Here is a 70276-nt window from a genome sequence, read left to right as displayed (position 1 = left end):
TGAATCAGTTGAAATATGTAGACATTAGAAGTGACAAAACAAAATTTTGTGCAAATTTTAAACGTGAAAACATGAAATCTTTTAACTTGGCAATTTTGGGAATGTTGAAAATCTTGCCCAATGTGATTTGAATGTGCTGAATGATGTGAATTTCAAACTGGAATGACGTAAAAGTGAAATGTTGAATGTGCCATTAAGAATGAATGGGGAAAAATTTGCCGTAAATTTGCGAATTTTGAGAAAACGGAAGTAGCAGAAGGACAGAAAAATAAAGAGACTAAAATAGAAGAAGAAAGTGAATGGTGTAGAAGTGTGAAGGCCTTAGCCTTCACACTAACTATAGTATAAAATGCCGATGTTGTACAGCTATCCCATGACCCTGTCCCGACGTTTATCTTAGTGCCGGTGATACTTTTTCAGATTTTTTTTACTTGTACAGTAGTGGCCAAAATATCATTTTAATTTGTCCGGTGATTCCGAACATTTTTATGTCAAATTATCCTTCCGTACTGAAATGCCATGACAAGGTTCGAAGAGCGTGACTATTGATGCTAATCATTAGCATGCCAATGACGTTTTCTTTCTTCTTGTTCTTGTTTTTCTTAGCGCCTTCTTTTTTGGGAAGCTAACAAATGACTACCACTATTTCTTCCATTTATTCTTCTATTTTATTTTTAGGGTTAGCAAAAATATTGGTCTTTTTTTGCACACCAGCATCTGTCCTTGCAGTTTGGTAACGAGCGCTAGTACGCAAGCGACCCCCCGCCGCGTGTAACTTAATAACGTGGGCAACATTGATGAATGTCCACTTTGTTGGAACAAACACCCCCTCTCGCTCGCTCCTGCTTGCCTGCACCGGCGGAGCAAATCTAATTGATAAGCAATCCCCACTTCCTACGAGTAAACGGCATCCCATCAGGACGTATACGAGCGCTCCCGGCGTGCGCAGACAAGGATCTGTCCTCCCACATGTGTGACCTATTTTTTTTCCCCTCCTCAAGACGTCCTGTAGGCAGTGAGCCACACCTCCGGCTGCCTTCGCCACAGGTCACGGCGTTTCTTGCGGATCCTACGGAGAGAAGGCGCTCGAGTCGTTCCTTTTGTCGCGGATCAATGTTAATCGAGGCTCCTTGTGTTTCTTTTACGAAACAGATATCGCTAACATTTCCTGACTTGTGCAAAAAGTGTTCTCAGATAAGACTTATGAATAGTGACGCCGGTGCTATGCAGAATTTGAAGCCCCTGTAGGCGAGATGGTTAAGCCGGATGCTGAGACGAAACCTGGCCATTCCTTATATATGCTAATTAAATCAATTAAACCATGTAAATAATGCAAATGGACTGTGACAAGATGCTACAGACACTGAAAACAACAACACAACAACGGCATCTACTCCAAGGCAAAATAAACAGAATTTGCCTTTCAACCGTCGCCTGAATATTAACTTGAAGAGCAAAGCTTTCTTGAATTCTACATTCAGAAAAAAAAAAGTCCTACAAAGTTTTGAGGAAATATGCTGCTGTGACTTAAAAAAACTGTAAAGTGAATTTCGATCCATTTGTTAAAAACGATTCCCCTGCCACTTAAAAAGAGGGAGCCATGACTACAAACTGTGTCAAATCAACACTGCAATCTGCTAAAATGCAATTCGGCACAATTTGGAGAAACACACGTTTGGAATATAAGCGGCGTAGCAGGCTCGTGTTAATATGAATGCGGCCCAGCTCATTCGGCAGCCTCTATTGGTGCGGTGGACGGGTCGAGAGACGGCACGTGCCGGCTCCCAGCTTTGAACAAGTCGGTGGGAGCAAGTCTAGGTTCCTTTTTGCACAGCCAGTCTTTCCGGAAAAATCAGCCGGTCCCGGCCGGCATCCCAAGCTACTCGAAGTGCATCATTTGCAAGTGTCGGGAGCTTTTTTTGTCAAATAAAACAGAGCCTTGCTGATGAACCGGGTCCAAAGGAGGTCAGGCATAAAATGACTTCAAAACTGCAGTTTGTTTACGCGCTGGCGGGAGGACGCTTCTATGACGAGCGCTACCAAATTATGTTAAGAAAGCCGCCGTTTTCCCGGATTTTCTTTCTTGTGAACATGACAAGATTGTTTCTTTCTCAGAATCGTAACTGAATTGAACAATTAGCATGACGCTTTGTAGAGGAATGTGACATTAGCCACAAAAGAATCAATTACATTTTCTTGGAAATTTTGTTGCGTTTTGGAAGCCTTGAGATGTCTCATCATTGTTGTTCTTTCCCTTGAATAGCTTGTAGAGTTGCTGCAGATTTTCATGATCACAGAGCTTCCTCTGTATGTCACAAGCTAACCGAATGTGCCTCACAACATTCAAAGTACAACATTGTACTACAATACAATATGATAAATATCTATTTTATATCTATTTTATTTATATTGTTTTATATCGATATTGATAAATATTTATTTTGTTTGTTGTGTGAAGTGCGGACATTTCATTTCCTCATAGAAGTTTATTTCTTCACGGTATTTTTTAAAAGAAGCAAAATTATTAAGTCAACCAATTTCTTTGATTTTTTTTAATAGAATTTGCAGGATTAAGAAAACAAATTTAGTAAACATTCACTTTCACCAAACCTTAGAGTAAGAGGCACCACATTTAAGTGTGGCCAGATGTATGAAAGCGTCCAATTTGGTGCTGATCCAAATTAGGACTATTCGACCTTGGCGGATGTTTGTTATTTCTCCTATGATAATCCAGCTGGAGAATGTAGTCCCCCCCCCCCAAAAAATGCGCTTATTTCATTCCGTCCTTGGAAGACTGCAGTAGATTGAGCCAGGACGCCAATAAGGAAGGAACGCGTGGCAGATAAGGAGCGGTAAAGACGTGAAAGCCTGAAGGTCAGGCCTGCTGGTGCTCGGAGCTCCCCGGGCGCAGAAGATTCTGCTGACATCCGCTGTCTTTGTTCTGCGTAATTGGCTAAAAGACCGAGCAACTATATTTACACATCCCCCCCTGAAGAACATTAATTACAGGCTGAGGCAAAGGAAAAACCGAGCAAAAGCGTTCCAGAAGCGGCGCCTGTTTTGTAAAAGGATGGTGGGGAATATTCTGGACGTTGTGATGACAAAATAAAATCAGCTTGCAGCCTAGCCGAATTCACTTTACCTGAAGTTCCACATTTTTAACTTTTGTCAAGTGGGAACAAGTTTCCACACCGTATTTTGTATTGCAATTAAAAATAAAATCCGAAAACCTTTCAAAATAATCTAAATTTGCTATTTTAATATATTTGATGCGCCAAAAAGTGAGAATGCAGTTATATAAAATTCAATACGAAGTTGAGTCGTTAGCTTTTTAGCAAACTTTGGACTCAACTGCTAGCTAGCGCGGAAGCGACGTTTTGACGTTTTTTTTCCGTTTCGTTGGTAACGAGGTGGCGTTCCGAGATTCCCTGAGCAAACTACCTGGAATAGTTGTCAGTTGTCAATAAGTGGAGTCACGTGACTCAAAGCGATTTCATCCGACGTCGCAATTCATAGCTCCCTGCTCATGTTGTCTTAAAGAGGCATTAGCAACAATCCTGCAAATGTCAACCCTGCTCATGGAGATCTTTATCCGTGTGTGTGACAATAAAACACATTCATCCGTCCAGATGAAGAAAGACAGCTTGGAAGCACAACGGAGGAGAAATGCCTCTTCACTAACACATGACCTTTGGCAATGTTGCATCATTGTTTATCCTGGCAAAAGCCCTCGAGAAAATAAAATAAAATAAAAAAAGGCAACAATCTGTGCTCGTTTTTTCCATTGATTAGTCACGGTGCAAAGGCTGCCTCCCAGAAATAACTCCGAAACATAAATGACAAACCGCAAATGAAAACATTGTTCTGTTTTTAGCGTTTGTTTGCCAGCCGGGACGCAATCTGTTGGGCGCGAGGGGAAGTGCGCCTGTTTTCCCTGCGGTATCCTCCGCCGTGGCCGGCCGCCACCGGGAGCAAGCCAGGCATGATTAACATTCACATAAACATGACGGCTATGTCTAAGCGCTGGCTGGCTTCATTTGTATGCGCGCAAGGTAAAGGTCACTGCTTTTGCAAAGATATAATAAGTCAGCCCCTGCAGTTTGTATGCACGCATGCATGATTTAAAAGCTTCTCACTTCACCCAAAGCCCTGTTTTCATTTCTGCTGCGCTGTATTTTGCGTTCGACAAAGATCCGCCGGCATGCAAAATAGATGCGCTTGATGCAATTATATTTTGTATCATTAAGATTGAAAGTGCTGAAGGCTGTGTCCAATTTCTCCCATTGCAGCCGTCTGGTGGGTACCTTGTTAACCACTTCCTGTTATTGTCTGCAACAGAAACTTGATGGTCATTGCACTGCGGGGGTTCATTGACACAGCGGCAAGTGTCTGCAAAGCAGCGGGAAAAAGCAATGCTTGATTTTTTTGCTTGATTGAAGTTCTAAGTTCATTCATATGTATGCGGAATGACAACAAGAAACCTATTGCTTCACACCCTCTCCGAATGAGCCGTATCGTACTGAATCGACTCAAAAAGATCCATGTATAGAAATAAGCATGGAATCTTCTTTTATCGGACGGATGCACACTCAACTCAACTCACAATAACAGCCCTTTGGCAAGTAGTGAAAAAATAAGTTCAAAGCAAATGGCTTCAAAGCAATTCAATGCCACGCCCACTTGAGGTTTACTGTCAAAGTAAACATAAACAAAGAGAACGGCAACTTGTGCATTACAACCGCAGCTTAGCTTCATGCTAATATCTTTTAGCATCTATGTTGCGGCGTTTTAAATCTTTACAGATTGAAAATTGCAACGTGGACGCTGAGCGCATTCCTTTATCCTCAACAACAAATCATTTTGGCATCATGCTGATGAGCTGAGCGGGTAGTTGAGGCATAAATATGAATATGCCTGGCCACTGAAGGGAGGACTTTAAAAATAAGATGTGAACAAACAAATTTCCTTTTACGTTCACATTTGTTAACTTATTAGGATACTTGTTTGACTGAAACACATTTCCATGTTTTCCTTGAAATAAATAACAATTTGCAAATCCTCCTCCTCCCTAAACGGATTATGTTCAGCTTTAGAGGTTCCCTCTGTATCACAAAATGTTCCCGCCAGCACGCTGCAGAAGACAAGTCGTGCGGCAGGATTAGGAGCACCTGACCCGGCCTCCTCGCCGAGTCGCTCAAGTCATTAAAACAGTTACTTTTAGCATCGGTCGGGACAATCCTCTGGATGTTTGCCGATTAAATGTGGAAATGTGGAACGGCGAACAAAGAACAAAGATGGGAAATCACGATAAAAGCCGGTGGGGATGGAATTAAAGTGGAACAAGGCGCATTTTTTGGGGGGGGGTGGGGGTACAAAATAGAGATAAAACTCCACAAAAGTAAAAGAACACATCGGGCGATTTACAACTGGCTCAGAGAGCAATTTGTGGCTTTATGGCTCACCTCCCAAGGAAAAGACAGGTACAGGCGTTTTCTTGCTTTCTGGCTCTGGGAATGAGAGCAGTGTGTAACTAGAGGGAAACACAACCAGCAACATGTAGCGAAAGCACTAAATCATATTTGTTTTTTTCATTGCATCACAATTTGCAAGTTTAGAACGCGTGACCACCACCTTATTATTTGGTAGAACAAAGCCAGCTGATGCAACTGAGCGAAACGGTCCAATTGGCCATTCTCGCTTTGTCCTTAATTCACATTGTTTTGTGTTTGTTTGCTTGGGTTATAATCCGTGCCAATCATACGCTTGCTATTTCTTCGATTATATTTGCTCCCCTCACACCATTATTGGGCCTGAGCACGAGACGACGAAAAGAACCTCTTAGAATCACTGCGTTTATTATTTTGGGGACCAAAAAACAATAACAAAAGTTGGGGGGGAAGTTTTTTTTTTTTTTTTTGCAGATTATGTAATTTGTTTGTGTAATTGTGTCATTCTTCTTCTTCTTCTTCTTCTTCTTCTTATTATTATTATTATTATATCATGATGATGATTATTATTACTATTATTATTATGTAAGATTGTGCAGATTGTGGTAGACAGGCGGTTGCATGAAGGAAAACAGTTGGTGAGGAGGTTATGGAGTTGGCTGATGTAATTGAGATAGAATTAGATGGTATCAGCAGCGGGGTCGCCATGAATAAACACAGGGAGGGCATAGAGGACAATTGAGTGTGTGAAGGAGAAAAGGGCCGCCCCTCTGCGTGCATGTGTGTGCGTGTGTGTGTAATATGCCTTCAAGCATGTGTAGCTTGCATGCATGCATGCGCGTGTGTGTGTCCGCGCGCGCGAGAGAGAGAGAGAGATAGAGAGAAAGAGAGAGAGAGAGAGTCATTGTTGTGTTGTGGGGGGAGGGGCAGCCTTCAACTAAGCTTCAGAACTGACAGACTGCTGCTTTCCCCCGTGGACTTTTGCCTGTTTGTGCCGCTACACGGAATAAAAGACCTCGCTGGCGGGAGGAGCAATACCTGAGGGAGGCTCACCTACACAAAGAAGCATCACACAACAACGTTTGCCTCCCTTTGTCTCAGCCACGTCTCTCCCAAAGTCACTTATTGCAGCATCGTCCCCATCAACAATCTGCAGTTAGCGTACAATAAAGATTGACAGCTCACGCTGGTGTTTGTAAGAAAATGAAAATCTGTTTATGAATAATGGAAAGCAGGTGCCAATCAACAAGTATTGGCAAATAAACATTTTTCTCCACGTGTTAGAAGTACCACATGGGGCGAGGTGTCACTAATTGGCTATAATGTTCCACACATCCTATTTTAGGCCAAACATTTGGCTAACGCTAGCAGCCAGTTATCACATAATATCTGCTTGTTTCTTATAATAAATAGTATGTGGCATTCTTATCAACAATTAACATTAGAAGCTAACAGACGTGATAGAAGGGTTTTTTGTTGTAGCTTTTGATCATGTGAATGCTTTAAAACTTTTACTAAAACAAAACACAACATATAAAACTACGGGAAGAGATGAACACTCCCAAGTTTCTACTAAAAGAATGAGTTCAACAATGAAACACACTCAACGAGACCGTGAAAGCAGCTAACTGCCACGACTACAATACAATCCCTTTTGCCGTGCGTTTTAAGTTTCATTTTGTAGCGTATTGTATAGAGCTGTTGCTCTCTCTTCAATTTGAAGATGCTTTTCCAACCAGTGACCTGAAAACCAATCATCATGTGGACATCTTAATGTAAATATGAGCTTACGCTAACATGAGGCTGACATTCGAAGCTAACTGTGCAATTAATGAGATATTTTGGTCAACCTGGATGCTATCAATAGAATACAATACAATCCCTTTTGCCGTGCGTTTTAAGTTTCATTTTAAGATGCTTTTCCAACCAGTGACCTATAAAACAATCATCGTGTGGACATCTTAATGTAAATACGAGCTCACGCTAACATGAGGCTGACATTCGAAGCTAACTGTGCGATTAACCAGATATTTTGGTCAACCTGGATGCTATCAACAGAAAGAATGAATAAAACACTTGTTTGTGACCAAAATAAATAAATAAATAAATAAATAAATAAAGTCACTTAATCAGCCTGTTATTTGTCATTTATGTGTGCTCTGTTAGCTTGTTTGAAACTAATGTTGGCTCTTCTCTCTCTTCACTGTAGCATGAGGATTTACGTTGAATAGCTAGCTTCAGTTGTCCCCTTTGTTCACCTCAGAGACTTTGAACAAAACAACGGCAAAGCCCCCGCAGGCAGCGGTACAGACATATAACAACACTGGCCCTGGCAAAAATGATTCCAAGAAGGTGGCTTACATCAAACGCAAACTAACATTAGCAGCCAACTGCCACTAAAGTCGTGGGACACCCGTTTGCATCATTGGCTCTCATTCAGTAGGCATTTTCTCATTCATTTTACCAAGCCACCAATAAGAATTGGTAAAACTATTTGAATGAAAAGGCCACGTCATAATGGGTGTTATGACAGCAGTGACAATTTCATTTTACATAGCGCACACTTAAAAAGGTCAAGTTGATTTCTTGTCACAAATTTCAATTCCAAGGGATTTATTCTAACAAACCTTTCTCGGATTTACCAGAAACATGATGACTCACACATTAAATGCTGAATCTATTTTTATTTCCAAAAGAAAATATTTTGTGGAAAACACGTTGTAATTGTATTTGACATATTTCATTCCCGAAACTGCTTTTTTAAATATTATGTAAGAAAACAAAACAAAACAAACAAAACATAATAATTTTCGACGACATTTGAAAAATACAATATCAGCCATCATGAATGATTGCCACCATTAACATTAGAAGCTAACAGACTTGTGATTTGAATACATTTTGCGGGGGCCTCAATTACTTTAATTTATTTTGGGTGGTGGTGCAACAAGCTGTGCTGCTGCCTTTTTTCATACGTTGCATAATGGCACTACGACACAACGACTCTCGGCCATTGGCTTTAGCATAGCCATGTGATGGCGGTAGGAGCAGCAATAGTCCTGTCTGTGTTCTGGCCCGTCTCCCTGGAAGCAGCCCTTGAGGAGCCACAATGAGACCCCCCCCCTCGCCCCCAAACACACCCCAAGTCCTTTTGAGTAGTGGCTGAGGGGCAGGTCCATTGTTAAGGACAGCTGGGCCTCCGGTTTCTTGGATACTCTCTGGGGGTAATGTGCACCCAATATGAGGAGATTGGGTTTCTACCACACACACACTCCCTCCATCTTTGCGGGCTTCCCAACCCCCAACACATCTGCATCAGTGGCAGCGGCAGCAGCAACTGTGAATGTGCTTCCCGCTAAGGACACCTCTGGATGAAAAAGCTATTACAAGTAAATGTGCCTCTAGAGACCCAAGCCTTTTAATATAGCCTCGCTAGGTGACATTAGAAGGACCTGCTAAGTCTTCATTAGACATTCATTATACGTTGAGTAACTCGCACTTAAGACATTGCAAAATAGCAGTAGCATGGCTGCGATAATCACATTTTTATTTGTGTGATTCCGATTGGATTCACGTCTCATTTGATCTTGATTTCAAGCTTGGGCTAGCTCACAAACGCTTATGAAAGGATTTTGATCACATTTACTGTTAAAATTTTCCACAACATTGTTGATGTCCCGCATGTGTCAAGATAACACTAATTGCTTCAGGCACTCTGATGATTCTATTTTTGGCCGCAAGAAAATCTCTCAACACTCACTGTGGCTGTGAAAATGAGCTTTTATTGTAAGACAGCTAATGTTAGCAGCTAACGGTCACCGTTTGTAAAAGCTATGAACAACTTTTTGTCGCTCCAAAGTTGCCCCCTCCCACACACAATTAAAACACTAAAACTGAGAAATTTGGAGTGCTTCATGTTCAACACTAAAGGATAGTTCAGCAGGATTGTTTATGTTTGAGTTTACGCTACAAGTCAAACGTTTGGACATACTTTCTTTTGAATCATAAAGTGAGTTTTGAGTACGGACCGGATCCCAGTATCGTCTTCGTTCTCCGGGAAAATGACATTTGTGTCGCCGTTTGAATTGGGATATTTAATTAAATGTGTGAGTGACTCAGGCATGTAAATGGGATATTTGGAAAAAAATGAATTTTGACCTTAACACGAATATTGACTGCATGTCACATGCCACCCTTTGCTAGCAGCGCTTTTCACTGAATACTCTATATGTAACAGTTCAATAAAATATATTTTCAGTGTAAATGTTGTTAAAGACTGCCAAAAGTCGAATGATCTATTCAAGAACCGGCGGAACTGTAACTTCTGGCAGCTGTTCGCCATTTTTTTTTTTTTACGATTTACTGGAACGTTTTGAGGTCAGGCCTGGTAAACTTCCAGCTGGAACAACAAAGTGGCTCAATACAAACAAAATATTGGGTCGAATAATTCCTGAACGACCTATCAAGCAACACGGGTATCCGGCTCGTTCTGGTACCCCTTCTTTCCGTTGCGGCCGACTCTATTGTTCCACCAGCGCCCCTCCTTTTTCCCACACTCACCTCCTTCCCCGTAGGCCCGAGGGAGCGCGGCGATTGGGTGAATGGAGCCGCTCTCAGCTGAGCGTGCGCCGTCTGTCACTATCCTCGTGGCAGGAGAGCGGAATGGAATCAAGCTCCCCAAACGGGGCTATTAGAGGCTATTTTCATCCCTGCGCGTCTGTTTCTGCGGGCTTCTGCTCCATTTATAGTGCTGCCACCGGTGACGCTAATGAAACGCGTCCCCGTTTTAAATCGACTTAAATAATCCTCCTCCTCACATTGACAGGAGTCGGCTCTACCTGACCATCTGGGCTCAGGCCCCGGCGCTTGTCTCACTTAGAACAAGCGGTCGGGTACTCTCCAGCCTCGATTACGGAAACTGAAATGTTCGAGTCCTTTTGGAAGTGACGGCCAAATCCAAGAAAAACACAATGGGCGCCGCTCCGGCCCGGATCCTGTCTTTGCAGTGCACAATGCAGGGAGGTGACACATCCCTTAACCACTTTGGACACAAATAGAGCCCGCGCCCGTGTGATGGACGCTGCGCACGCTGGTGTTAGAACAAATCGATGATGGCGACGTTCACCTCGTCCTGCCTGATGGAATAAACAAAAGGCATGAAAGGGAAGGTTTGACTCATCTGGAGTTTACATAATCGCACTAAAGACGCAACAGCGAGGGGATTAGCTTGTTGTGCAACCTCGTTCCATTTTCTGAACTAAGTGTCAGGACCCAAATAAATGACATAAGAGCGTCCAGCAGGCACGGAATATGTTGACAAAGCGATTGTTGCATCTATTTGCAATTTGGCTGGCGAGTGCCGATCCTTTGGAAAAACATTTGCGTCCAATCAGGTAGCAAATTGAGTGAATAAAAAGCGAATGGGAACACAATGTTGCTAAATGAGTGTCCCGATAACATAATCAATGGAAGCAAATGAGATTGATGAGCGGCGAGCTCCTCACACGTGGCAGCGCTGCCGCGATGCGCCAAGTGGGGGTTCTGTGGGTCAGTGGAGCAGCTGGTGACTGGGAGGAAAAACTTAACCAGCCCTTCTTTTGTGGATCAGCTGTGTCTGCCTGAGCTTTGTCATTCCAAATTGGGTCCCTTACATCCAGAGCCCGGGGAGGTTTTGACATGTAAATGGGGGATTGGGAGCTGCAAATCCCAACCATTACTCACTAAAATGTTACAAGAGCCCCCGAAAAAAAAATGATAATCAAATTCTCAGAGATGCTCAGTTGGTTTTGGGTTGGGTGGGTGTGCGTGTGGTGGAGGCTCACCACAGACTGGAGTGTGCCTCACACTCTGGAATTATGTTAATGCTTAAGCTTCCGTCTGTTCACCAAACAGTCTCCACTGTAATTGAATTACTTCTGAATGATATGGGAAGCCGCCGCCGTGTGGGCAGCGGCGTGGAGAGTAAAAGTCAAGTCAAACGTAGGCAGTACACGGCGGGCCCGACGTTCCATTAACGTAATAAATTTGCATCGCTGTTGGTTCGTTTCAAAGATTCTTACCTTGGGATCTAGTTGCCGTTGTTTTATTCATTTTAGTTTAGATGTCCGAGTTGTGTTTGGCTACGCGTTCAGTGCCCGTGCCACAATTAGCGTGCATGTGGCGCATGGGCACACTTAATGAGTAACCCAAGAAGCCCCCCCAAAAAAACAAAGTCTCCTTTGAGCCACAGTCTCGTGCTCTAAGCTAAATTGACTACCAATTGTCGCTTTAAGCAAAAAGCAACTGCTTGGAATTGTTTGTCCGCAATTTGGCACAAAGAGGCAAATCTGTAAAATTCAATTAAGGTCCAGTAAAATTGAACTTATAGCATAAGTAAAGACACATCTGCTCTATGCAATACAAAGTGGTTCTGCTCCTCGTTCATCTTTATTTTGAAAGGCGTCTAATCTAAAATGCAGCACTCTGAACTTTGCCAAGGCCAAACAATCCTTGTTGGGATCAGTACACTGTCAGAGATAACAAAGGCACGGCTCAAGTTTGACATTCACATTCAGCTGCGATTCCTTGAACAATGAGAAGAAATGTTTGCGGGTCAAAACATTTTATTATGCGAGTTATGTGGTCATCTTGACGAAAGTAAACTACTGTCCATTGATACGGGGCAAACAGTAGAAAGCAAACGCTCAGCAAAGCAACCTTTGATCACTTCGGTAGCTCAATAAAACGACGCTTAGGGCCGGACGGCGACACCCCAGAGAGCAGGCCCTTGGAGCACACATCTGCGCGCCACATGTGCGCGAGGGGCCGTAAAAGAAGCGACACCTCTGAGTCGTTGCCCGTCTGGAGCTCCAACGCAACTTTAGAGCCGGGGAGCAAACAAACGAGAAGAGTTGCGCATTTGGCCCGACGCCACGGGCGCAAACATCACACGCTTACACAAACACCGGCCTCAAAAATGCAAATCACGCATGTGGGGCGTGTGCGGGAGGAAATTGACACACGCACGCACGTAGGAAACAATATTTGCTGCATTCAGACTAGTGTAGCCTGCGGGGATAAGCGCTAAGCCCCCCGGATTGCGAGGTAGCAACTCAACGCAGCCTTATTGTGGCGAGTGAGTAAAAGCCTCTGTTAGTGACAGCCATCTTAGGCAAAGGACACGACGAGACGCATGTCAACACGGACTTAATGGCGTCTTCCGTACAGCATGTACAGTATACAGCCTCTTATGCGAGGGTTCCGGGCAATGCAATAAAGCGGCAACGGCCGCCTACTGTGACACGGCGCTTCTCTTCCAGGCTGCCCTACTTTCCCTGTGTAGTTGATGACTCGGATATCTGCTCGGAATGGCCACTTATTCCTGCTCCTTTTTTGGCTGGTTATTATAAGAGCAAATTGAGTGGCCCTGCAATTGGGGGCAGAGAAGAAGAGCAAACCATTGCGCGCGTGCTGAACGGTACAAAGAAGTTACGGTGGGTAAGATGGGCGGCACTTTTTTTTGAAAGAAAAATAAATAAATCAGCGACACAACAAATAGATTCAATTTCTTGTATATTGTGTAACGTAAATCGATTGATCGTATGCTTGTGTTTGATAGTGCTGTACATGAACGTACACACATACATATTAGACATCATACTTGCCAGTATACTAACCACTATTCTGCTTTATATATATCTAGATCTATATATATATCTATGTATATATAGAGATATCTATCTATCTATCTATCTATCTATCTATCTATCTATCTATCTATCTATCTATCTATCTATCTATCTATCTATCTATCTATCTATCTATCTATCTATCTATCTATCTATCTATCTATCTATCTACATATAGTACATATACACAAACACATACTTATGTACAGGTTTAATTTTTTGTATTTTTTTTTCTTGACTGGTCAACATGGCGCAAGCGAATAAAACAACTTGAACTCTGATGATTTCAGGACACAGGAAGGTTTGTGTTTGTGTTAGGGTTAGCACTAAGGTATAACAACAGAAACAAGTCACCGTTTCGTGACGGGGCAACAAACAGGCAGAGTGAGATTACTGTGTGTTTGGAAGGCGTGTCTCTTGACATAAGGACTCAACTTTGCTGACATTGCAGTTTACGTCAATGGGGTGTTCCCTCGCTATATCGCAGTTCATCTTTGGTTGCGGAGCTGTTTCGTCGACTCTCTGTCAGCGTATCAAGCTTTTATTCATGTATTTATTTTACAGAGTAGGAATGATAAACAGCAAACGGAGTGTACTTATATGGAGCTTTTATCGAAACTGGGGTGTTCAAAGGGCTTCACTAAGTCTCGCCAGAGAATCTCATGGAGAACACACAAATTTGGCTCAGACTTTCATGTCTTGCTCAGTTACTGATTGATTCCTATAGGAGCTTGACTCAAGGTGTTTTTTTTTAAGCGAGCAGATAATGACCTCAGTTTCCATCTGCCGGGCACGGTGGGGCGGAGACACCTTCAACTTGCCACCGGTCGCTTGCCACCGCAATCTGGCACTCCCCGTCACCCCGGCGACATCTGCTTTTGGGTGACTGAGAGACCAATGCGTGCACCAGCCCGCATGGGGCTTAGAACAGACGTCACGCAGGCCGAGAGGCGCACACACCAACGCGCACGCACACACCATGGCTGCGGCACAGATGGCCACGGGCGCACGACTGCAAAGATTACAAAATGAAGCGTTCTCCGTTGCTTCCGAGCGCTCTGCATAAAGTGGACGCGGTTTGTCGTCGGTTGTTTTGTTGTCCCTCAAAAGCGGTCCTCTAGAAATGGTGTGACTGTCGTTTGCAACACGCCCACAATCTCCTGATAATCAATGACATGACAGACTCAATGACCTGCTTGAAGAAGGACGCACAAATTGCGGTTGCGGCTTCATTTATTTGTGTTTACGCCACGGGGGAATGAAGTGTTGTTGCCGTCTAGTGCTCTGTATCTATGGCGATATCGTTTTGCTTGACTAGAGTCCCCAGCCACAGCTGTCACAGTTATTTAGTGCCTCTGCGGTAACCTTGGAAACACCCTCCCCGCATTGACACGCACGCACACTCCTTCCTGAGTGTTTACGCAAAGTGAAATCCTGATAAACAGGTGACGCGCAGCCAATGTGTCAAATTCACACCAAGTGACGTGACAAAAGTAACAATGTGGCAGAAAAGGGCATCGGGAGCCAAAGAGAGGAAATGGAAAGTGGGTGGGTGCCACTGACAGGAATACTAAAAAAAAAAAAAAAAGGGAGGAATTCAGGTCAGCGTTGGGGGATTATGCATGCCAGAGTGGGCATGTTGGTTGCACCTCTGGTCTGGTCTAGTCTGGATAGACTGCCGGCTGAGCCAAGGGCAAGCGTATGACTGATGGCTGAAGAGAGAAGATCAATTAGAATTGACTTTCATCATTCCTCGGCGGGAGCCAACCTGCTCATGTAAAGTTGATTTAAGGTGTGTGCACGTGGATTGAGACCAAAAACCACAGTCAGCTGTGTTAAAGTGCATGTCAAAGCAACAGGTGGCACTCCAAGCTCGTCCCAAAATGCTAGAAATCTGTTTGGTGTCCCTTCGACCGATTTAATTGAAACACCGCACGGAATCCAAACAGTACATTTCAAAAGTCTTTTATGAGAGCTGCTATGCAGTGAGTTGGTTTCATGTTACCTATTATTTGTTGCTTCTTTGAATGTCATTAGCATGAATAGTCGGGAGAGCGTTTACGTTTGGATAAAAAGGGACGGGCGAGTACCGAGACAAGCTATGAGCAAACAAAGAAGACAACGGAAACAATGGTAACAAACAAAAACTACACGTAGAAATGATACGTAGTGGGAAGGAAACTGCTCGTGGATGGAGCCGAGATGTGAGTGACACGCAGTAAAAAGGAAAAATACTAAAATAATTCAAGACTACGTCAAAGGAAAGATACGCAGAAGCACAAAAAGAACACTAAGCGAGGAACGCATCCAGTATGGGATCCAAACATGTTATAGAGGACAAACGGAAAGCTTAAGGAAAGAAACCAGCAGCAATCCCTCAATCTAAACTTTTATCTCGAGCTTCACCAAGATTGTTTACAGATCCATCTGGAGTCTTCATGTTTTCCTGCCAGCTAATGAACACACTGAGCGTCATTTGAGTCGAGTCACTACGCACTCATGTCAGTGTCATGTTAAGAAGACTAGCCGAAAAAAAAAAAAAACATCAAAACAGCTCACATGTGGAATATGCTGCCAAAAGCCATTACAAGGGTTTCAAGCTAAAAGTGAGCATGCTGTGGACTGAATCCCACGACATGCATTTTTAAAAATACTCTCGCTTGATGGTCTTGGGCAGAAAGCTACCAGATAATGCCAAGTTCGGGATATGATACCTTGGGCGAGATCTTAAATGACTGAGCCTAAGAGCACTAAATGTTAACTTTGATCAGGTCAGGACTTTGTTTCCACTTGTTAACAGCACTTAGCGTTAACGATGGCGTTTTTATGGATGTGTTACAGATGAGAAAATATCGACTCCTGCCCCAAAACAGTCTTGGAGGTGTCAAAACACAAAAGTGTTGCAACGCGGGATATACTGGAAGCGAAGTTGGCTTACCTTGGCTGGCCGGGGCAGGAAACTTGACTTGTCTTTATATAACCAACTCGGTTCCAAATGGCTTAGCAGCTGGCAGGCAGGCGGGCGGAAAAAGCAAGAAGAGGAAAGAAGAAGAGCAGAGGACAAATGATTACAAGCAAAGAAATGATGAGTTCATTTTATGACTTTTTGGAAACTGAAAGTGAACAAAGTGTACAAGTGTGCAAGGTTTGTTTGTCTTGATGTGGGCACATATAGACCCTGTGACGGACCGGAAACCGGTCCCAGGTGGAGCATGCCATTCGTATTTCAATTTCCTGTACTCTTAAGGAAGGTTTGATGACGATGACAGATTCAACAGTCAAAAGTGTGCTTGTTACCAAAATATCGTCTGTTTTGGTCCCCAATGACGTCAAATTTAACATCACACTCGCAAGATTCCAGTCACTACCCCCAGCCATGTGTCGAGGTCGCGCACTCACTCACGCACACATATGGCCAAATGCACACAGTCCTGATAAGCAGCACGGGCTCACTCGCACTCACTCTACTCGCTGACTTGCACGTACACAACAGTGCAAACCCCTGCCACGCTTGTAAAAAAAAAAAAAATCTGCACTGCTCTCAGAAATTCCACCAACACATCCCACCCTTGCGGTGGCACACATGCATGCGCGCCCACGCAATTAACGTGAGATCACATCCATCTTGGCCCCTCCCCTCTTGTTGTCCATTACAAATAGCTGAGGATTGCAATGCCTCCCCGTGGCCTTGCCCCATGTTGTTTTTTTAACGTCTTGTGTGCTGCTCTCACCCTCGTGCTAGCCATAAAATAGCCCATCACGAGTGCCGGGTGACAGCGGGGGGTTGATCGCACAAGCGCGGTGCATTCCAAACTCATTGGTTGTGGGGGGGGGATCCTCCCATTATTACTTTTGACGAAGCGCGAGGAAGCCGAGTGTCGTCAAAGTCAACGGTCTTAGGTGGATGGTTTCCTGCTAAATTCAAGCCCATCAAATTCAGGAGAGAGAGGAATATTATGGAGAGGTACTGTATCCAGGTACTGTTTGTGAGCAACCGAGCGCGAGACGGGCTCTGTGACAGGAAAGGTCAGCGGTCAATAGCTTTTTGTTTCTCGTGGCAACAAGTCGGCCTTTTCTCCCGCACTTAGCCACGGGAGGCTTTGAAGCTCGGACAAAACCTCGATGAACCTCAGCGCTCGTTTGGCTCGTTCGCAGACGGTTACGGTCCGCACGGGGGCCATAACCGCATCGGTTCTGGCCGGTCATGCTCCCGCATTCCTCTATACATGTGATCCAAAGTGAGACGTCGTTGCCATCAAGCTGCCCATTGTCCCCCGCGCTGCTCCATGAGGACTTCTCACAGACAAAGACGCGGCTGAGAAGCTGAGGAACACATCCCCTATTGATAAGGCTACCAAAATAGGACACTGCATTGTGCAACACTGTAGCTCCTTTGTGGACATGATGCACTGACATTTGACTTATGATGTCCTGGTGGCAAAATCAAATGTGCTTCAAATGGCAAGACTGCGGAGCACCGCAGCATACAGAACAACTAATCATGATCATACGATGGCACATCCATTTTGTAAGAGTTTACATAACTCTGTATCTTTACACTGGCAGTGGCAAGAGGTTTGAATACATTGACTAGGATTGTTTTGTTCTACGTTTCTGCATGGGACAAGTCTATTTATCCAATTTTTCCTTCTAGCTAGCTCGCTAGCTATCAAGCAAGGGAACTAACTAACTGACTGACTGACTGACTAACTAACATTCCCAAAACATAAGCATTTCATAATCTGTGTTTTTGTTGACTTTTATGAGAATTTGTGTTATTTCATGTTTTGACAAGTTCCCCCCATGTCCCTTTTTTCATGTCATAGGTTCAATAGGTTTTTGTTCCCAGTTAATAATTCTCTGACATTATTTAACTACATTATTTCTAATTAGAGTGTGATTTAGTAATCGCGTGTTGTCTGGAGCCTCATGAGAAATGAACAAACCTGACAATCAGAGGTCATGGGTGTTTTTTATTTTGGTATCGACAGACGGTCACCGCCGCAGCCAATTGGAGTAAGCGAGCGCTATTCAGCTCATGAGAGTTGTCAATAAAAGGGCCACTTGTTCGACCGGGCCCAACATCTGACTTGAGAGGGACATGTGGCGGACGGACCCTACACGCACGGTCACAAGTCACCAAGGTTCATCCTCATCTTTGCTCGCCTCTCACTCACCAGAACAAGGGCTTATTTAGGGCCCCAAAGATACAAGCTTCCTTTCTCGGTATAATCAAATGAGACTTGTCACAAGTTGCAGAAGGCAGGGCAGAAGACTTAAGTCTGAGCGCACGACAAACAGGCAACGCCCTTCGAGCGACATTGTTTTTCTCAATATCTGGCGGCTTACGTAAATGGGAAGACAATGGTGGGCAGCCACGGAGAAGTGCGAATCCGGAGCACTTCACAGTCTATAATTATGGCGCTATTGTTGACATGCTACTTGATACAAATGTTTGGAACTGGAATTGAATGCCGGCCTGTCAATCAAATGAAAAAGTAAGATGGAGAGCAGACCATGCAGATACGGATACATAAGACATAAAAACAAATATTTTGTTGGATTTTTGGGGGAGTCTGGAACAGGTTCTACGAATTTCACTTTATTTCAACGTGGAATATCGATTTGATGCATCGTACAAGGAGTCCCGAGTTTTGTCACGCGATGAATTCAACTCTTAAGTCAAGGTAACGCTGTGCTGATTGAAGCGCATTCCAATGAGGCGCGACCAGCATATGCAAATCATATGCGTTGGCCTTCAGGGAAGAAATTATTATGCACCATAAATTTCGCCTTGCAACAAGTGACCAGCACTAAAGAATCTGGTCAATTTCGTTGCTCTGCGTGCTTGCTAAAAGGAATACAAATCCATTTCTTCATCATGAATTATGCATTTCTGTTGTACGTTCGTACAGTGAGGAGAAAGCAAATGGCATTTTTGAAAAAGCACATCAGTCAGAAAGAGAAATTAGAGTAGCGTTTTTTGGGGTGGGGTAAAAGAGTAGTGCCCCGCTGCGTGATGAGGATAACGATACCTTTGTCAACGATCACGCTATGCAAATGACGCAGCCCACTGTGATTGCCTTTCCCTCCAATTTGTAATTTGGATGCTCTCCATAGATGAAATTAGGCTGGAAGGATTTGCAAAAAATAAAAACGGCCATTTTTTTCTCAATATTGCGATTAATGATACGATATGGTATTTTTGTCAAGGTCCCCTTTTTTTTTTTTTTTTTTTAAACAAACACAAGCAACAAACTATCTGTACGATAATAAAAATACAGAAATGTTTTGGCCTTAGAGGTTAGGCTTGAGATCCAGTAAAGGCAAGTCAACCATCAATGAACCACTTGACTCGAAGCACTCAACTTATCGAGACACAATGATCAATTTGAATTCGATCGATTGTTCGTCCGTGGATGAAATTACAACAAAAATAAGTTTATTAGCGTGACTTCCCTCTGCAGGCCTGGATCGCTTGCATGGTGCTTTGCGGTTTGGCGCGCAGCCGCCACGTTGCCCACATCACATGGCCAAGCCATCGTCGGCATTTATCCGGGCCGCCGAGCACACGAGCTGCCCTCCGTGACACTAATTGGCTCACTTTTTCTCGTCCTGCATGGAAGCCTTTGGAGCCATCTGGGGCCCCACCCCCAGACCCAGTGGCCCACCCCGTCTTGAATCGATCCACCACTTTGCGCATTCCAAAAGTGAAGGAGGACAGCAAGAGGCACCAATCCCATTCATAAATAATGCGCACGGGGGTTGCGGCGGGCTCCCGTTTCTTTTGTGTGAGCCTCTATAAGTTCTTCAGAGCAGGACACAGCGCCTGACACCTGACCCCAACCTTATATCTAACTTTGCAGTACAGCGATAGAACTTAAATACAACACATCGACTATTACTCTAATACTCTGTGGCTCCATTTCTGTTGATTTCATGAGAAGCATGAGGTGTAGACCCCCGACGGACCCCATATTTGAGGGCACTTTGGTTTTTAGAAAAAGTTGTTTTAATGTATTTGGTGTTGCGATTAATATGTTAGACACAAATGTGTCTTTTATTCCTGGTTGCAGAGTCACTTCCTTGACTGTCTGTCTGACTTCCTGTTTTCTGCTATCTGCTCTTGTCCAAATTTGCCAAGGAAATAACTTCCTTCACGACTACCCGATACATTGGAATAAGGCCGTCATGACCCTGCAATGGGTACTCGCCCATCCCTAATAGATATCGAACGTGATCAACATTTATGATCATCAGGTAGGAGATGAAAAAAAAGTCACTGGAAACATGCCCCGAAGCACAGGATAATCAATTTGGATAATCTTTTAAACACATTCGAAAATCTGGCCTTACTAAATTTGATCAGACGGGTTCAAATGCGCCCCATTATTAGCATGCTGTAACCTGCTTTAGTTCAGGAAGAAGGTTGCGAGATAAATCCCTCCAGAGATTTTGAACATTAGCAAACATCCGTTTCTTCAGATTGACGCCTGAGCTACTCTGCATCAAACCGTGCAAAGACGAATGCAATTTCACTTTTAATTTGGTCGATTTTAATATCTCCTTAAACCTCACCGAGCATAGACATCCGTCCCTGCCGCGATCACATTACGACGACCGTTTTAATCGTGGCAAAGTCAATCAATTTTATATGAGCTTCGACATGAAATAGGTGCAAGAATTAGGTCACGTCTTCGATTTTTAGAGACGCGTAGCCTGCAGTCATTTGAGGTGGCTCATCATCCGTTTCTCAGGTTTCGTCAGTCTTGGTGTTCTCTCTTGTGGGAAGCTCAGAGACATCACATAGCAAACACGTATAGACAATAATTAACACCCCAGCGCGAGCCGTCACAGCTGACTTGGCCAACAGTGGACCACGTGACAAAAACATATTGCAAAACATGGCATGACAAGGCAGTGTGTTATCGTCGTTGCTTCAATGTGATTAGTACATTCCAAAAAGGTGGAATTGCCTTTGGATTGTTATTGCAGGGAGAGATGGCGAGCAGCCAGAGGAGCTCGTCACGTAGGAGGTTAATGTGTGTCGGTGCTCACTTGTCATCAGTAATTGAAGGGAGCGACTTTTGAAAATGAGGTGGCGAGGATGAGGCCTTTAATTAGATGGAAACTGGTGCAGGATTAGAAAACTGGAGCATGCGCCACATTAGTACATACATTGAGGGAGACGCTTAATGTCTCAATCTGTTTGGCATGAGTGACATTTTGGGAAGCACCCGTTGATTTTATAAAGCGTTACTTAACCGCAGAGATTACCTCCTGGAACAATAAAACAAATACCCGTGTCACACTGAATGATGTCTCATTTCCCCTCCATTATATGTGTGAATAACCTTACCCATGTTATTGTTGGCTCACGTTGCTCAGTGTCTCAGTCAGGCAACGTATCGTGGAAGCTTTACGCCATCTAGCGGCAAACATACCAGTCCAAATTATCAGAACAAACAAAGGAAATTCGATGTTTGTAAAAGAAATTACAAAAACGGCTTACATATGAGGACAATAGATAACCCGAAAAACGACCTTGAAATCATCTATTTACTTTTGTAAAATTCTGCAATGCGAACTTCGCGCAAAATCTTCCGGAAGTCCTTCTTTGCTACGAGCCACGTTCCTGATTGGCCAATCTTGAAAGAGGCGCGGCGGAGCAAATTTAGGGGGGTTTAGTGAGTGACTCCGGAAGTAAAAAGTTTGATTAGACCACGTGATAGCAGCAGCGGAAGCAAAACACGAATAAACCAAATAAATAAATGAATAAATAAATAACCTATTGCCCGAATAAGAACACATCCGTCAACATGAATTGTGACAAATAAAATAGAAACAATGACATAATAATTATTACGAATATTATTAAACGCCAGACGCAAAAAAGCAATTGTCGTAATTCTCTGTTCAAGCTGCAATCTAATAGTAACCCATAGAGGGCAACAGTATACTGAAAGTCCTTTAAGTCGGCGGGACATGTAGGAGAAGAAGAACATGCAGAAACGTCAGCCCGTCTCGCACGTGTTCCTCCATTCACTTAAGCGTGCCAAACTCTCCGCGTATACTAACAAAACGCAAGAATAACGCTGATTATCACAACGCATCCATTGGACTAACCCCGACTGTTGTGCATAGTTGCTTGGTAAGTATGGTGAGTCTTGATGACCTTTATTTGCGACCGTCTTGACACGCGAACGTCTGCAATTTTGTCGACTGTTGACAATGAGCGCTTACCACGAGCAAGCTAACGTGACTCGGGTTTGAATCATTTCTTGGAACATCACAGTACTTGAAATAGTTTTTTAACTTTTAGAAATGAACACCAAAAGCGAGTGAATACATCGACGTGGCGTTTTGCCCAAATGCGGAATAACCGCTAAGCTAGGTCGAACTCCCGCCTTTTCACTTGCGTGCATGTGTTAAATGCTGGACACGCTTCTTTGATGACGTCTTCCTAAATGCGATGGTTAACAAGGGTTAAAACCCTTGTGTGGTGCTCGGGTCTGTGGGACCCGTTTTCATTTTTTATTAAAAGAAAAACGATATAATGAATAAACTTTTCAAACTGAAACTCACTGACTTTGGCTCATTTTCTGTGAAGATCATATATCAGAATACATGATGTTATAAATGTGACCTATCAAAGGTAAAGGGCAAATATTAACCATATATATTGTTTATACTGGTTGTAATTGGGATAAGGTAAACATCTGTTCAGTATTTTAACAAGTGTTTGATTGTGAGGCATTAAAAGCCACTAAATGCAACGGTTCCATCAGACCCACAAACGCTGGCTGAGTAACAACAATATGACCATTACACAAGGTTAAAGCTTATAGTGACTCTCAAGATGTGAAAATACGGTCAAGCGTTGACCGTGAAAACAGTCGAAAAAGCCTGCTGCATGCAAACGAATGTAACGCGGAGGAAAAGCAAATGAAGTAATCATTCTTCTTTGAAGTCAGCTGACAGACAGGGATCCTCAAGCATTTTGTTGGCGAGCTTCTCGGATCATTGCCATTCTCTTAGCTGTAAACCGCATGCAACTATGACATTATGTCTTCTGTTCTTTCTTCCAATTTTTATTTTATCTTTTGGTCCAGATCTCCGATGCGACAATGAAGTACATCCTGGTCACTGGCGGCGTGATTTCCGGTATCGGCAAGGGCATCATCGCCAGCAGCGTAGGCACGCTTCTCAAGTCGTGCGGCCTTCACGTCACGGCCGTCAAAATCGACCCATACATCAACATTGACGCCGGCACTTTTTCGCCCTATGAGCACGGTGGGCCACCCGTGGCTATTCTTTGCCTTATTTGTGCTTAATATTTGACGACGTGGTTACCGAACACACATGCACTGATAGTACATCCTCAATGTGCATGTAGGCGAGGTTTTTGTGTTGGACGATGGCGGCGAAGTCGATCTGGACTTGGGCAACTATGAGCGTTTCTTGGACATCCGCCTGACTAGGGACAACAACCTGACCACAGGGAAGATCTACCAGTCAGTCATCAACAAGGAGAGGAGAGGAGATTACCTGGGCAAGACCGTGCAAGGTGAGAAGGGTCCAATATTGTAGTTTCAGGTGTAAAGCGGCCATTTTGTGGCCTTCTAATTGTGATGATTTGCCCGCATCCAGTGGTGCCTCACATCACAGATGCGATCCAGGAGTGGGTGATGAATCAGGCCAAGATCCCCGTGGACGGTGATGGCGTGGAGCCGCAAGTTTGTGTCATAGAGGTCGGTCTGCTTGGCTTTGATATACTTTGTTGCTCGCCTACACAAAAGAAGTAGTGTGAGGCAAAATATGTTGTGGGAGGCACGTCGCTCTAAGCGTTCCCGCGTCTGTCGAAAAATCAGCCACGCAGTGAGGAATGAGGAATCGGGCAAAAAGATGTGTGACAGTTCTGGTTTTTACGGCGATTTGACAAGGGTCACACGAGTGTGTGCGTGTGCGTGCGCCGTCTGCAGCTGGGCGGCACGGTGGGAGACATAGAGAGCATGCCCTTCATCGAGGCCTTCAGGCAGTTCCAGTTCAAGGTGAAGAGAAAGAACTTCTGCAACATCCACGTTAGCCTCGTGCCACAGGTGAGGAAGAAGGCTTGACGTTTTTGTAATGCTACAGTATTTATATGTCTTATTAAGACGAGTCCACACCTGAATGACCCCCCCCCCCCCCCCCTTCAGCCAAACACAACTGGAGAGCAGAAAACAAAGCCAACGCAAAACAGCGTGCGGGAGCTGCGAGGCCTCGGCTTGTCTCCTGACTTGGTGAGGCAAAATGCCACCAGGAGACAAATTCGAGTTGTCATTCTTGAGCAGAGAAATCAAATGTGTGCTTCAGATAATGTGCCGTTGCACAACGCCCTTGGAAACAGCTGTGAAGGAGAAGATCTCCATGTTTTGTCACGTGGAACCCACGCAGGTACCGAGAATATTTTTGTGACGCTCGCCGGGCAGAACTTGTGATTCATTTTAAACGGCGTCTTGCCGCAGGTGATCTGCGTGCACGACGTGTCTTCGATCTACCGAGTGCCTCTGCTGCTAGAGGACCAGGGCGTGGTCAGCTACTTCTGCGACAGGCTCGACCTGCCTATCGAGATGAGGCCCAGGAAAATGCTCTGCAAGTGGAAGGAGATGGCCGATAGGTGGGAAAACTTGTCAGAAGTTTCTATGTGTCCAAATGAACTCAATTATAGATAAATGCGTATTTATTTGCTTCCATTCCCCATTAACTAAAATGCACTGGGGAAGACAGCCTTGGGTTGAAAAGAGAAATACAAGAATATGAAATGCTCTGACACAGGAAAGGAAAAGATGAATTGCACAGTCGGGGTGTAAAAGATTTTGTGGCCCGCTAAGTTTTACGTCTATGTGCAACGTTAAAGGCCCGAAGGCAGCGGAATTTATCTTTTAAAAAATGAATGAAAGCAGCTCAAATCGTTTCTTGCAGAAAGTAGCCCAATCCCTTGTGTAGCTTATTGCTGGAGACGTTTCATATGAAATGCTCGTTTGTCACAACTGACACGAGGCGGTTACGTAATAAGATGACCCATCGTTCGCCATCTTTGATGGTCTCTCCCGCAGAGCGTGCTCATTTGAATTCACTCTGATTCTTATTCCAGGTCCGACCGTCTGCTGGAGCACGTTTCCATCGCGCTGGTGGGCAAGTACACAAAGCTGTCGGACTCGTACACATCCGTCATCAAGGCCCTGGAGCACTCGGCGCTCGCCATCAGTCACAAGTTGGAGGTCAAGGTAGGGGAGCGCCTCGTCACGGCCCGCCGCCATCTTTGAGTGGCGGCTCTTTGAACGACACGTCTGCCGCCTTCCCAGTACATAGACTCGGCCGACCTGGAGCTGGCCACTTTGCAGGAGGAGCCGGTGAAATATCATGAGGCCTGGCAAAAACTCTGTAGCTCCAAGTGAGTACCCAAATGACTGTTTGTTGCCACCACGTGGTGGCAGCAGAGAGCCGTCTGACGCCATGCTGGCACGTCTCAAGACAGTCTTTATTCTTTTGTTGATGGGTTTTTTTCTTCATTTTCAGCATTTCGTGTCTCTTGTTGATGTCGTTAAGTCTTACTTACTAAATGCTCCACCACAGTGGCGTGTTGGTGCCCGGTGGTTTTGGTGTGAGAGGGACCGAAGGCAAGATATTGGCAATCAACTGGGCAAGAAAACAGAATAAACCCTTCCTAGGTAAGACATCAAAGGCTCACATTTTAGCACAAAGCAACGCAAGTGAATGAAACGGCTACATTCGAGAACTCCTGCATTCGATGCGCTGATTCTGCAAAAATGTCATCCGTCTTGTTTGCACGCAGGCGTTTGTCTGGGCATGCAGCTGGCCGTGTGCGAGTTTGCCCGTAACGTTCTGGGCTGGGAAGGTAAGCGATTGCCACACATCCGCTTTGGCATCATGTTTGGGAGGAAATTTGAGCCCTTTGCATTTTCTTTTCTCAGATGCCAACTCCACTGAGTTCAACCCAGACTCCAAGTACCCTGTGGTAGGTCTGGGGTAATGTTCACATTGACAACAGAGCACGAGTAATAATTTATATCTGCTGTATGCAGAGATTATTCATTTGTGATTATGGGTAGTGATTGGCTTGATTGGATTTGTGGGGACACTTCCAGACGAATCACATTTTGATCAGGATGGGAAAATGAATAATAAGTAATTTGGGAGCATCTACAAGGTAGTTTGGGTGCGCTAAAAAATCTCGGAACGAAATAGGAATTGTTCCTTGGTCAATTTTAAATTGCAATCATTTGTTCCGTGCAGGTGATCGACATGCCCGAGCACAACCCGGGCCAAATGGGCGGCACCATGAGGCTTGGCCAGAGAAGGACCATCTTCAAATCCCAAAACAGCGTGCTGAGTACGTGTACGCTCGCAACCGCCGTGATCTTTACGCGCCAATTCGTGCCACTTGAATTTTAATGACATGGCCTTGTCACCCTTGCAGGAAAACTCTACGGCGATGTGGACCACGTCGACGAGCGGCACAGGCACCGATTTGAGGTGAGACGAAAGCCCGCTTTGCAAGGGGCCCTTCTCTGGCCCGGATCGCACGTCATCCGCCAACTCTTTGACACGCTCTTTTGCGAGATGATTTGACATTGCTCCTCGACGCAGGTCAACCCTGAGCTCAAGCACCACTTTGAGGAGAAAGGCCTTCAGTTTGTGGGCCAGGACGTGGCGGGCGAGCGAATGGAGATCATTCAGTTGGAAGGTGAGTTGCGAGCCCGAGTTGATGAAGCTGCGAGTGCGCACTTGCATCAAGGCCAGCGGGCACTTTTACACCATGTTAAATGACTGCGCCACAGCACTTTATGGTTTTGTCCTTGGCTCACGCTGAGGCGTGTTAAGAGTCACTTACCGCTTCCAACGCTTATGTCGGTCGGCTGCTATTCATTAGCCTCTTATCTTAAGCTGTCACTGTCCAAAATGAATGCATCCCCAAACTGTAGTCTTTGCAATATTTTTTTGCTTCTGCTTTGTCCTTTATTGGGCTTCATATTTTTTTTATTGCATCCCACAGGGGTCGCTTGTTCTATTCGTCTGCCACCGACATTTGTCTTGTTTAGTATTTGTAATTTGTGTGTTTGCAATAATAATAATTGAGATCTTTGTTTTGTTTTCGCCAACTTTTCCACTAGAAAAGAAAAGTCATTTGAACCGGCCATTTTTTAACGTGGGGAAAATGTACTAAGGCGGAACTCACTTGCATGCTTAGTTTCAGGTTGAAGGCTTCATTGCAATTAGTTAGGAGTGTAACCAACAAAGAGTTGTCTCTTGTGGGAAAATAAAATTATTGTGATGGAAAATCCAAAGGACGTGACCATGAAAACAATGTGTTTTAATGAGAAAAAAATAGCGCAGTAATAACAATTCGTCATTGTTGCCAGAGAATTAAGAATATATGCGTTGCCGTTTGCGTTCAGATATCCGTTGCTGAGAGGGCAACAAGAGTGCTGGTTCGCTTTCTTTTCAGAGCATTGCTATTTCATCGGAGTGCAGTATCACCCCGAGTTCACCTCCAGGCCCATCAAACCGTCGCCGCCCTACTTCGGCCTCCTGCTGGCCTCCGCCGGCAAACTCCAGAGCTACCTGGCCAAAGGCTGTCGCCTATCTCCAAGGTAACCACCGCAAAAACCCCGCTCGCCCTCATCGTCGCCGCGGTAACTCCGGTCATCCGGCTTTGCAGGGACACGTACAGCGACCGCAGCGGAGGCAGCTCTCCCGACGTCGACATCGCCGAGCTCAAGTTCCCGTCGTTGTCGTGAGGCCGGAGCCGACTCGGCAACGACTTTGTGACAAAGTGCCGTTCGAAACGAGTTATCGTGCTATTGGGTAAAATATACTGTTGCTTATTTATACTCTTTGGTGAATGTATAAAGCTTCAAGGGACGTCTCAAATAGTTTTTGTTAGTCAAGGGTGTGCTTATTATTAGCAGTATAAAGTTTTATGTTGGGGATAGAATAGCGATGAGTTTAGCACGCTCGACGATGGCTTTAAAATGCTTTTACACAAATGAATTATTTTGCATTGACTAAAGTTCTGCCAGTTGGTTGGCTGCCCTGCAAACTACTCCACCATGCAGTTTTATGTACATATCAATATTTGTACACTAATATTGAGTATTTATACTTACAAGTATTGTCATAATAAAGTACTTCAGGTTCATTTTTATTACTTATGCCTTGATGTAATAAAGACCCAGCCTTAAAGCAACGCTAGATTTGGGAGTATAACTTGATCCGCAGTCGTAAAGTTTTTGTGTTAGCTTGAAATAGCAAATTAAATAGCACCACCCCCCCTTTTTTTTTTCCTCCTTTGAAAAAACACAATGTGACCCTCAGGTGAACTTTGCACTCCAGTATATGCTCAACATTTGAAGCTCAACAGTCTCGAGAGGAGCTCAGTTTTGATTGACACCTTCACATAAGTCCAGTCTGCCTTGAGATAAGATTGACCTGACGTTCCAAGTTTTTCCTAGATACAATCTGCGTGTGTATGCATATTAATATACCATCACGAAAGTCACATATAAGCTTTTCATCTTTTCAAGTGAGAAAGTAAACATACTCAACTGCTATAATGTAGTTGCCCAAGTGTGCACACCTTCTAACGGATGTATCTGTGTCCAGAATTAAACAATCACATGTCAAATGGGAGTCAACGCTCACAACCCCAAATAAAGTTCAGATGTTCTAACAGGTGTTTCCTTCCTTTTTTTCTTTCTAGCAGAAGCCTCAATGTTCTGTGCTAACACAAACTCCTACTTAAAAGTGCTCCTAATTCCTTCCACCTTATCTAAGACCACAGATCCAGCTGCAGATAAATGGCACCCAAGCATGATGACACCAGAACCATGTTTCACTCAAGCTACATGAACATTTAGAACAAGAACAAAAGCGATGAGCTATATACATGCAAACCTTTTGTTTGATACAGTTGTGTACCAAAGTGCAACCTTTGTGCAAGGTTAGTTTCTGTACTGCCTTTCCCAGAAGAACTTGAGATTCTCAACTTCCTCTTTTGGGCCTGCACGATTCCCCACAAGCGGATGCGTCTGTCATGATAAAGTTATGAGCAGTTACTCACATTCACACAGACTGTCGGTAAATATGGCTTCAGAACACAGTACGGTCTACTTTCAGCATCAGTTTACGAAACTGCTGGAAAAAACGTGTGAAAGCCTTCCCAATGAAAGTTTTCTATAAAGAGAAAAACGGGTTTATCCGTCGAAGTAAACTCAAATAATTGTTTTTCAATTGTTCCTATGCTCATTGCCTAGCCTCCCTTTTTCCTATCAGTATATCTATTGCATTTCAAAAAACTCTTTATCTTTTAAAGTCTTTGTGAACGTGATGGGAGAGATACTCAGTACTACGGTCATGTTTTTTATTGCGCCTATGCCAACTCAAGCGTTTTTGCGGGTGTACCGTAACGCGAGGCCCGTAAATGAACGCAATAACTCCCACGTGTGCACCGCTCCCAAGTGTGACGTCACGGCACTCCTTCGGAACTCGTGTGTGAACAAGCAAACGCGAGCGACTTGGCCAAGCCCTGCGTTGAAGGAAGCCAGCGCGTCCGCGGTCGGCTGCAAGAAGAAATGAAAGCCGCGAGTTGCGCTCGGGTGGCTCCTAACGTATGGCGTCTCGATCGCCTTTAATAGAGCTGCGCCATGGACCCGAGCCTATGGCAGTACCAGTTCCGCATCATCATGCTTGGCGACTCGACGGTAGGCAAGTCGTCGCTGCTCAGGCGCTACACGGAGGACCGGTTCCTGGAGGCCATCGATGAAACGGTTGGGGTGGACTTCTACGTGCACTTCTTGGAGCTGGAACCCGGCCTTCGGGTCAAGTTGCAGTTTTGGGACACGGCCGGCCAGGAGCGCTTCAGGTGAGTCCAAAGGACTGTATGACTTTGAAGTCGAGGCCAGGCCAGCGGTCCTCCGTCATTGTGACGTATGTCAGAACGCGTCGTCCATCACCTTTACGCGCGCTCACTCACTGCCGCCCTTCCTCTTTTATTTGGCTTGTTTTACACATTCGAATTGAGAAGCAACTCTCATTTAAATACTTTGAAATTATTTCATGATATGAAGATTGTTGAATATTCCATTTGCAATGCAATATGCAGCCCCTGCATATTTTGTTGACCGTGAGTGGCAAAATGGCTACGAACCTAATCCGATTCTTAACACTTTCCTCATATCCATTTTTTAACGTTACAAACATGATTTTAAAGAATTGGGGGGAAAATATACCTTCACCCTGTACTTATGGGCAGTGGCGTGCTGGGACCAATTTTCAGCCCGGGAGTTTCAAATCCCACCGGCCCGATGGCAGGCGCACAAGGATAATAGAGCACCGCTGTGTTACTTAATTCCACAATTCATGTGCTGACTGTGGGTGACTATCAAAGAAAATGAAAAGTTAAATTAAAATAAGATGGGTCTCTCACACCCACCACAACATTATGAAGGCCCCCTAAAGCAGCGAAGCGATGGGGTATGACCATTCGTGTTGATCTGACTTAAGTGTTGTCAACAGGCTTGTAGCTGGCGATAAATTCATTCTCGTAGGTCCAGCATCGAATTAAAATGTCCACAAGATGAACACAACCCTAAACGCCCGAGTAGTTTGTCCATAAATGCACACTGAAACAACATTAATACTTGTCAGAAGAGTGTAGTAACGTGACAGCAATACAACAGATACATTAATGTGTGTACCTGGCCGCGATTTTGGCCCCTCCGAATGACAACAGTGACACCTAGTGGTTGTAACAAGCATTTTGGCTCCTACACTACATACGTTTGAGAAATAGGCATGTTGATGCTGGAGAATTCACACTAAGGGCAAGAGTGGTATAAATAACGTTTTAATTAAAATACTGAAAATAAAAATGTTATCTTTGCTGGAAAAAAAACTTTACAAATTATATAAAGAACACAACCAAAACTTGCTTTAAATAATACACCAAATGAACCAAGCAATCAGAGATAGCAGACCTACGTGCAGTTGAACAAACATCAATGTGTGCCTAAGGAGTGCTGCTCAGATACTACAAAAAGCATGCAATTAATGAATTAATAGGTTTGCAACTTTAGTTTCTAAACATTCATTAGTACATTTAATTACACACAGTTTATTATACAAAAACATATAATTCAGGAGGTTAGTAGGGTACTGTAGCATTTAAAGTATGTTTTATGTTGCATTATGTCCGAGGTGGACGACCTCCTTTCAGACACTGCCATGACAACTTCGAGCATCTTCCTGCAGCTCTTCAATTTGACTATAGACATCTACTTTTCTTTGGATTGTTTTATATTGTGTGTTCAATGTCGCCCACTCTGCATCCATTGCAGCCTGGTAATCCTGGAAGGGGGATCCTCCCATCTGCGGTCCCTTCTCAAGGTTTCTCATTTTTGCCCAGTCAGGGTTTTGTGAGTTTTTCCTTGCCGTTCTGGAAGTTAACATCAGGGGATGTTGAGAATAATTGTCAACTTTGCCCATGTAAAGCCCTTTGAGACGTGTCTGTGATTAAGAGCTATATAAATAAACTTAACTTGACATTATGAATATTTTTTCCCATTAATAAAACGATATACAGTATACTTATCTTCTAAAATGTAAGATAATAGCTTAAAAAGCACTGCGATTACTCAGCACGCCATTGCTTATGGGCTTAGAGGGCTTCATGAATTGTGTTGAAGGCTGCCCAGGAAAGTTATTTGCAGGTGAACGCAGGCCGGCAGATCTAAGAGGTAGGTGTGCACCGCTGTGGGAGTGGTTATAGCCAACTTCAATCGGGGCAAAAAAAGGCTGTCGCGCTGTGCCTTTTTGTATTTTAAGTAAGAAATTCCAGCCAAGAGGCTAACTTTGCGTTCATGGTCTTACGTGAAGGAGGAAGCTGATCGTTTGGCAACACGGCTGATGTTGGGACTCTTTCAGGTCGGTGACGCGCTCTTACTACCGTAACTCCGTGGGAGGCCTTCTGGTCTTCGACCTGACCAACCGCTCGTCCTTTGATCACATCCGGGACTGGCACGCCGAGGTGTTGGAACACGTGCTTCCTCACCGGCTCCTGTTCGTCCTGGCGGGCCACAAGAGCGACTGCGACAGCAAGCGGGCGGTCAGCCGTGACGAGGCAGAGAAGCTGGCCGCCGTCTTGGGCGTGCCCTACGTGGAGGCTTCGGCCAAGTCCGACCACAACGTCAACGAGACCTTCGAGCTGCTGGCCCGCCAGATCTACCGGGGCCTGATGAGCGGGGAGGTGGATCTGCACGAGGGCTGGGACGGGGTCAAGTGCGCCACGCCGCTCACTCTGCAGGGACACAAGAACAGCAGACTGGCTCGGCCCGACCCATCCCACAAGACGAAATGCTGTGACTAGACACGGACCGTATAACAATGTTTTGATGGGCTATCAGAAACGCATTAAAAAAATACGGATGGGCGAGTACCAATACAAGTTATCTGTATTGGGCTGAAACTGGCAGTATTTTAAGGCATTGAGTAGTTATGGAGCTTTTGATACTTGCCACCGATACTTATGGTAAAAAAATATGACAGAGTAAGTCTTCCTCGGCAGTAGTTGGTACCAAACTGTGGAAGTTTGACACATGGGAAAATCATCTGCATCAGAAAAAAAGCTTGTCATTTTGTCAAATAAAAATTTATAAAAAGTACAAGCGGTATCGGTACACAGTATCGCTCAAATATTGAATACTTGTACAGATATCGGTCTAAAAAAAAGTAATATTGAACATTTGTAAAAATAAACATTAAATGTACAGCTCACCGTTAGTCTGAATGTCGTCATTTGTGGAACAAGTGTTTGTTTCTCTTCTACATGTCGCACTACCTACAGTCGACAGCCATGTGTGCACTGAATGGTTGCGGTAATTCTCAAAGGTTTAAAAATATTCCACTATTCAGGCATACGAATTACGAACCAACCAACCCAAAAAAAAAAAATAATTTTTTTTAAATCAAGAAACTAAACCAAATTTGCCATGGCTCACAAATAGAAAACCCATCAAAGTCAAATTGATGTTTTTTTTGCGCCGAGCGGCCTCGGTCGTATCTCCGCTAATTGCTCAGCTCCCGAGGAAATCGAGTGGATTTGTTTTCAAGACTGACAATTATTCGAAGAACGCCACGGGCGCTGTTGGAAATCGTCGCCGAGCAATGTCGAGAAGTCATCGAGGCAATTACTGGCTGGCGCGCTGGCTCTGACGGATGAGCCTCCTGTGTCCCCGGAACATTTCTTTTGCCTGGAGGACAGGACACCTTCCTTCCCCAAAGACTCGCATTGTCGGCGCGACGCTTGTGTGGAAAGAAACGGCGAGCCGAGTGATTAAAAGGCACTTTACAACCCCAAAAGTCACTCCCAACGTCAATAAACATTAGTCAGGTTCTTTTCCTTCTGCCGTGAGGCTTTCTCGTCCTCTCATTTGGATGAGTACCAAGTTGCATGAAATATTACTTTGGTGCTGAAATGTCAGTATTGGAGATTTTTTTAACATTGTGTGATCATATAAAAGGCACAATAAAATTAACTCCCTATTGAAAAACCTGCCAATCATTTGACATGGTTGATTGCAGGCTGATTTGTTTTTCCCTCATCCTGAGAACACAATGTTCTCAGGATGAGAATTGTTACATAATAGTACCAAACTACAATGTGAACTTTGAACATATAAAAAGCTCTAACGTCAAAGAACCTCCATTTTGCAACCTGCGTTTTGCATCACGTGATCTTTACGTGTCAGAAAAAGTTGTCACGATGCAAATTGGTGATCTTATTTATTGACACAAAACAGGAAGAAAATCAAAAGGAAAGAAAAGTACTTTAGTACATGAGGATGTTGGCAAGAAACTGCAAAATGAGGACAGAACAAGGAAATACTAATGTCACCAATCTCCCTTCAAGATAGCTAATTCAGGACCCCCCAAAAAAAAATAGAAGATGCGCTCGACAAGAAAAAATGGAGTCTTGCTACTTTTTGGTTGTCTTGCGGATCAGGGCCATCCTCTGCAATAATAAACAAACAAATATTGAACTTTGCCACAGCTGGGTTAATGAACATTTTGAAATGTGCGCTTTACCTGTTTGTGAGCCTCTGTGGTGCACGCCTTCTTAAAAGGCCTGATCTCGTCCGAACCGTAACCCGGGATCCACATGTTCCATTGACGCTCTGGCAAAAAAAAAAGAAAGGCAACGTGCGATTTACAAGCCAACCTTCAGGATGACTTGAGTCGACTCGAGTGGCTTGCGTGACGCATGAAAAGCTAACTTAACGTGGTCGCAATTGTGTAGGAGAGACGCTCACCCAGGTGCAACTGGACATCTTTGACCTCCAGGCTGTTGGACTTGCGATGACGCGCCAGCTGGCAGGCGGCCGTCACCACGCTCTCGATGAAGTCGTCGGCGATCTGGAGCAGCATCTGCGGAGATGTGTTTGTAATCCACGCTTAAAATGGTGCTGGGAGGACAAACAAAAAAACCATGGGGAAATGTCATCAGCGAGACAGTGACAGACCTCCTCGACGTCCTCGTCCAGCTGCTCGTTGGGGTCGATTTCTCTCACCAGGTCTTGCAGCTTCTTCTTGCTCAGCACCTGAAATACATCATTTCAACAATTAGGAAACAACACGTGTGATTTTTGAATAATACAATTGTGAAAGTTATTTTGGGTCTAGCAGGGAGAATTAATGGCCGGTTCAGAAGACAAAATATTTTCTTGTAAATTACTATTGTCACATCTCCCCTCATGTACTGAAAATAAAATTTTGATCCTGTAGTTATTTCCCCATTGTAGGACTGAACAATTGATCAAACTCAAATGAAGATTGCGATGTAGTCGAGGCCAGGCAGTTTGACTCCACGTCACCCACCTGAGATCCTTCGGGGCTGCTTCTGCCCGCAGGACCAGGCGCTCCCATCACCTTCACTGCCGTCGCGGTACTGTTAGCCATGCCGGCGCCCTCCGTATGATTGGCGGGATGCACAACGTTCGAGTGCCGGGTCACTTTCAGAGGAAACACTGCCGATTGGATTATGTGCAGAGCGGCACCGCGTCCATACACCTGCGATACAAGAGGGGCAATTGTGTCGGCCCCACAATATTAGGGACCCTTGCGGGATTGATGTGCGATTGAAGCCATTCGAACTTCAACATTTTCAGCTCACTTCCATCTACAGTAACTATTCTTGATTTTATTACCCCACGCGCAAACACTTGTTGGCCCCGTCAAGCCACAGCAAGTCTCACGTTCTACATGTCAACGTGAATTACAACGCATGTCAAGCATCCGATTGCTACAGAAATGTCATTATCCGGTTATTACAATATTATAACGGCGCTACGAAAGCAGATGCAGCCTAACTTTCAGCGCCGCACGCAACAATAGACTTGCAATCAATAACAGCGGATGATTCCAAATGGGACTTCTCGTGGCTAACGTGCAAAGTGACGGCGCGTTATGCTAAAAACAATAGCAGCCGTGACGCTTTGACGTTAGCCGACGAAGCTAAGGTTAGCGTCCGTACCTTTTCAACACAGATTGATGCCGATCACCGAATTTATCCTCTTACCCAACTACGCTGACATCATCTGTCCATTTTTGGTGCTGCCACAACGGTAAGATTGATGAGATTAATACAGAAAAGATACGCCTTGAGGCTGCTTCAAAGTAGGGAGTTAAAAATTAGGCAGCGGGATTGTTTTTTCCCCCCCCCTCACTCCACTACTTCCGGTTGCCTGCGTACACTTCCGGTATTACTCCAACTTCTCTCTTACGCCACTCTTAGGATATGTTGAGACATTACAACTACAATTGCGTCGGTGCATACTTCGCTCTAAAATGCGCCGGCTAAAATTTAAAAAAAATTAAAGGAACACTTTGAAAACACATCAGATTTCAATGGTGACATTTTTTGGGGGGGATATCTAGACTGACTTGGACAGTTTAATGTCTCAGGAACAAAAGGATGCCACATCTTTTGATGGAAATAAAAGTTTTCAGCCTACAGAGGGCTCAGTATACAGACACCCCAAAAATCAAAGTGAATGATGTGGCAGGCTCGTCCTTTTTGCCTAAATTCAATTTCTGCAACTCAAAATTATTTTCAATATCTTGTGTGGCCCCCACGAGCTTGTATGCATGCTTGACAATGTCGCGGCATGCTCCTAATGAGACGACGGATGGTGTCTTGTGAGATGTCCTCCCAGATCTGTCTGAGTGCATCAGTGAGCTCCTGTAAAGTCTGAGGAGCAACCTGGCGGCGTATGATGGACCGAAACATTATGTCCCAGAGGTGTTCTATTGGGTTTAGATCAGGTGATCGTGAGGTGCATTGAATTGTGTCAATTCCTTTATCCTCCAGATACTGTCTGCATACTCTTGCCACAATAGGCCGGGCATTGTTGTGGATCAGGAGGAACCCAGGACCTACTGCACCAGCCATGGGTGCAAGGATTTCATCCCGATACCTAAAAAAAAAAAAAAAAACTCTTGAATCTTGAATCTAATGGCAGTCAGACTGCCATTCTCGAGCCTGTAGAGGTCTGCGTCCCTCCATGGAAATGCCTCCCCAGACCATCACTGAGCCACACCAAACCGGTCACGCTGAATGATGTTGCAGGCACCATAGCGCTCTCCTTGGCTTCTCCAGACCCTTTCACGTCTATCACAGGTGCTCAGGGTAAACCTGCTCTCATCTGTGAAAAGCACAGGGCGGACTTGCCAATTCTGGTGTTCTATGGCAAATGCAATCGAGCTCCACGGTGCTGAGCAATGAGCACAGGAAACACTACAGGACGTCGTGCCCTGAGGCCACCCTTGTGAAGTCTGTTTCTGACTGTTTGGGCAGAGACATTCACACCAGTAGCCTGCTGGAGGTCATTCTGTAGGGCTCGGGCAGTGCTCAACCTGTTCCTCCTTGCACAAAGCAGCAGATATCGGTCCTGCTGATGGAATGAGGACCGTCTACGGCCCTGTCCAGCTCTCCCAGAGTAACTGCCTGTCTCCTGGAATCTCCTCCATACTCTGGAGATTGTACTGGGAAACACATCAAATCTTCTTGCAACAGCACGCATGGATGTGCCATCCTGGAGGAGTTGGACAATCTGCGCAACTTCAGGAGGGTTAAGAAATCGCCTCATGCTCCCAGTCGTGATAATGACTCTAGCTAAAGCCAACACTTGTGGAAAAACAGTTAAAAAAGATCAAGAGGGAGGACCTTGAAATGGCCTCCACCTGCAAAATCAGTCCTGTTTTGGGGACCATCTCGTTGTTGCCCCTCTAGTGCACCTGTTGTTAATTCCATCAACACCAATGTAGCTGAAACTGATTAACGACCCCCTCTGCCACGTACCTGACCAAAACCTTATCAGAAAAGTCTAATTGAATTTATGCCATACCCTGATAAAAAACTGTTCCTTTAATTTTTTTGAGCAGTGTACGTATAAATTAAGACGGGTTTGACTTGTTCATCCACTTTGGTAAGCCACGCCTGTTTCAAATTCTATAAACAATTTCATAGTTTCATTTTCTACTAACACACAGGCCGATTTAACTCGTATATTGGTGTAAACAACTAGCGATTTGGATTATCAGAAATGGACTCGAGCATTGTATTTGTTTGCCTTGGAATGGCCTCCATAGTTAATGGTAAATCTAGATTTTCTTGACAAAATCTTAATTCATTCTTCTATTTGAATATATTTCAGGACTGAGAAGTTCACATTTCTTTAAGTATTGCCGCTTTTTCTGTACAGTAAAAGTTAATGTTATGTTTTTACATTGTGTATTTAGCAACTGGATTTCTACACTTTCTTTTCCGGAGTTGCAGAAGTTAGGGCGTTCCCATGGAAGAACCCGTTTTGCTACCTTGTATTTCTTCCACAGATCCGCAGATTTCCGTGTTTTTTTCCGTCTGGAGTATCATTTTCGTGAATCGTGTAGATCCGTTGAGAAAATTGTTTTTATATGGGGGGCAGCATTTTGGCGCTTCTTTCGTCACATCATTTGCCTACTTTGCGGTGCGCTGCAGTTGCGCGATCGGACAAAAATGCGCAAATGAAAAAATGCTTAAAAAAGTCTTGGAACGGACAAAATCTTTTTCTATTATTTGTAATGGGAAAAATAGATTCGGAATTCGACCGAATATTATATTCACCTTGGTAGCCCACCAAGCAGGAATATTCTTTTAACAAAACTGTTGGAATTGATTGATGAAATTAATGGTTTTGGGGTTGCTATACTGCCAAAATCCAGGAGTTTCCAGGGAGCTTTTCCCCCTGAGCCTCCTCCGGGGCGTTGCCCCTGGCCCCCTGCGGCCCCCAATGGGGGCCTGTGGCCACTGCAGCCCCCAATGGGGGCCTGTGGCCCCTGGCCCACTGCGGCCCCCATTGGGAAGGGCCTGCGGCCCCTGGCCCCCTGCAGCAAGTGGGGGGGGCACTCCAGTAGGGCAGCGGCCCCCAGACCCCGGCTACTTTTCAGTGTTTTTTTTCATTTGCCGTTCTCATCCCTGTTCTTTGGTCTGACGTATTAGTTGCGACCAGAAAATAAAAACGTTTTAATTTTTGTTTGCGTGCAGGGGACTTGTCCATTCGGGGACCAAACCAGAGCGTTTTGGAAGGTGACAGCGTGACATTGGAGTGCCAGTACTCAGACAACGAGCACAACATCAGCAGCGTAAGATTTGAAAGCTTCTCGCAGGTGAGTTATCGAGGGACTTGCTTGTAAAGTAAAGGTGCTCCCTTGAGATATTTTTTTTAAATGTAATGCTCACAAATCCAGAGGCAGTCCTGTACGAGGTGGGCAGGGAGGGGTGGGGCGAGAGGAAAGGGCTGCTCTTCTGACATGCATGCACCAAGAACGAACGAAAGAACCCCGACCCGACACGACTCTCAGCAGCAAATTGACATCACGTGACAATAAGGGCGCCCCAGTGCCCACTGAACAGATTTGAGATGGAACTGACCGAGCTAGAAAACTGGCAATTTCTTTTCTTGAGAGCACTCGTGCGCCCCCACGTGGATTGTGCATATTGCCCACAGCAATATCTGCACAAATCTCTTCTTTTGCCCTAATGTATGACTTTGGTCAAACTACGGCTCGTATCTCGAAAACCTCTTGAGACGGGTCACTCATCTCTGAATAATCTTTTCTCCCTAGGAGTGTTTATTTCCCCTGGATTTTTACTATTTAAAAGAGAACGTATTTCAATAGTTCGAATACCGTATTGGCCCGAATATAAGACGGTGCTTTTTGCATTGAAATAAAACTGAAAAAGTGGGGGTCGTCTTACATTCGTGGTCTAGACATTATGCCCATTCACAACGCTAGATGGCGCCAGATATCTTTAAAGTGAATGCTGAACTTAACTCCCCAGGCCAAAGCGAACCCTTGTCACGAAGAATAAAAATAAAAATAGCGGTAGCATGAAGAAGAAAAATAAAAAAGAGCGGTAAGAAAGAAAAGAGAATAAAATAAGAGAAGAGATAATTATTGCAAATTTGTTGTTTTATCACATGTTTTATTTACATTTCAAAAACCAGAAGCCATTCATTTACAAATGTGATTGCACTTTAGTTTACATATTTCAATGTTCAGATATTTAGATGTGTTTTTGCATGATTTGAATGAGGCAAAATAACATGCTTTTTCTCTCAAATATATTGTGATAATCATTTGTTTCAGATGTACTGTATGGTGGAGCCTCGGTTTTCGAACGTCCCGGTTCTCGAACAAATCGGTATTCGAACAAAAAATTCGAGATTTTTTTTACTTCGGATGTCGGACGAAATTTGGTTGTCGAACCTTGCGAGATGAGCCGAGAGGACCCGCATGCCAACTGACTCCGTTCGTTATTACGTTCTCGTTACTCTGAGGATTGCATCAACTCTAATCATGCCTCCAAAGGAAGCAAGTGGGAGCAGTAAAGCCATCCTAAAACACAAAGAGGCTCCCAAAGCAATGCGACACTGAGCGCCCGGGGCGCTGGGGTTGCACGATCGGACTAAGTTAAGCTCCCTGCGCACTGAGGTCCACTTAAATTTTGAAAAGTACATTGGGACTTTAAAAATATTTCCTAAATTTCAGCGACGGCTCTGTCACAATAATGCGACCAGCGCGGTACAGTTGCGCGGTCGGCGGCGCGCAACGGTTGTGCATTCGGCAGTGCGCTGCAGTTGCGCGATCGGACAAAATTAAGCTCCCTGCGCACTGATGTCCACTTAAATTTTGAAAAGTACATCAGGACTTTAAAAATATTTTCTAAATTTCAGCGACGGCTCTGTCACAATAATGTGACCAGTGCGGTGCACTTGCGCGGTCGGCGACGCGCAACAGTTGCGCGTTCGGCGGTGCGCTGCAGTTGCGCGATTGGACAAAAATGCGCAAATGAAAAAATGCTTAAAAAAGGCCTTGGGGTTTTTTTTGGGCTTCGAACGGATTAATTTTTTTTCATTATTTGTAATGGGAAAATATGATTCGGAATTCGAACGATTCACTTCTCGAACAGCCTTCTGGAACGGATTGTGTTCGAAAACCGAGGCTCCACTTTTTTCTGTATAAAAATTAAATTTGGTGTTCAAAAAGTCTTTTTTCAAACGAGTCTTGAAAAAGTGGGGGTCATCTTATAATCAGGATCGTCTTATATTCGGGCCAATACGGTAAAATATATTTTGATACATATTTTTCACGTTTTTTTTTCTTTGTTCTTGTTTCATGTTATTTTACACACTGCCCAGATTCTCCAGATGTGGCACCCAGTGAGGTCGTCCTTTTGGAGCTTCTGCCACTCTATTATGGAGCAGATGGATGACAAGATGGTGTTGCGCATTTCCCATGTTACCTGGTATATCGAGGGGCGCTTCCGCTGCGTGTCGGACGACCACACGTTGAGCGCGCCCAACAACGTCTCCAAGACGCTGTCCTTAAAAATACAATGTGAGTGCTGATGTCGAATATTAAATTTATTCTATTTAATATTTAAAAATGTATGTATTTGCTTGAATTAGAGTTTTGTTCATATTTGTGTCCCAGCAGCCAGTAAAACACACTTGCAGTTCTGTAGCTCTTCTCAGCTCTCCTCAGCGAGGGACCCAAAATGCATTCATAGTTCATAACCGGAGAAAGATTCCCGCGGCGCAGCTCGAATGTTGCCCTTTTGTTTTGCAGATTCAGACTCTTTCCCTCCTCAGCAGGAGATCAAATTTTTCAGCACGCTTTGCGTTATGCGGCGAGGCCGCTCGGACTATCGGCGTCCTCCATCTTCTCCGCGGCCGTCTGATCGACCGCCTCGGCCTCACGGGGGGGATCAATAAGAAGTCGAGATTAGGCGGTGGCGAGAGGACGGTGAGGACGAAGGGCTTCTATTGAGATGGAGGAGAAAAAGAGCCATTATTCACAACACTCCTTCTCAATAAGTCCATTACTGTATGAGCGTTATTGATGACTCACCACGAGGCTTTCTTACTTGAGTTTATCACACACCAAGTAAGTAAAGTTTGACTCTGTCCTTGTGAAGTGCTAGCTACGTCTTAGCAAATACTCAGGGCAGTGCTTTGATTTTCATGTGAGAAACAACTTTTTGCGACTTCAACAACCGTAGCATGGCCTTTCAGTCCGCTAGCTCAATGCTAACGTTAACTACCATCTACGACACAGCGCTTTATCCCTCTCGCCAAGGATTGAGCTGTCAATCTTTATGCGTGTGTTTTTGGTAGATTTGGCAGCGATACATCTTTCCAGGAAGGGTTTCAGCGGGTTCCTGGGTCTGCCGCAGGAGCTTCGCGTGCGGGAAGGAGATGACGTGGCGCTCGAGTGCTCAGCCAGCTGCTCGGAAGAGCCCAGCTACTATTGGTATAAGGAGGTGAGGCCACAGTGCATAAGAAAACTCCCACCTCACAGCAATGATACAGGCCGAGTTCTAATGATGTTTTCTTTTGACTGCCGGGCAAAACAAACGCTTGAATTATTCAAGCCCTGTGCTCCGGTCGTCGCCGAAGGGAAAGGAATGTGATGCACGGTGACGGGGAATGTGCCGAGCGGACAAAAGTTGATGAATTGGCAGATGCGCGCCAGCTTCAAAGTCAACGTCGGAGGCCAAGGAGGACAATACAAAATGTCAAATCAATAACGCCATTGATCTTGAGCGCTATCGAAGAGGGTCAAAAGTCAAGGCGGCGGCGACATCGTCATTCGAGTCTGCTCCGAGCCATCGTTAGGGCCAGAATGCTGAGAAGGCACGTTGCCGCACGAGAGAGTGTGGCAAAAGTTCTGCACATTATTATTTCATTTCTTTTTATTAAATCTGTTTGTTAAAAAAAGCTTTCCTTTCAGAAATTGCATTTTACATAACTAAAAAAAATGAATTTTAATATTACTCCAGTTTGCAGTTCAGAGGCTGAAATTTCAATCGAAAAGGTCTCAAAATAATGAATTGATTATCAAAGTTTTGATTATTTTGATAATTGGTTGTTGATTGCGTGTATCTCTAAAATGCATGAAAATACTTTGAATAAAATACTTTGGATGAACAATAATAATAATAGATCAATGTAATAAACTAATAGAAATTTTAATCTTTATAATACCGTAATTTTCGGACTATAAGTCGCACCGGAGTATAAGTCGCACCAGCCATAAAATGCCCAAAAAAGTGAAAAAAAACATATATATGTATATAAATCGCTCCTGAGTATAAGTCGCACCCCCACCCAAACTATGAAAAAAACCCGCGACTTATAGTCCGAAAATTACGGTAAATGAAATGTGAAAATTGCAGCATTGAAAGCGTGCTGGATGTCGAGGAAGCGTGGGCGCCGTAGCCCGGCAGCAATGACGGCGGCACACAGACACAATCGGGCCCGCCGGCAGATTTGCATAGAAAATGCTGCTTTGGCCAAAGCTGGCTTGTTTATTTGTTTCTTTTTTAGGGGTTGGGTTGGAATCGTCTTAATTGGGATGCATTCAAATGGAAACGGTCTTTGTTGGCAGGCGTCGCCGCTCCCAGGAGCCAAATGGCTTTCACGGTGTTTTTTTGTGTTGCTCCTCAGCGCCACCTCCGCGTTGGTTTGGAGCGCCGTCTGTAAATAGTCTTGCTATTTGCATGGCAGGATTCATCCCTTGCTCCCTCGCCATCTCATTACACTTTGTGTCGTCATCGTTGCCGCATCCCTCTGCAGACGGTGGCCTTATCTAGGTTATTGACTTGTGTCAATGCCCGCGCAGTTTGTTTCACGCTCGGTCGCTCGCAACGTCGTAACTGCCCAGCGAAAATAACTTTTAAATGTTCCATTTTAGCGTTTTGAAAGTAGGTTGTATTGGATCCGATGAGACTGACTTTACTTGGGGAATAGAACTTTTCTCTTGAACTTTCTGTTGGTGTTCCATTCAGGGTGGCGACTGGATCCTGCCTTCAGCCGTGATGACTCTGAGGAGCGTGAGCGCCGAGGACAGCGGCATGTACACGTGCACGGCCGAACACCCCACTGCCCCGCTGAACATAATGCGCAACGTTACCCTCGTGGTTCTGCCTGGTAAGGAAAACGACAGAGAGGACGAGACGATGAATGAAAATTGGTAGCATGACGGTACGCCTAAAGTCACGATCGTTTAAAGCGATGGATATTTGAACAAAAATTTTGTAGCAACACATGTGGACAGATAATGTACCAATGCTCATAGGCATGTATTCTTTATCCTCTGCAAAGAACGACAAAGACCATCCCATCCTGTATCCACATTTATTTTGTGGCTCACGCACCAGAAGGAGCGGCACAAAATGTATCGGATTGAAGCAAAAACATTCATTGTCATTTAGCCATAACTGCACCCACCCAGCGTTGTCGCCAGCCAATTACATATTTCATTTTCCCCTTAGTCCTAAACAGAGCAACTTGGAGCATTTTGAATCAGTTTTCTGTTCCCTGGCACGAAGAGCCCCCGACACACCGCCTTTCCGGTTCCGAAGCGCTCGATCACAGACGAGCGTAATGAAATGTGAAAGTCGTGCAAGTCACGTCGATGCCAAACGCGGGCGGTCTTGACGGCCGCCGTCCCGCCGGACCGATGCTTCGTCTTTGTCCCAACAGGCAAACTGTCTTTTTTTACCCCGCTGCTAATTTCATTACAACATTCCCGGCTAATCCAATTAGGGCGCCTCATCTGTCTCCATCATCTTTATCAGTGACCTGTGAGAGGACGGCAGCGTTGGGATGCGCCGGCCGCTTTTAAACGCCATCCTGTCTCGCGCACTAAAAGTGTCATGAAGCTGCCGTGCGTTATTCATGATGGGGGGGAGATGGTACGGCTGTGGCAATTGACTCGCGGGTCGCCGGCGTGCCAAAGTGTCTCTCCTCGCTTCCCCCTTGAGCGCGTCTGCTAATTAAACAGGAAACCTCTTGGGGATGCTGCTAATGATTTTTCATCCTTGAAGGCCTTGGGAATGTCACATTTAGCTACTTTGCTACTGGAAAACAGCCAGGTAAAATCGTTCAAAATCGCGCCTGTTAGGAATTGTTCTACGGTTGTTGAAGTTGTCTTTTCAATTTGCGAGGCTCGTGATTCCCAAACAAACTTAAACGCAGCGGTTACGTAAAAAACTTGGAATTGACGGCGATTAGTTTTTAGGGACGGACGAGTATCGATAAGTACCGGAGCAATATCGGCCTTATTTTGAAGTATCGACTACCGAGGGGGATGTCGATAGCAGTCACCGATACTGAAGTCAAAAAATATTTTCACAAATTTTGATCAAAAATACTAAAAAGCGTGAAAAGTCTTAAAACAGTAGTACAGTCAAACCTCGCTTTTCGAATGTCCCGGTTCTCGAACAAATCGGAATTCGAACGAAAAATTCGAGATTCTTTTGCTTCGGTTGTCGAACAAATTTCGAAGGTCGAACCTCGCGAGATGAGCCGAGAGGAGCCGAGAGGACCCGAGAAAACCCGACCGCGCGGCCCGGATGCCGACTGACTCCGTTGTTCCTGTATTTTCGTTACTTTGAGGATTGTATTAACCCCTAATCATGCATCAGGACTTTAGAAATATTTTCTAAATTTCAGCGACGGCTCTGTCACAATAATGCGACCAGCGCGGTGCAGTTGCGCGGTCGGCAGCGCGCTACGGTTGCGCGGTCGGCGGTGCGCTGCAGTTGCGCGATTGGACAAAAATGCGCAAATGAAAAAATGCTTAAAAAAGGCGGGTTTTTTGTCTTGGAGCGGATTAAATTTTTTTCCATTATTTGTAATTGGAAAAATAGATTCGGAATTCGAACGATTTACTTCTCGAACCGCCTTCTGGAACGGATTGTGGTCGAAAACCGAGGTTTGACTGTATTTGACATCCATACTAATTAATTTTGCTAACATAAATCCCAATTGTGAAATGTTTTTGCCGACAGAAGACGCCAGTTGGTTTGAGACCCAAAGCGGCCGTGTAGTACTGATGACCTCCTTTGTGGCGGCGTGTATCGTCGTGATGCTGGCAACGGCTTTGAGCGTGTGCCTCTACTGCAGGAAGAAGCGAGTCCAGACCAAACTCATGTAAGCCACACCCAACACCTGGATCGCTACGTTGCATCTGTGTGCGCGCACATGTGGCGAATATACAAGTGTTGCCTCGCACATCCGAGCCAAACGCAGCTTCAACAGATTGCTACTATTTGAAGTTTAAAAAGCACCCCGGAATATACTCACAAGTCAATTACCGTATTGGCCCGAATATAAGATGGTGTTTTTTGCATTGAAATATGACTGAAAAAGTGGGGGTCGTCTTGCATTCGGGGTCTAGACATTATACCCATTCACAACGCTAGATGCGCCAGATATCTTTAAAGCGAATACTGAACTTAACTCCCCAGGCCAAAGCGAACCCCTGGTACAAAGAATAAAAATAAAAATAGCGGTAGCACGAAGAAGAAATATAAAAAATTGCGGTAAGAAAGAAAAGAGAAGAAAATAAGAGAAGAGATAACAGAAAATGGAGAAACAGTAGGTTTATTTACATTTCTAAAACCAGAAGCCATTCATTTACAAATGTAATTGCACTTTAGTTTACATATTTAAATGTTCAGATATTAAGATGTGATAGACAGTTTTTGCATGATTTAAATTAGGCAAAATAACATGCTTTTTCTCTCGAATATATTGTTATAATCATTTCTTTCAGATGTACTGTAATTATTTTCTGTATAAAAATTTAATTTGGTGTTCAAAAAGTCTTTTTTCAAACTTGTCTTGAAAAAGAGGGGGTCGTCTCATAATCAGGGTCGTCTTATATTTGGGCCAAAACGGTATTTAGCCCGGCATCTGGGGAGTCCAAGCATATTTTAAGGGGTCCGGTGCCCCCGTGGCTCCCCCTCTAGCTCCGCTAGTGGATCAAGAACACAAAGAACAGCAAGATAGTTTGTTCAACATTTTCAAGATGTTCAAAATTTCTTGGTGACAAGATTTTTTCTATTTTGTGACCGTTAAAACAGTTTGGGAAACGTCTTTGTGAACATTTGCTACGATCACAAGCGCTCCACGAGTTTGCCCCGCTCAGTGAGATATGGGCTTAAGAGTGACTTGGGGTAGTGCGTTCCTACACAAATGGTATGATTCTGAGAGCCTCTGACGTGCTTTGAGCCACCTAACGGCACCCGCCTGTCTTTTTGGTTTCCGTAGCAATGACAAGTGCCAGAGCAAGCCCATCTACAAGGACAGCACGGAGGCTCTCCACTACAACTACGGAGACAAACAGCCTCTGGTCGCCGTCTGATGATCGCGAGGAGGAAGACGGAGTGCGTGGCCAGAGAGTGACGGATGGCGTCGGGTGACTACTCAAGAATGTTTATTGATGACCGTCATTTGGCGTTCTAAACCCCCAAGTCCAACCCTTGATGCTGAGTGCCAAGCAGGGAGGCAATGGGTCCCATTTTTATAGTCTTTGGTAAGACCTGGCCAGGGTTTGAACCCACAATCTTCCAGTCTCAGGGCGGACACCCTACCACTAGGTCACTGAGCTGGTGCACAGAGGGCATACTGTCTTCCGTGTGGTTCTTGCAAATAAGTTAGAGTGAGCACTAACAATTGCTTTGCGGGTGCTCGCCGGGGTACAAAAGGCAGGCAATTTTCTTCCTATATATTTGGCAACGTGGCAGGTGATGAGCTTTCCGCTTTTAGCATTGTTAGCTAGCCGCTTCTCAGGTGTACGCACTTGAAAATCAATTTTCCTTCTTCCGAGTGCCAAGCCGATATCTAAGTTGATTGATTTTGTTTTCATGACGTCTTCATCTTGTTCCCATGACAGCATTTAACACTTTCTCAGCAGCTTTTTACAACTTTTGCGCTTTTGTGAAGACGGTTTCACTGACCGCCCACAGTCGCAACATATCGGAGCGAGCGCATTATGAATAATAATCTTCATAAAGTTCGATCAGTGGGAGGCCACGCGTTGCTCTCCGTATGGAGAAGCACTTTTGAGGGCACAGTCAATATCTTCCACAAGTGGGATGCCAACTACGCTCAACACGCATTTATTTTACCTTCCATAGGGGAAAATCTGCAATAAAGACCAAATCAAAATATTCTCTTCTGTACAAAGTACTACTCTATGCATTGATATGGCTTCAGTACACCCTTTTCACACACATTGTAAGTGTATTCCAACACACCTACACACAAATTGTAAGCTTAAAATGTACAGTACTTTTTGTCGTGTTGGCGCATGTGCCTTAAAGAGGCAGGGCCTGCTCGCCTTGAGTTTGCCGTGTTCTGCATTTTACTGTTCTCCAATAAACAGCTGATTTTAGAGCATTCATCGTTACATTATTTTATGTGACATCTAAACTGTGATCAATAATTTCATCTAAGGGAAATTGTGAACTCTAATATTACTTCAAAGAAAGTGCCAAGAAGATTGTAGAAAAGTCAGGTACCCTTGGAAATGCAAAAAACGAAAATTATTAGGAGTGCAGGCAGCTTCAAATGAGCTTAGTTCCAATTCCCCCCTCCTCCCCTAAAATAACCGTCACGGACCGCAAGTTCATCTTTTAATTTTCCACAAAGCTTTGGTTGTCGCTGCCGCCGTCGCTTATTAACATGAGCGTGCTGGCAACACGGCGCTTTTCATCATGCTTGTCGGCTGAAGTTATGTTGGCTTTTATGCGCTTTTATTATCGGCGCGTAGCTGACCGTAGGCCGCCGTTAATAAACGGGGCGAAGTGGCACTTTAACAATGACACTTCATTAACGGCCCGCGCTGCGCCGCGCCGGGTCGGGATAATGTTATTAAACTGATTATTCAAGCGCCCGGCGAATGTTTTACGCACTATATGTATGGCCGCTCAAACGACACCAGCTTCAAGTAGCTTAACGCCTCAGGGGTGCTGGGAGAAAGTCTTCTAGAAGTTGCAGATCACAGGTCAGGAAGTCAGCCAGCCGTACGGTCCGAAAGGCTTTAGGTGTGGCTGATTATTGTCATGCGGCACAGCACAACTTGCAGCTACAATGCTGTGCATGGTGAACAGTGACCTTTTCACCTTGGTATGGGCCTGCCTGCTGATGGAATTGTTTTTTTTTACGTTCAACCAGAAAGACTCAGTGGATGTTTTACTTTAAGACATGTTTGTCAAGATCTGTCACAGCATGTGGTCGCCCAGCTCCATTCACTTCATGACAATGTTAGGTCACTAAATTAGCTTACCTATGGACCTTGCCCAATACAAATTTGACCAAGTGTTGGAATTTTTAGGAATGATGTTCTAAAGAAAATTCCAAATAACCTGAGATCCCAGAAAAAAAAGATTTGCTTCAATCTGCGAATTTGTTTCTGCTTCAGCAATGTCAAAAACTGTATGCGTGCCCCTCCTGCATTGAATTTAAAGACTTGGAACTGAATCGCTTGTGGTCACTCCCACAACGGCGCATGGACCCCTTGTCTTGTTCTTTGTCAGATGAAACAATCCATCTGGGATGACCTCATGGCCGTTTGCCTAAGCAGCCCTCTCTTCTGAGCCCTTCTGCTGAATGGAGCCCCATCAGGAGACGCGGGGCTGGCGTAAAAACGGCGAAAGCTGCCTGCGTCACGCTCGCTTGGTTTTGTATGTGTACACCGCGTATGCCGTGTCACGCGGCTGGCGAGGAAAGAGACGAGTTGAGAGCGCGCAAGCAAGCAGGTGTTTGCCACTCATTACTCTCTGACAATGACCCATCTGCTGCTGGGACGAGGATGAGACTCCCTGCCAAAAAGAGAACAAACACTCGCAGAGAGGATGACGACGAGGAAAGGAATGGTGGATTTCGAGAGACGAAGGTTACTGTTGCTGATGTGACATTAAAAGGTCTCTTGAGGGTTCCATTTAAAGACCTCAAGGACAGTTGAGGAACCAAGCTTACTTGCGAGAACGCACGAGAGGACATGTCCCCCCTGCTCTGTGTAAAAAATTTGAAGAGGTTCTCTTTGGTGTCTTCTGGGTCAGGAAGTGTCAGATGCTCAGGCCATTGTGAGCAGCCAGGAGTTGTCCCGCCAAAGCTCGGTTCCGTCGACATGCTGCTTCATCATCTTGAAGGAGAAAATATCTCAATCTGTGTTTCCAGACAATCTTTTAAATATATTTTTTGTTTTGTGTTTCCCTGTCTCTTGTCAACTTACTAGGTTTTTGTTACCTCCTGCTCTTGTCAGTCCCATTCCTTGTGTCACAATCAGCTTCTTGCAGCCATTCGTGTCTTGTCCAGGTCTGCCTCGTCGTCTTATAAATATATACATATATATATATTTTTAACCGTTTTAATGTTAATCTATACTTGGGTCCTCCACGTTTGCCACCATCATCACAAAAAAAACTTGGAGTTTATGGTTTCAAATAAATCTGCAATTTTATGACACCATTTGTATGCACCAAAATGTATCGACTCGAGAATCCATGTGAATTGAAGGAACTGAATACTGACGCTATACACAATGTCAACTGTGGAGGGCGTCAAAGATACAGGTTTGAAAAATACAGCATTTGAAACGGTTGTTAAAAAAGCAGCAGACATAAAAATATTTATACTGTATAACCTGAGACCAAAAAGTCAAATGTTGTTTTTTCACAGACAACCAATTTTGGTGCTGAAGCTCTTAATTGGCTCTGACTGCATAGGGGTCGGACTCGGAACCATGACGTCACTGTTAACTTCTTCCAAGTCGTGTACACTTAACAAAAGCATATCAAGATAAATAACCACTTAGGCATATAATGTGTTTCGTCCCCAGTGCTCGCTTTGCTTCGTGTTAGCCATAAATTGCCGATTTGGTTTTTGGGCGTTCGATCACATTTTAGGGGGGGGCGCACTGATTCCAATTAGTCCTCCTCCCGGACGGCTCCCGCCTCTGCCTGGGGGTTATTAACAGTCAGCAGCACCAGGAAAAACCGGCCCGAGTCGTCAGTCAGTCCCGCTCCCTTTTGCGTGTGTGTTTTGTCACTCCCGCGAAGAGAAAGTGGGCGTGCGCGTGCGCAACCACAAGAAAAGTGGCGCGCGCAATATACGCACGCACATACCGCGAGTGCGCGCCAGCCCAGCCGGAGCGAGCGAACGAGCGCACGTTCCCGCTGCGAGCGAGCGAGTCCTCCAAGCAACGTCCTGCAAACGTCTAGAGGAATTACTACGAGGAGGGAGGACAGAAGAAGCAGAGAGGAATACTCGACCATGGCGCTCGCGTCCGTGTGGAAGTACGGCGCCCCCTTTGTCGCCATCGCCGTGATTTGTTTGGCGCACAGAGGTAAGACGCTGCTTGATTTTGTGTTTGTTCCGCGTGCAAGTTTGCGTCTTCAACCTGTGCTGGCTGTCAAGTGTACTTGACTTGTTTACAGCTGCTTGTGTGCGCGTCGCTACTTGGACTCCAAAAGTGAAAGGTGGCTTTTTCATTCCAATGCATGTGTCACACTGCAGTTGAGCTACTCGGAGTGCGTGTGCACCTTGAATGGGCTCCCGGTGCTCCGAAGGCGATGTGCGACGGACGTGTCGCGATTGGCCCGAGAAGGCATCAATTAGGAAGGCGCACACACGGACACACTTGCAGTCTTTGCTTTTGCTTGTTTTGCATTTCTGCCTCAGGCGGGTTGTTGAGAGGTGTCACGCTCGAATATTGCCTTTGTGGAGTCTGCAAGTTATTTTGGAAAATACATTAGCAAAAAACTCCATTTGCATAAGAATGTATTTGCACGTTCATTTATGGCATCAGGTTAGTTTTTACGCTTAGTATTTGATTGTTTTGTATTTATAGCTGGCGAGGTCGTTGGGTTCGAAGGATCGGCCCCTGGCCTTGCAAGTTTACCAAAAAAAAGTCTGGCGAGTAACAAAATACATATTTTGTACTTGAGTAACAGTATTTTATCAGTGGGTGCTGCTGTTTTGGTTAGCAACAGAGCCTTCTTGTCAGTGTGTCAATGGGAACTGCTACAAATGAAAATTCTTCCAATTCTCTTTTGTGATTGCATAAAAGCGGACATTTATATACGTGATGCGTTTTCTTTTCCCTAAGTGCACACTATTTGCGGAAATATGCTGCGGCTGAAATCAAATGTCTGCGCTTGATGCTTGTTTCCCCTTGTTGGGCCGGTTAAAGGTGCGAGGCTGCTTCTTGTCACGCTGCTGTGGTGTTGTTGTTGCGCAGGTGGGAGACCTACACTGCTCCCACGTCAGCTGCTCTGATGCCAAGTCGCCTCTATTATAGCTTGTGTATTGATTGATTCCCTCCTGTGTGTGTGTGTGTGCGCGCACACACATGTATGTGTGTGTGTGTGTGTGAGGCCCCAGGAGTGACGCAATGAGGATTTATATGCATGAGCGTGGAGGCGTTTGTGTCTCATGCAAAAGGTGATGTGGCACATCTTTATGAAATTGCCTGCGCGTTGCATTTAAATGCAGGCCGCTTGCACGTCGCTTACAGCGGCGGCTTTTTTGCGGCAGTCGCTGTGGGGGGAGTAGTGGGGCGAGGGGTGCTGGCCGATCACTGTCATTAATCTCGCAGCCACTGGCAGGGCTGGGAGAGACGGAGGGGATGGAAAAGATGGGCCGTGCACGGGGGGGGTCCATAAAGGCGGGCTCTTTGTGAATCATACGCAGTGAGATTGTGCGGGAAAGCTCGTATTTGTGGGAGGAAATCAGCAGAAGCAATCTTGAGGGGAGATGGCGGGCGGGGGTGTTGGAGGCAGACGCAAGGATGGCCCAACGTGTCGCTAAAGTGGAAGGACAGGCGCGTGTTGGGTCCTGGCAGCCGTCACTGTTGCCTTGGTTCGCTGGTCCCGTCAGAATGGTGCTTGAGGGGCCGTCCGCTGATATGGAAATGTACTTTTTAATTGCTTGTATACAAATAGTTTGCTCTCCGGCAGCTCTTGCTGCCCATCAAGTGTGAAATGAAACCGCCAAATACTTTTTAAATTTATTTATTTATATTTGTTGTTGCTGTCTGCCTATTTCCAAATACGCGTCTGGCAGCCAGCTGTTGTCATGGAAGGCCAGGCCGGGTGAAGATCCAGAGCCATTTTCATGCAACAGATGAAATCTGAATTCATAACCCCCCCCCCAGAAATAATCCAAGTTATATTATTGCCTTCCTTGTATTTCCAGTTGATGAAGTCGCTGCTCGTGTCAGCTTTGCATTGGTTGTGCCGAATGGCAGGACGGAGACAGCCTTGCGGCGTGACAGTGTGCCTAAAGGGCTGCCCTGAAGCACACACGAGCGTTTGCAGCCCCTGCACGAAGATAAATGCCACTGGCTCCGCCCCCTCCTCTCACCCACAATTAACAACTCGCCCGGCCCACCACCACATCTGCATTCCCCCCACCATTTGGTGACTCCATGAGCACCTGAATTCTGGCTGTAAGCATTAAATCACATCCATTTGTTTGTTTGAATGCCTGCAATGAGACACCCCTTCCCCTGGCCCCCCACCATTATAGTAGGTCTTCGCTTGGGCACTCTGCTTTCTGTGTGATGAGATTTGAATACCAATTATGGCGGAAACGCGCGTCCCCATGCACATGCAAAAATATGGAGAAATGAAAGTATGCACACAGAATAGATGCACTCATTTATTCACTGCATTCACTTACTCAGCTGGAGGGGGGGACTTTATTTGTAACGTATTGCCATTACAATTCAGGTCAGGCCGAGTTGTGTCTCATTTTCATGACCCCCCCTCCAACCATTTCACGTCTTTGGTGGGGGGCATCAGCTGTACATGCCAGTCGCTTTTTTCTCCTGAACCGTTTCACCTTCTTATCAATAAGTTTGCTTATGTTTAAAATTGTTGGCGGGATACAGTCCAGGTTTGGTATACAAAACCTGCCAACAATCAGGTTAAGTTCACACGGGCTGTTACCGTGGTTACAGAATTTCTGTCAGTGTCGGTCAGTTTTGTCTGGTAAAGTAAGTTTTTTCAAAACCAGCAAGCTGGACTTTTCCACATAACGTCATATCATCAACAGTGAGAATCCACATTTGCTAACCCAAGAGACATTTGACAGCTAGGTGCTGCTGTTTTGGTTAGCAAAAGGCTTGAAATGGGACTGTATCCCCTCGCACGATGTTTCCGAGCGGCGCCGCCATTATTTGAGCGAAGGCGGCATGTTGAGGAACACGCTTGGACGCTGACGTTTGTCAGAGGCGGCAGCGCTCTCGCTGCCTTCCGTGCTTGTCAGATTGCATCACCGGAGTTAAAAATGGCCATCCCTGCGCTTTTGTTGCCGCTGCGCCGGCAGACTTTATCCTTTGATCCAAACCTTGGAGGAATAATTGGCCCACAAATAAACTTGTCAACAATTTAATTGGAACGAGCGGCACTGCTCGAGCTGTTGGCCACAGCTTCTTCACAGCAGCTTCAAGGCGGCGGGCGTCTCGCTGCCCTTGCTTGTTGGACGCGATACTCGATCGTCTTCTTTTCTTGAGCCACCAAAAAGAAGATTAACCTGATTGATTATTCTGCAGTGTTGGTTGTTTTGAAAGAGACTTTTCTTTTTGATCCGAAAGATCTTGAGTGATTATTTGGCTTGCTGGACTAGTAAACCTGCTCGATAATTGCCGTCATAAATCCTCATGTGTGTGTTCATCACACAATTTATTCGGTCAAATCCAAAACTCAGTTAAGATGTTAAGTCGGCGAGTCGGCATGTCGGTCGCCTCGATAGAAGAAACAAATTTCACCGTTGTGGAAACGCTGCGTTTTGATCAAGCGATGGCATGTGAAAGAGTCCCGACGGTCCGGGCCAGCCCGGGCCGGGCCGCAAGAGCGCCATAAACAAATTGGAGCGTTTTGCAAGTGGGGCAAAGTCATGACTGAGAGCGTCTGGCAGCTCATCGCGGGATGGCTTTTATTCCCCTGGAGGATTTGATGGCTCCATTACTCAGAGCCGCGGTCACTGCGGCACTTTGCTGTGTTTTTGTGGGATTCTCTCCTAAGCTGCCCCGTAGCGTCCGATGCCGTTTGTAATTGTTTTTGCGCTGCTTGTCCCATTGATAAGACTGTTGTCATCCCGTGCCGGGCCACGGCGACGCCGCGTGTCTGCACTAGGGGGCGTAAAGCCTATTGTGCCACTGGGAGACGCAGACGACAACAACAAATATAGGAGAGAGAAAAAACTTTTTTTAATTGTAACTTTTTGTTTTCCCATTAACAGCAATGGAAATTGAATGAATCAATTCCAACTAATATTTTGTACTGATGCAAGTGATTGTTGCTATTTAAAACAAATCGTGTCTGCCACCTCTTGAAACATTTTGAATTTTTGTTTTGCTGAGCAGCCAATAATTTTCATTTGCAATTATAGCATGATGCCCGTGGCAGGTGTCCTTAAAGACTTTGGACTCGGTGCACAACTTGGCCTTCTAGCTTCCTGAGCAAGCAGCTTTCCTCCAAGCCATTGCCTGGTGTGTCGTCTTTACCGAGGGGGGGGGCTCAGTAAACATAGAATCCCTCCCTCCGCAGCGCCACTTCACAGCATCTTTATTTGGAGGTCAACGCTGAGTGATGTTTAAGGTCTCCTGGAGATGAATAGAAGGCTAAACAGACGGGGGGGGGGGGGGGGGGGGGCTTGAGCTTGATAACACAGAGGGGGGCATTCCCAGTTGTTGCTATGACGTTTAGACTCAACCTGTCCGCTCCCTTGCCGCTTTAACAGCCAGCCTTCGTTTCTGCTCCTGTCGTAGGGCACGTCGCTCACACGTCCAGACGGTCGCTAACGCTGGTAACCTTGGCGATAGACCGCAGATGCTGTGATTGGGCGAAGTTGGGAAAATTAATGGGCTGAGGTTCTGTGTACGCTTCTTGTCAACTGGAATGAAGAGGGCGACTTGTAACGAGGTGCTCATCCCACATTAGAAAGTCCAGCGATTCACTAAAGGCCAATTTCTCTCAGGTCGCCCTCTGGGAGGTCTGCGAGTCCAGTCGAGGCCAGCTGATGAAGAGTGACCAGACAGATAGCCCGGACCAGCCAGGGGCTGATGAGGTCAGAACCGGCTGGCTGGACAGTGTATAAAAGAGGAATGGGAGGGGTGGGGGAGGTAGGGGTGAGAGTCGCCAAGGGGCAGACGTTGCAGACCAGTGAAGCGCAAACGTGCCAAAGCTCAGGAGGAGAGTCAGGCGGGAAAGTCCAACAAACGAGTGAACAATGGCGGCATTTGGGCTGTCAGATGGAGGGAGAAAAAAGGCAGAACGGGAAGGAAAAAGAACAAGAGGCAGATAGATGGATGGTGATGGTGTGGGATGAAGATGGAGTGAAGGCAAAGTCAGGGACCACTTGAGAGAGTCGCGCCAGCTCCTGATGGATGAGGTCACCAAAGATGCTCTGGCTTGTGCCCCCCCCACCACCACGCGTGCTTGCCGTCCTTGAAGAAAAAACAGACGGACGTGGACAAAAAAAACGCCACGCCCACTAGACGTCGCCTTTTGCCATTAGCGATATCGGTTGACGGGCTCTTGAGGATAACAGGACGAGAACTGTCTTTTGCTTCTCTTCTTTACTTAGCTCTGATCAAGCTTTGATCGCTGCGTAAATTCAACCAACACTTTGTGCTCCAAGAATGGTCCAAGTGGGTTTTCAGGGAATGAAAATGATGGCGGCTCTCCTTGGAAAACACACGTTTGGGTTTAACGTGTCTCATGGGTGACAGGCAGCCAAAATGCTATCGCATGATTGCAGATGAAACCATCACAACATTTTATCACCATTACCGGGAGCTAAATTGCCGGCGGTGTCAGGAAGGCCACACTTTGGCTCGAAAGGAAAAAAAATACCGATAGCTACATGCCGCTGATGGGGTTTGTTTTGAATAGGATTTTTCTTTGTTCACGTGACAAATTGTTGACAGGCGGTTCCTCCTTTGGTTTGGAGGCGCTGCCAGACATCTTCTGCTAGCAACGATAATATCCGCAAAAGCGTTTCATCTCTACGCGTGATCAAAGTAAATTCCTCGACTGGCTTCGTCTGCACGTGGAAGCTTTGACTCGACTCTTTTGGGCTTTTCTGTAGGCACGTGGCAAAGTGCTCTTCCAACCACTTCATCACTTGTCGGCAAACAAGCATTCATTAGGGCTAATTAACTAGCGGCGCATGAAAACAATCCCAGGAAAAAAAATTAGACAGGTATCGCCGACCCCCCCCCACCGAAAGAGCCAAAGATGGACAAAGGGGTCGAAAAGGAAAATTCCAAAAGCCTCCTGCTGTTTTATCTCCCGACTTGAGATGGACTACACCATTTTTTTCTTTTTAAATTGAAAATTCACTAGGTCGTCAATTCACGGCGGGAAACGAACTGCGCGGCCTCAACCGGAGCAAAATTGGAAGCGCCGCGATTGTTACTGCACTTGGCCGCAAAGCGCAACGACCTTCAGGGGATTGCGGCGGGCGGCTGATTCTTCCCAGGATGCTTTTTGTACTGCGCAGCTGGGGCTCGGGGGCGGGGGAGGGCATCATGTCGAGTGACATTTCCACCGCGAGCTTGTGCACATGTATAGCAAAGCCTGATGTGTGTTGAATTCCTAGCGCAGATTGTGGAGGCGTATTGATCAGCTACTCGGTAGTAGAATTAATTAGTCAAGTCAAAAATGTTCCATTTGTGGACTACCAGTTAAGCAGCAGATTTCACTTGTTCTTTCCCAGCTCTGTGGCGGCCATTTTGAGGCGGCCATTTTGATACTTGTCATTGACTGAAAATGACATTGCGGTTACTCAAGGCTGAATTCTTTTTTATGATTAGCATTGTTACAATCGGCTAGCAACGGCAAGTTTGCTTTTTTTTCGGGGGGGGGGGGGGGAGTGCACAGTGGTACCGCTACTGGAAATATGCAATCGTTTAACTGTGAGGTGTCGACCGTGTTGTACGGCATCCTCCTGTGGATGAACCCTGCAGACAGACGATGGATGAAGGGAGGGAGGCTGTAAGCCTTTACACTTTATAGAGACAAAGCGAGCAGCCAATCGTTACAAATACGACCTAATAAAAGGTTTTTATCACAGCGTTGAAGGTGATACATAAACATCATAAAGCACAGAAGCTTGAATGTGAAATTGCGCCAATATTGATATTTGATGCCGGCGTTTGTGAGATAAGGCCTCTACGTTGCCGTATGTATATTTGGCGTGAGCGACCCCACCCCCCCTTGAGCGGAGCAAGAGACTTGCAGGCTCGGACGGGAGTCCCGCACGGCCACATCGCTATCGTCGAGGTCCATCTGGCAGGGCCAATAATGTTATCGTGTCGCCGCAGAAGGAGCGAGACGCTCGCAAGCACTTTGATACTTTGGGCGTACTTTGCGGCCATGCCGCTGTTGCCGGGTCACGCTGGCGGATTGGGAAGGGGGGTGGAGTGGGGGGGGGGGGGGTTCTCCTACAGGGAGCAGTGGGGTTCTGCACTTAGGCTTCCGTCCAAGGGCATCGAGTACAATCCTTTTTTTTGTCCCACGGTGCACGCAGCGAGGCGCCGTCATTTCTTGGCTACGTGTAGAGGAGGAAAGCTTTTATTGCCAGAGAAGCTCATAAAAGTGAGCGCTGGGGGGGAATCGCTTATTTTTTCTCCCCTTCATCTTAAGAGCCACGATGGCTATCCTAAATTGACCAAGCGCAGTAACTCTGTCCGCACGTTGACGTTGACCAAAAACAAAAGCACAAATTGGCTAAACTCGATTTCATTCACAATAATTGAAGTGGCTTTTGTTTTGAGGTAGGGGGGAGGGGACGTTTTCCCAATTTCTTGCCTCATAATGAAAGGCGTTTGCTCCAATTTTTAACGGCCACTTTGGTAAGCAAATTCATTCGCTCGGCCAATAAAGGCCTCCAAATAGATGCAGTAATCTCTCGATTTGACTGCAGCAGACTTGTCGCATTTACTAGCACCACCTCCACCAAGTGCAAAATCATCCCACATTTAATAAAAGCAGAACAAGTGAAGCAAAGCCCCCTTTTCCTGTCTGTTGTCCGCTTTTTGGCATCTGTCCCTGCCTGAGTTTTAATATGATGACAGTCCCCATTTACAAGGCTCAGGTAGCAGCCCAGCGCTGCGGGAGAAGCGATTTACGATCTTAGCGGGGGTGGAATTAAAAACAAACATAAAACACCGGTAATTAGGAAGCAGGTGGATCCCCAAAGATGACTGATGGATAAATCACGCGGTCTTATGATTGCGGGAGGCGGCGAGGACATGCATTTGCATGCATATGCCTCTACGGCAGGGGTGTCAAACGCATTTTTCTCGCGGGCCGCATCGTAGTCATAGTTTCCCTCGGAGGGCCATTATGATTGTCAACATCTTCTATATTCAGTATAGGCTACAAAAAAACTGATGAATAACTATTTTTGAAATCAGAGAGTAATACAAACTGTTCAAATATTTTATAAAGACAAATGATAATAAAAATAGCAAGCGATACCTATTTTTTTAAAAGTGAAGACAATTTGTAATTTTAGTCATGATACAAAGTCGATGCAAAATCTGTCTCACGGGCCACATAAAATGATGTGGCGGGCCGCATCTGGCCCTCGGGCCTTGAGTTTGACACCTATGCTCTACGGGCTCTCGGGAGGCTCGCTGAGAGCGTCACCGTTTGCTCCACTGCAGGTTTGAGCTCGGCGGTTTCGTTTTCAGCTTCAACTTGTTCGATTTGTCATGCACATAGCACCTAGAAGAGAACTTGAGGTTTCATTTCCAAACTGGACTTGTAGCAAAAATCGAATCCTTCCAGCCGCCTTTCCGCAGCCTCATTGGAAATCCTCCCCAGTGTGCAGCCACTGAATCAAGCAGGGACTTCGTGTCCTTTCCGTTGTTGGCATCATTTTCAAACCATAAACCAAAGCAAACCTAAAACAAAACATACAGCTAGCCTAATGCTATCATACAATGCAAAACGCCATAAACGGGTGGCATCAATAATGCTTTTAATAATGTTGCGTTGTAGTTGTGAAATTCTTCTTTGTTTGTGTACTGCCAAGTCAGGTAGTCAAGAATTGAAAACAAAACTTTTTTTTTTCTGTTTTACACTTTTTGTGAGGTCATCAAAACAATCAGTCCTTAACGACAAATCTTCCTACTCACACATTTTCTGGCAATCCGCTCAACTGAGTGACATTCCAATTTGCATCCGCATCACTTGTGCAGTTTGTTTCCCTCTTGGCTCCCTTCTTTTGTCGTCCTTTCACTTGAATTCCTCGCCGCCGATTTCCTTCTTCCTTTTGATCTCATTGCCTTTCGGCTTTCTGGGCGCAGGAATGCTGATGTATGCGTTTTGATGGCACGCTGCAACATTCTGGAGGCGGAGGCTTACTTTTCAGCGGGCGCCGTGTACTTAAGGGACCCCCACCGGCCGTCTCCCCCACCCGCCATCCTTTGCTCCCCCCGTGGCTCACCTGCTGTCTCCTGCCTAACCATGACTTCTTGCTATTATTTGCAGTAAAGCGCAGTTGAGCTCCCTTACAGGCCCTTTGAATTCCCTCGCCCGCTTCCTCAATCTCTCGCATCTCGCATCTTGTTCCTCCTCCACTTTTTTTCCATCTTCGTTACTCGGCCCTTGAGGCGCTTTGCATCCCCCCAATTTAAGAAAGTTGGCATGCTACCTAAAACTATATACATTTTCTGGGCTTGGTCTTTATTTGTCCGTCTGACTGTACAGCATTATACTGCCTCCCCGTGGCCAAGACAGGCAAACCAGAAGGAGCAGCACAATGAATTCAATTGCCACATTAACTGTTTAATTATTTACATTCAAATTCATTATTTTTAAGTACAAGATGATAGTGTGATTCTTTTTGTTCGATGATGAATGACTGCGTGACTACAAATTTGACTGCCGCAACCAGGCAGGAAAAAGTGTTCTCTGCTCATACCGCCCCCAGGTGGCCAGGAGGCTCACGAACAGCAGAATGAGGAGCACACTCTGCTTTGAGTTACAAGTGTGGTAAGCACTCTAATAAGCTCCTATCTCAAGTCCGTGCCATAATTGATTCATCTCTATGTAAACATGAGATACAATTAACCGTCAGGCTAGCTCATGATGACATTTTTAGTGCCCATTATTGGAAGTTGTTATGAGGAAGTTATGAAAGTAATATAGCCTTGAATTATTTTGCTGTGTGTGAATTTCCCACTAAATTCTCGTGAGAATGCATCGAGCTGCCGCATTAACGTCATCGCACGGAGCTGGACTTGATAACTGCAGGCAATTTAGCGTGCACGCACGCACACACGCACACACACACACACGCACACACACACACACACACACACACACACACACACACACACACACACACACACACACAACTATTGGGATTATGATGGTTCCAGCAGCTGTCTCCCTCACCTCTGCTTCTGCTTTTTTTTTACCCATTCTTTCCGTCTGCTCCTCCATCTTTTATTCATATTTTTTTTTGTTCCCTTCAACACACGGCCGCGTCTTCCGTGTCACTCAGTTTCACGATTTTCTCTCGCCATCTCGTCCACTTATGAATTTATCACCAGCTTTCTACTGTCTGTGTCCTTTTGGTCTTGTTCCTTTTGGCCCCGCTCAATCTTGCGTTGTTCCTTCTTTGTGCCTGTTGTATGCTATCAAATGCCCTTTTGTATTTCGGACCAAAACCTTCCGTCCCCTATTTTTGTGGTCTCTGGAGGCCCAACTGTAGAAGAGACCTAGAAGAAGAAATTTGCTCTAAAGCATTATCATTGCTACAGCTCGTTGATTATTTTTACAGTAAATATCAAACAAGAATTATCCATTATATAAAATTATTAAATAATTTTTAAAAAATCACCCTAAATACCTAAATATCTGACAAAATAAACAAATTTGTGAATATAAAAATTTAAAAAATACTAATAATGTGAAGATATTACATGAAAGAAGAAAATAAATATTAGAAAATAATGCAAATATATTTGTAGGAAATAAAGATGGTCGTAATATGTTGCCTGATTTGCTCCTGCCAAAACACAAAACAAGTTTTGTATTCTGGACGATGGCGACCAAGCCGGAATCAATCGCAACCTTAAGTGGGCAAGGTGAAAAGGGGGTGGCTGGGGGTGGGGCAGCGTGACGGGACGAGCCCACCTTGATGCGTGGACACTTTGGTTCTCTGCTGCTTGCCTTCTTAATGAGGCTTATTTAAAGGCACCTGCAAACAGACAGGGTGCCGCCCGGGGTGCAAATCAAAAGTGTGACCAAAAAACGTGGTATTAGTCTAAACTGGATGTCGTAAAAGCCAGGAGGGATCTTTTACAGCCGGCCCGTAAACGACCCGCGTTGCCTCTTGTTTGTCATTGAGCTCTCTGCCGCTCTCTCCTGCAGCAACTTTCTTTTATGGGCTGCGTATTCATTACGGCACAATAAAGAGTCGATTGGAAGGGGGGGGGGGGGGTCCCAGTTAACTCGGGATCGTGGCCTACTTGCCAAAGCCTCATAAGGCTCCTTTTGCATATGTGATGTAAGATTGCACGCTGATGATTTAACGCCGCACTGCAGTGGCTGCTCCCATCATGGAAAGTTCTTCATTCAGTTCAAGGCAAGTTTTTGAGTTTTTTTGTGGAGTCTATCACCGCTCATGCAGACAATAGGGCTTTTTTGTGAATCTCAAACATATCTTGCGTCCAGCTGCTGGTCACACACTGTCATTTTGGGGCAACTGCTGTCCTGGAATAAATGCTGGTTGTAAACTGCGGATGCAAATCATTCCAACAAAATTGTACTTCCATCATTGCAAAGCACCCGCGGCTTCAAGGATCGTTTCCACGCGGCGCCGTGCTAATGGACAACTGGACCTGCCGATTTGCGCCACTGAGCTTTATTGTGTGACCCTTGGCTCGCTTGCGCGTTCCTGCCGCGTTGACGGGTTTTTATCTCCCGGCTTGCGTGAGATGGCGGCGAGACGACTCCCCGGCGACGGAATGCAGCCATAACAATCTTCTCCTTTGCGCTTTCCGCTTTAACGGTGGCAGAGGGACGCCGGTGAGGATGCCACTGTCATGCCATTGCGCCTCCTCAAAAATGACTCTTGTCTCATTGCCAATTAAAAAAGTTTTTCAACTTGTGACAGTGAAAAGTAAAACAGGCCAAAGTTTGTCCCTTTCCATTATTCATAATGTAGTCAGCGCAATATCATGCTGGAGGGACTTTTAAAAGGTACATCGTCTCAACTCCTCTCAGCTCATCTTTACGGCGCTGATATTGGTCTTTTTTTCCCGGAAGACAAAGAATATGTGCACTGGTATATTATCTTTCTGCATGTGTTGCAAGTGTTAGCATGGCAACATTGATGCTAATTAGTAGGGGTGTAACGATTCATCGATACACATCGATTAATCGATATAATGCTCTACGATTTATTGGCATCAATGCTAAACGTAAACATCGATTTATATCGCCGTGTTTGACCTCGGACATTAGACGCGACTTTATTTTGAAATCCAGTTCATTGTTGCTTGCTTCCTCTTTCCGGGAGCAGTACGCGGCGTGCTGTGTTGTGAGCAGAGCAGGCACGTGAAAGGGGAGCCGACAACTACGCGGCTCCTGGGCTGGTGCTATGGCTAGTGTCCAAGAAGACGAGGAAATTCGCTCCCCTTTGGGCTTCAAGTCATTCGTTTGGAAGCACTTTGGATTCCAAAGAAAAGATGGCTCAACGGACAATTACAATTATTGGAAATAAATAGTTCAGTAATGCACTTTAAAGTGTAAGAATATTCATTTTTCTTTACTTATATGAGAAAAAATATAGGAATTTGATAAAGTTCAGTGTTAAAATAAGCACTTTGTATACTACAATACTCTTCTAATTTCCTAAATAAAGAGTTTGCAGTACCTTGTTGATTTTGCGTATGAATTGTTATAAATCAGGATATTGTTCTGTATTTTTTATTTAGAAAAAAAAAATAAAAATAAAAATATCGATCGTGGAGCACTATATCGTGATGTATCGTGAATGAATCACAGCAGGCTTTAAGATATCGGCAAATATCGTATCGTGTGTTTTTGTATCGATATTATATCGTATCGTGACAAAACCCGCGATTTACACCCCTACTAATTAGTGTTTTCATAAATCTAGTGGACTGCAAGGCTATGCTATGTGGTTGTTTTATTGTTTGGTTTATGGCTTATTTGACAGTAGACTTCAACTGAGAGTGGCACCAAACGGCCCAAGGCCTCACTTTTTGTTTTGAAGAATTGTTGACTGTTTGCCAGAGTGATGCCTATGATGAAGTGAGGTTCTCACTGCCATCACTGCCACCCCACCGCTCGTATCTCAAAGTATGCGACGGCAAGTAAAGTAAAAAAAACTGTGTGCGTGTCTGCATGCACGCGCACGCGGGTCAACATTTTAACGCACATTTAGTGAAGTTATGTGGAGCTTTTGCAGAGATTGCGCCAAGACACTCAGTGTGTGATGTGATCAAAAGATTAAAGGGCTCCAATCAGACGTCGCCCAAAGCCGGAGCTCCCGCTGCGATGCTATCGCTCGCGTCGCCAGATTGCAAAAGCTTTCCACTCGGCTCGCTGCTGACGGCCGACCTCCAATGTCTTCTAGAAAACATTTTTCAAGTTGCTTGCTTTTTCTAAAAATAAAAAATAAAAAAGTAGCCGCATATGTTAAGTGAAATCCAAAGTCCTTTCGACGACGTATTAGCAAAACCAGCTCTCACTTTTGTGAAGCGGGCTTGTTGGCATCAGTTGAATGTAACTAAATAATAACTTGTCATCTAGTAATCTAGTTAAAAAAAGTAATCAGCAACTTCAAAAAGTGATGTCAAGTTTTCAGTGAGGTAATAGTTCCTCTTTCAAAGTAACTGTGGCAACATTGACGTCACCGTCGGTCGGATTCTTGGGACGAGCAAAAGGTCTTTGTGGTTCCAACCAAAAATGGAGAGAAAGAGGAAAAAGCGACCGTTAAAAGCAGATGAGGGATGGTTTTGCCACTGCATCTTTGCGTGAGGTTTTCCATTCGAGTGTATTAATGTCTTTCGAGGGCCGCGTGTGCGTGGGTGCTTTTGTGTGGGGATTGTGAGCGAGTGAGATGGCCGTGCACGAGGCTCGCTGTTTGTTGCCGATTTAATTTGGAAACATTACAGAAAGCTGGTGGTGGGAGTGAGTGCTAACCCCCCCCACACACACACACACCACCGCCCCCGGGCTGAGATGGAGCGATACCCAAGCAACAGAGGTGCCACATAAAGAGTGTTAATTAAAAGCAGGCGAGCGAGAATCAGGTAAGAGAGATAACAGCCAGTGCAGGGAAAATATTTATCTGCAATATTTATTTAGCACACACACGCAGCACAACGTATTTGAACCTGAGGCGTTAGCGGTGAAAAGGATGAGTTTAGCCGCGTGGAAGCTGCGTGAAAAGGGAGCATCGCTCCAGTTGCAGCCGATGGAAAGGAGGGATGCATTCAGGCTGCTTTTTAATCCCGCTCTTGCTGTTTGGGCGGCTTTTTATGAAACCCGGGTATGTGTGTGAGTGCGTGTGAGCAGTGCTGCTTTCAGCTTCGATAAGGCCAGAAAGATTGAGATGGCAGGTGAGAAAAATGGTGTCCTTTCTTTGTGCGAGCGGAAGTATATAGATAAAATTGGAAGTCATTATACTCCCTCAAGTGCCGTAATTACTATGTTGAGGTTTCAGGTTAGTATGCTTGAGAAATTGCACGTGCGCACGAAGGTTGGAGCGCCACTTGCTTTGTTTCATGTGCAAATGTGGCATGTCGCCGCTCAAGTGACACAAAAACAAATGAACGAAACGCAACAGGAGATGAAAAAGCACAAAAACGGCAAACAGCAGCATGATTGACAAGTGCATCCGCCTGACAGGTTCGAGGTTTGAATCCCTTGACTTCAGTGGCGGATGCTAGTCTTTCAAGGAGGGAATGCTCAATTTCGGCCTTCATCATAAAATACCTGCTGCTCGGGAGGGACAGAAACTGCGATAGAAGTCAGAAAGAGTGATAGAGATCAGTCTCCAAATACAATCAGCTACGAAAAGAACCCACCAGAAATAGAAGCTCGATTTGTTGCTAGTCATTTTTAACAAAGAAAATGTCGTTAAGAGGATTAGAAAAGTCTCCGGTTCAACTCTGAACAGAATGAAAATTTAAAAAATGCTCCCACGGATGTTGACACCGAAAGATTGCCATTTCGCTCATTTCATTCCCTGTCAATCAAAAAGGGATTCAGCCTCAGACAGATCATCCAATCATCATGCAGAAGTTGAAAGTCCAGGCCGGACGAGGCTAGCCCACTGCCCCATAGACCCCTAGAGAAGCTGGGCGTCCGATGGGCAGGACAAAGTCCAGCATTCATCCAATGACTTGTCTCGTTTCGCCCGGCGTCTACACTGTTACCAGTGATAAGAAGCTGATTCTGAACCAACATAGTGCATATTTAGTCAGTGACATGTACACACAACCAGGGGTCACCAACACGGTGCCCGCGGCCACCAGGTCCCCCGTGAGGACCGCATGAGTCACCCGCAGGACTGTTCTAAAATTAGCTCAAATAGCGGCACTTGTCAGTGAGCTGCATCTATTTATTTTACAGTCAAACCTCGGTTTCCGAACGTCCCGGTTCTCGAACAAATCGGAATTTGAATAAAAAATTCGAGATTTTTTTGCTTCGGTTGTTGAACATAATTCGGAGGTCGAACCTCGCAAGTTGAGCCGGGAGGACCTGAGAAAACCCGACAGCGCGGCCCGGATGCCGACTGACTCCGTAGTTATTGTATTTTCATTACTTTGAGGATTGTATTCACCCCTAATCATGCCTCCAGAGAAAGCAAATGGGAGCAGTAAAGCCATCCTAAAACACAAAGACGCTCTTAAAGGGATGCGACAGTGAGCGCCCGGCGCGCTGCGGTTGCGCGATCGGACCAAATTAAGCTCCCTGCGCACTTAGGTCCACTTAAATTCTGGAAAGTACATCAGGACTTTAAAAATGTTTTCTAAATTTCAGCGACGGCTCTGTCACAATAATGCGACCAGCGCGGTGCAGTTGCGCGGTGGGCGACGCGCTACGGTTGCGCGTTCGGCGGTGCCCTGCAGTTGCGCGATCAGACAAAAATGCGCAAATGACAAAATGCTTAAAAAAAAGGCGTTTTTTTTTAGCCTTGGAACGGACTAAATTTCTTTCTATTATTTGTAATGGGAAAAATAGATTCGGAATTCGACCGATTCGCTTCTCGAACCGCCTTCTGGAACGGATTGTGGTCGACTGTATTTTTGCTATTCTTGTTAAAATCACTTACATGTGAACTGGAAATGACAATAATAACACTTAGTGAAAGCTAAATCGAGCAAATTGGCTATTTCAGAAGTATGTGTCAAACTGGTAGCTCTTTGCCTTAATCAGTACCCAGGAAGTAGCTCTCGGTTTAAGAAAGGTTGGTGACCCCTGCACAATAGTATTTAATCACTTATTTTTTGACATTTTAGGGGAAGCTGAGCTTCCCCTGAAGTCTTAGAGCAATTGCCTCTGCTTGACTAAGTGGAATGGAGTTTACTTGCATTTCATCAATATTTGTGTGATCCCTGTAATTGCGTGCGAGGGAAATATAATTGTCTCCTGTACATAAGTTGCACGTACTAAAGAATCATGTGGAGGACATAAAAAGTAGGTCGAAAAATAATGTGAGAACAGTACTGAGAAATGAATATATTCACCTTAAACAGGTGAGCTTATTGAGTGGCAACGTAAGATGGCCGCCAGCGCCTTTCTTTCTCCCTATTGCGAGTATACGGCATTGTCAGCAACGCCGCCCGAATGAGAACGAGTCTTCGTGTAGCTTTGACATGCCAGAACAAGCTAGATCCATTTGTCCTGAGCACTTTGAAGGGTGCTGCTACAAATATAGCGCCACTTTTCACACTGCTGCTCATCACACTCAAACATGTGCTCGCACTGTCGCCGAAGGTGTATAATTGAATTCTCGCGGCGGGCGGCGCCCCGCGGCCAACATGCGCTCACCGCACTGACGGTGTCAAGTGGACCCGCCATCTTCAACACTTCCATTGGTTTTCTCCAATGACAACGCTGATTAGAATGAGGATCTGGAAAAAGGAGTGAGGAGGCGAGTGGGGGGGAGGGTGCCCCCCTGCAGCGTCCGACTGGCCTGACATCCTTTCTCCACCGTCTGATGAAATGTAATTCAAGTGGAGTGCCGAGATGTTGACGAGGGTTTGTGCCGCTGAAGGTCAGCATGTAAATGAAGTCAGTTTGTTTATGGAGGGCACACCGGTGGGGTGCATTGATGGATGGCGACGAGCTGCTGGTGGAAGAGGAGGGGCAACAACAAACACTCTTACTAGTTTTGTACAGATGTTAGCGTGCAACGATACCTCTGGGTGAATTCCGACACTCGTTAATGACAAATGATGACTTGGCGCGCAAAGATGACAGACTGGTATTGAGAATAGTTTCAAGGGGAAGTGTTCTACTCCTCATTTTGATTGTTTAGTTCATTCCATCACACCGGTGATGTCGCTGTCAGTTAACAATGTCAACAAAGCAACTTGCATTGCCATCAAAATGCCACTCATTGTCTCCAAACTTCATATTCCTCATCCGAGGTTGTCGGCACAGCTTATTAAAACAAAGCACGGTGGATAAAAAAAATATGGATAAAGATAAATCATTACTAAACATTATCAGTGAATGCGACCTATGACCTGTACATGTCACCTAATTCGTTTTCAAGCTGTGAAGCCAAAACAAACTGTAACTTTACCAAAGCATGTGTCCACCACGATCAGACTCAAGTCACACAACAATTTAAAGTTCTGGAATAACCTCTAATAAATTATATATACACCAGTTACTACTTTTCAGTCAGCCCGAGGTTTGGCGCCACCTTGTGGCATCTTTGAGCATTACAGAAAGAAATCAATTTCAGCAAATGGTTGAGGAATGTTTCATGAAAAAAAGAGTAGGTGTATTTATGAATATAATGCTGTTATATAAATACTCGTGTATGAAAGAGAACCATAGCAGTGTTTTGAGAGCATGTGTGGGGGTGCATGAATAAAAAAAAAAAAGCAGATCCAAACTGTGGATTAAAATAAAAGGTGAGAATGTGTGTGTTTTTCTCTTGTGTCCACAGGCTTGTGTGTGGCTGTGTGTAATTACTCTCTGACCTGTCGCCGGCGGCGGCGTCATCGTCGCTCTCATGCGGGCCTCACATCCACGCACCGGCCTCCTTTAAATCCAGCCCAGGGCTGCACAGGCAGGCAAGAAAAAGACGCCAAATCTACCCCCCCCCCTTCCCCACACACACACTTGAACGTAGCCTCCCTGCTAAATCCTCATCTCCATATTCATAGACAGAGCGGCCTTTTTAAGACTATCTGAAAGGAGGCCTGCAGCGTCATCGTATTTGTGGAAAAAGTCATTTCCTGTGGCCGTCAAGCATGGAGGTGCGCGCCCATGCTCGGATGGCGGGTTCCTCCGACTGGTACGCTTGCATGCTCTTGTAGACACACTTGAAACGAGGGCTAGGGAAAATGAAAACAAGTTTGCGCCCCTCGCACCACGCTGCGGCATCTACTCGAACATTTCCGACAGATTATAATGCAGTGGCGTTAACGTGCCCTTCAGTTGATTAGCACCCTCTACTGGCGGAAAAGTGACACTGCAGTCGAGCGATGAAAGAAGTCATCTTACGGCAGCGACCGTTTTTCTACCAGATGGAATCCAAATGTGGGAGCGGGAGTGTCAGGCCGAACCCAACCCAAATGAGTTAGAAAAGGTTCGGCACGAGAAACCCTTCCGAATGCAATTTTTATCCAGATTTGGAATCGTTTTTGTAGAAATCTGTCCAATTACTCTTTTATTTAACGGAAAAATTGTGAGAATAGTCGATTCTCAAAAGAATGTATCTTAGAAATATAGCTATTGAAAACAAGTCGAAAGTGGTGGGGAAAAAAAAAACAGAAGCGGGATGACCTTGAGCGAGTGAAAGAGTGGCTGGAATTATCTCGACATGAAACCTTACATGGCTGGCAGAGTCGTTCCCCCCTAAAAGATGACAGACGGCTTATTTGTGTGGGCTGAATGTGCTTTTGTGTTGCCAACTGCACGAGTGAAACAAACACGCCAGCATTTGTTGGATGACTGTATGTGCGGCGCGCGTCTGTCATCGCATTTGCGACTTACAAGCGACATCAAACGGCCAAACAAAGAGCTGTCAAACATGCAAGTCAACTGAAAATAATCCTGACTATTTTCAATAATGCATGGACCATAAATAACACTTGGTTCATGCTAAAAATAATTGTGAAATAAAAAAAACGGAGCTCCTGCAATTGTTTCTGCGCAGCTAATGAAGAAGCAAGCAAGTGCAGGAGTTCATCTTGTCGCCCATTTCCATTTTGCTTCCTTTATAAATGCATCTAGATGTCACCGAATCCATTACAATCGATTCTCAAAAACGATCCGTTTGTTTGGTAATCGATTTGAACGTTGAGTGCGCGGCGCACTTTTCTTCACATCATGTTCACCTTTTGAGCGTTTGTAAAAATACTCCAAGAGTCAACATGCCCGGCGGGATATGTTGTTGTCTTCAGGGGTGCATTTTTTATTTATTTTTATAAAGTGGGGGGCCCTAAAGGGTTGAACAT

The 70276-nt window shown here is 45.2% G+C and overlaps 4 protein-coding genes and 1 long non-coding RNA gene across 7 annotated transcripts; 3 read left to right on the top strand and 2 right to left on the bottom strand.

Moving 5' to 3' along the window:
- Positions 1-13353: 13353 nt before the first annotated feature.
- LOC119135689 lies at positions 13354-21715 on the bottom strand. Its single transcript, XR_005100593.1, has 3 exons — positions 21494-21715; positions 16053-16121; positions 13354-14826 (listed from the first exon to the last, which is right to left on the bottom strand). It is a non-coding gene; the product is annotated as an uncharacterized LOC119135689 (long non-coding RNA).
- Positions 21716-22098: 383 nt separating this feature from the next.
- Positions 22099-28852, top strand: ctps1b (CTP synthase 1b). 2 transcript variants are annotated; one of them, XM_037273264.1, is made up of 18 exons: positions 22099-22274; positions 23227-23407; positions 23511-23681; positions 23765-23865; positions 24097-24213; positions 24313-24396; positions 24470-24550; positions 24622-24773; positions 25251-25383; positions 25462-25550; positions 25733-25827; positions 25953-26015; positions 26092-26135; positions 26414-26510; positions 26598-26653; positions 26768-26864; positions 27627-27771; positions 27840-28852. In XM_037273264.1, the coding sequence occupies exons 1-18, from the start codon at positions 22272-22274 to the stop codon at positions 27916-27918; spliced, it is 1788 nt and encodes a 595-aa protein (XP_037129159.1). In that variant the 5' UTR covers positions 22099-22271; the 3' UTR covers positions 27919-28852. The 2 variants fall into 2 exon arrangements, with proteins under 2 accessions (XP_037129159.1, XP_037129160.1); XM_037273265.1 differs by having other exon boundaries at positions 22100-22265.
- Positions 28853-29654: 802 nt separating this feature from the next.
- LOC119135648 (ras-related protein Rab-39B-like) lies at positions 29655-32948 on the top strand. The gene is made up of 2 exons (XM_037273421.1): positions 29655-30041; positions 32102-32948. The coding sequence occupies exons 1-2, from the start codon at positions 29824-29826 to the stop codon at positions 32541-32543; spliced, it is 660 nt and encodes a 219-aa protein (XP_037129316.1). The 5' UTR covers positions 29655-29823; the 3' UTR covers positions 32544-32948.
- Positions 32949-33933: 985 nt separating this feature from the next.
- On the bottom strand, positions 33934-35954 carry taf12 (TAF12 RNA polymerase II, TATA box binding protein (TBP)-associated factor). 2 transcript variants are annotated; one of them, XM_037273448.1, is made up of 6 exons: positions 35751-35954; positions 35051-35242; positions 34696-34773; positions 34486-34600; positions 34262-34350; positions 33934-34187 (listed from the first exon to the last, which is right to left on the bottom strand). In XM_037273448.1, exons 2-6 carry the CDS (start codon positions 35129-35131, stop codon positions 34152-34154), a joined length of 399 nt encoding a protein of 132 aa, XP_037129343.1. In that variant the 5' UTR covers positions 35132-35242; positions 35751-35954; the 3' UTR covers positions 33934-34151. The 2 variants fall into 2 exon arrangements, with proteins under 2 accessions (XP_037129343.1, XP_037129344.1); XM_037273449.1 differs by having other exon boundaries at positions 35706-35911.
- Positions 35955-37663: 1709 nt separating this feature from the next.
- On the top strand, positions 37664-47020 carry si:ch211-79k12.1 (uncharacterized protein LOC568891 homolog). The gene is made up of 7 exons (XM_037273385.1): positions 37664-37828; positions 38757-38878; positions 40915-41113; positions 41893-42038; positions 43566-43707; positions 45573-45714; positions 46837-47020. The coding sequence occupies exons 1-7, from the start codon at positions 37777-37779 to the stop codon at positions 46928-46930; spliced, it is 897 nt and encodes a 298-aa protein (XP_037129280.1). The 5' UTR covers positions 37664-37776; the 3' UTR covers positions 46931-47020.
- The last annotated feature ends 23256 nt before the right edge of the window (positions 47021-70276 follow it).

This window comes from Syngnathus acus, chromosome 16 (genome assembly GCF_901709675.1).
Source record: "Syngnathus acus chromosome 16, fSynAcu1.2, whole genome shotgun sequence".
Classification (NCBI taxonomy): Eukaryota; Metazoa; Chordata; class Actinopteri; order Syngnathiformes; family Syngnathidae; genus Syngnathus; species Syngnathus acus.
Note: the sequence above shows the minus strand (reverse complement) of the source record. Positions and strands in the feature narration are given on the sequence as shown.

What these genes read in the sequence shown, in the direction of transcription:
- ctps1b (XM_037273264.1), top strand. An exon ending in ACGTTAGCCTCGTGCCACAG is followed by an intron (nt 24,214 to 24,312) that starts GTGAGGAAGAAG and finishes CCCCCCCTTCAG; the next exon opens with CCAAACACAACTGGAGAGCA. An exon ending in GTCACGTGGAACCCACGCAG is followed by an intron (nt 24,551 to 24,621) that starts GTACCGAGAATA and finishes GTCTTGCCGCAG; the next exon opens with GTGATCTGCGTGCACGACGT.
- LOC119135648 (XM_037273421.1), top strand. Translation starts at nt 29,824, where the DNA reads ATGGACCCGAGCCTATGGCAGTACCAGTTCCGCATCATCATGCTTGGC. An exon ending in GCCGGCCAGGAGCGCTTCAG is followed by an intron (nt 30,042 to 32,101) that starts GTGAGTCCAAAG and finishes GGACTCTTTCAG; the next exon opens with GTCGGTGACGCGCTCTTACT.
- taf12 (XM_037273448.1), bottom strand. Translation starts at nt 35,131, where the DNA reads ATGGCTAACAGTACCGCGACGGCAGTGAAGGTGATGGGAGCGCCTGGT. An exon ending in GCAGCCCCGAAGGATCTCAG is followed by an intron (nt 34,774 to 35,050) that starts GTGGGTGACGTG and finishes GATGTATTTCAG; the next exon opens with GTGCTGAGCAAGAAGAAGCT. An exon ending in CCACAGAGGCTCACAAACAG is followed by an intron (nt 34,188 to 34,261) that starts GTAAAGCGCACA and finishes TTATTATTGCAG; the next exon opens with AGGATGGCCCTGATCCGCAA.
- si:ch211-79k12.1 (XM_037273385.1), top strand. Translation starts at nt 37,777, where the DNA reads ATGGACTCGAGCATTGTATTTGTTTGCCTTGGAATGGCCTCCATAGTT. An exon ending in GATTTGAAAGCTTCTCGCAG is followed by an intron (nt 38,879 to 40,914) that starts GTGAGTTATCGA and finishes CACACTGCCCAG; the next exon opens with ATTCTCCAGATGTGGCACCC. An exon ending in CGAGTCCAGACCAAACTCAT is followed by an intron (nt 45,715 to 46,836) that starts GTAAGCCACACC and finishes TGGTTTCCGTAG; the next exon opens with CAATGACAAGTGCCAGAGCA.